General features: G+C 47.9%; 1 protein-coding gene across 1 annotated transcript; it reads left to right on the top strand.

The window, feature by feature from the left end:
• The first annotated feature begins 5,672 nt into the window (after window positions 1-5,672).
• On the top strand, window positions 5,673-31,440 carry ZNF275 (zinc finger protein 275). The gene is made up of 7 exons (XM_046673696.1): window positions 5,673-5,732; window positions 13,612-13,853; window positions 15,183-15,256; window positions 23,700-23,791; window positions 24,255-24,363; window positions 24,977-25,063; window positions 25,384-31,440. The coding sequence occupies exons 1-7, from the start codon at window positions 5,673-5,675 to the stop codon at window positions 26,538-26,540; spliced, it is 1,821 nt and encodes a 606-aa protein (XP_046529652.1). The 3' UTR covers window positions 26,541-31,440.
• Window positions 31,441-61,115: the final 29,675 nt, after the last annotated feature.

Below are 61,115 nucleotides of genomic sequence, written 5' to 3'. Positions count from 1 at the left end.
CTCTCAAAAGACTCTTCTCCACAGCCCGGCTCTTCCACCCCAGAAAAGGTTCTCAGTGCCCGGTAGGCCATAGTATCGAGTAGAGGCTGCAAGGTCTGCCGCCAGTGCTGGCTCCGGGCTGCTGCCTCGTTAATGGCTCTTGCCACACCTGCAGCTCCTTCGTCACCTAGAGCTCCTGCCTCACCTACAGCTCTTTCTTCACCTGCAGATCCTGCCACATCTTTAGCTCCTGCCTCACCTGGGGCACCTGCAGCACCTGGGGCTCCAGCCTCACCTGAACCTCCTGCCACACCTGTAAGTCCAGCGTCCCCTGCAGCTCCAGCCACACCTTCCCTGCCAGCCACTGCTTGCCTCTGGGGCTGTGCAGGGAAATTGGGTCTATCCTGTGACTCAGAATCAGGGCCCTGAGGCAGGAAGAACACATCCCAGAGTCCCCCCTTGCCTGGTATCTGTCGGGGGACCAAACTTCGATTTAAATACTCAGTGAACTCCACCAAGGCGACCCTGAACCCGAGCTCCTTTCTGAAGACGTTGCCCAGCACTCGGTACCTGCCCAGGGGCCACAGGGCAGCCCGCACGGCCTCCTGGAATTCCCGGTCCTCGCAGTCCTCGGGATGCTCATGATGAGCGGGGAGCGCTTTGCGTTCATGCCTATCCAGCTGCACCAGTCCCGCAGCATCGCCAGTGCCATGGCTGGGACCTGGGGGGAGAGAGTGTGATTGGACAGGGGCGCACAGACTGTCACAGTCTCTGCCTTGGTGGCCTGCAAAGGGGAGGCAGACGTTGATGACAGACAGCCCACCCGCCCCCCCCCCGCCGCCGGCTTGAGGCCCTTCCCCTCCCAGTCCCCGCCCCCCCCCCCCGGCGGCTCAGAGTTCTCCACTGCACCCTCACCTCCGCAAGGAGGCGACTCCTTTTCACCCGTGTGGACGCCCCTGATCTGGCCACAGCAGCCCGAGCCCCTCCCACCGTTGTCTGCATCCCAGCCGCCGGGGAGCCCTCCCCTCCCCAGACCGCCGCAGCCGGGAGCCCTCCCATCCTCTCCTTCCTAGCGCCGCACCGCAGCGCCCCAGCTCCCTACTCTGACCCTGGCAATCTGGATGCCCCCTCCCGCGCCCCCCGAGTCGGGAGCCCCTGCCCCTCCCACCAGCACCTGCGGGTCTGCACCTGCAGCCAGCCTCCTCCCGGGCAGCCAGGAACCCGCCCCTCCCCCGACCCCTGCAGCAGGAAGCCCCACCCCCCCCCCCCCCAGCGCCCGGCAGACGCCCCTCCCGCCCCCACTGCCCGCCGGGGCAGCGATCCGGCCCCTACCCGGGGCGCCTGCGGTGATCCTGGGGTCCCGACTGAGCGAAGCCCCTGGTCACCTGCTCACTTTCTCCGACTCACGGGCGCTACTGCGCACGGAAACGCCGCCTGCGGGCTGCGCAGCAGGCTCTGGAGGCCGCCTGGAGGCCCTAGAGCCCCAGAGTCCAAAGACCGCGCCTCAGCGGCTCAGCCCGGGGTTGCGCCCCACAGGGGTCTCCCAGGCCCTCTGTGCTAAGGCCACGTGCTCCCAGCAGCCCCGGGTAGATGAGGGAGAAAGTTCTCGGCGTCTCTGTGCAGGGCAAATGGGTGCATCAGGAGAGCACGTGAGGAGGGATCAGTGTTGCCGTGACAACAGGACCTGCCTGGTAAGGGCTTGATGTGGCAAGGCTTGGAGCCTCCAGAAGCAACAGGCATGCCCTTTGGCCCTCCAGCTACAAAAAGGCCTCCATCAATAACTGGGGCAAATGGTGGGGGCGCTGGAAACCAGGAGTCAGTTGGACAGAGGAATCTAAGGATGGGTCTCCAGTGACACTGTGTACTCGGAGCCTGCCCTCATTAAGCCTGGAATCTCCACAACAGAGACAGGTTGGCTGTTCCCATGCCAGGAGCCTCATCACACGCTTTCCGCGGAAAAGCCAGCCCTCAACCACCCTGGCAGCCGTTGCATTGGATAGTGTGGGGGCTTTGTGTCAGGTGAGCACCTAACAGCTGAGTGGCCTAAACAAGTCACTGAACATCCGTGCCCCACATCTGCAAACAGGCAAGAGAAAACTTCCTTTTATATATTGCTGGATTTGATTTGTTGATAGTTAAGGATTTTTGCTACACTGTTCATAAGGGATATTTTTCTGTAACTTTCTGTTTTTACATAATCTGTTTATCAAGGTTTAGTACCAAGTTTATCCTAGCTTCACAACATGAGCTGAGAATTGTCCCTGCTCCTGTATTTTCTGAAAGTGTTTGTGTAAGATTGGCGATTTTCATTCCTTAAATATTTGCTAGAATTTACCCATGAAATCATCTGGGCCTGGATTTTCTTTTGTTGTATATGTTTTGTTTTTTGATAGTAAATTAAATTTATTCATAAGAAATAGGGCTATTCATATTTTCTATTTAATCTGTTGTCAGTTTTGGTAAATTGCTTTGTTTCCAAGGAATGTGTCAATTTTATCTGTTATCAAAATTACTGGCATAAGGATGCTCATAATAGTTCTTCATGATTCTTTTAACACCTGTGTGATATCCCTGTGTCATTCCTGACATTGATGGTTAGTGTATGTTCTCTTTTTTCTTGATTTGTCTTACTAGGGCTAATAAATTGTATTGCTCTTTTAAAAATGTGTGGCTTTGCTAGTTTTCTCCATAGTTTGTTTTCTATTTCCTTTATTTCTGCTCTTATCTCTATGATTTCCTTTTTTCCACTTCTTTTGCATTTGTTTTGCTCTTCTTTTCCCAGCTTCTTTAGAGAGAATATCAAGGCGTTGATTTTATGCCTTTCTTTTTCCTAATATAAACATTTGAAGCAATGAGTCTTCCTCTAATCACTTTTTTAGCTACCTTCCACTAATTTTCTTGTTTTATTTTTATTATTATTCCATTTGAAATATTTTCTAGGTTCCTTTGTGTTTCTTCTTTGACCCACGGGGTTTTTAGAAGTGTGATGTCAAATTTCCAAATATCTGGAGATATATTCTTGTCATTAATTTGTAAGAAAACTTCACTGTGGACGCAGATAACTTATTATGTAAACATCTCAAATCTTTCTAAATTTGTTGAGATTTGTTTTATGGCCCAGCATTTGATCTATCCACGTGAATGTACAATGTGTCCTTGTAAAGAGTCTGTGTTCCAGCCTTTTTGTGTAGGGTATCCATAAATATCACTGAAGTAAAGGCAGTTGATAATGTCCCGCAGATATTCTATGTATTTACTGATTTCTTGTCTAGTGTTATATCAATTGCTGTGGCAGGGGTGTTAAAATCTTCAACTATAATTGTGGAAATGTCTGTTTCTCCTTTATCCTGTCAAATTTTATTTAATATATTTTGAAGCTCTGTTATTGGATGCAAACACATTGATGGATTCTATGGGTTCCTGATTCACTGACCCTTACATCATTGTTACCTTGTATCTCAGGTAAGAGTCTTTGTCTTGAACTCGACTTTGTCTAGTATTAATATAGCCATTCTTACTTCCTTATGCTCACTCTTTCTATGGTATATCCTTTTGCATCCTCTTACTATCAACCACCCTGTCTTTATATTTAAATTGCATCTCTTATAGACAACAAAAGCTTTGCTCATTTATCTACTCTGACAAGCTCTGCCTTTTAATTGGAGTGTGTAGCCCATTTACATTGAATGTAATTTTTCATATGATTGGACCCAGGTCTGTCCTTTTACTATCTGTCCCATCTATTTCTGTGCCTATGTTTCCCCTTTTCTGCCTGGGTTAATCAAATCTTTTTTAGAATTCCATTTTAATTTTTCTGTTATATTTGTGGCTATACCTCTTTGCATTGTTTTTAGTGGTTGCTCGAGAGATTATAGCATAGATCCTTAATTTCACTGTCTACTTCGAGTACATAAATGTAAGAAGCTCTCTGCCTTACAGATTCATTCCCCCTCCACCCCGTCCTTTATGCTGCAGCAGCCGCATGTTTACATTCATACATTATAAACCATGTAATAGACAATGAAATTTTTTACTTTAAAAAGTCATGTGTATTGTAAAGAAATTAAGAGCAAACATTCTTGAATATTACCCACATGTTTGCCATTTCTGATGTTCTTCGTCTCTGCCCAAAGATGAAGACTTCCCTCCACTGCCATGCTTCTTCAGATTGAAAGACCTCCTTCAGCACAGCTTTTAGTGCAGGTCTGTTGAATTCTCTTAGCTTTCATGTATCTCAAAATAGACTGGGGCTGGCCCCGTGGCCGAGCAGTAAAGTTCATGCGCTCCGCTGCGGGCAGCCCAGTGTTTCGTTGGTTCGAATCCTGGGCGCAGACATGGCACTGCTCATCAAACCACGCTGAGGCAGTGTCCCACATGCCACAACTAGAAGGACCCACAATGAAGAATGTACAACTATGTACCGGGGGGCTTTGGGGAGAAAAAGGAAAAAAAAAGATAGACTTATTTCACCTTCATTCTTGAAGTATGTTTTCCCTGGATGGAGAGTTCTGAGCTGAAAGGGGCTTTTGCTTTCAGCTTTAAAGATGTTGTTCTGCTGTCTCCTGGCCGCCACCATTTCTAATGAGAAGTCAGTGAAAATGCTCGTTAATGTTCTCCTATATGTAACGCTTCATTTTACTCTTACTGCTATCAAGATTTTTCTCATTACCCTTTGTTTTCAGTAGTTTGACTACAGTGTGCCTAGATGTGTTTTTTCTTTGTATTTGTCCTCCTTGGGGTTCATTGAGCTTCTTAATTCTGTAAACGACCTTCCCAAATTTTGGAAATTTTCAGCCATTATTTCTTCAGATAGTTTTTCTTCCTCATTCTCTCTACCCTCTCCTGGGATTCTAAATACACCTGTGTTAAACATTTTTATATTGCCCCACATACTACTGAGGTGATGTTCTTTTTTAATCTTTGTTCCTCTTGGTGTATCAGAATGGGTCTTTTCTGTTGCTCAATCTTCAACTTTGTGATTCTTCTGTCATCTGCAGTCTGTTATTAAGACCATCCAGTGAATTTTTCACTTCAGATCTGTGTTTTTCCGTTTTAACATTTACAGTCAGTTCTTTTCAATAGTTTCTTTTTCCCTGCTAAAATTTCTTATTTTACAAATTCATTAGTATTCCCTTGGACCATGTAGTTTTTACTTTTACGTTTTTACACTTTACATTTACATTTTACATTACGTACTTGATTATATGTAAGTCATTTTAAACATAACAGCCAAAGTGTTAAGTAGTAGAGTTGATGAGTATAATTCATTCATTTATTCATGTATTCACCCATTCAACAAGCATCTACTGTGTACCTACTGTGTCAGATGTTGGTCTAATTCCTAGGAATTTAGAGACAAACTAGAAGTGGTCTCTGTTCTCAAGGAGCTGCCAGAATGGTAAGGAGAGGCAGGCATGTAAACGAATTGGGTAATATGATATTAGTGGGGTGGTGGTAGGGTGTATACGGAGTACAGCAAGGACACCAGGTGGGTAGATCTACCTAGGAAGGGTCAGGAAAGTCCTCACAGAGAAGGTGACCCTTGTATTTGTGTAGAGGAGCTTCAAGAACATCAGAGGAAGGTGTCCAGTAGGCAAATGAACATTAGGATTTGGAGAACAGAAGAGAATTCAGTCCTGGAGACCCAGGCCTGGTGGCCTTTGGCTTTGAGATGGTTGTGTAAGGCTGAGGGGATGGCTGAGATTGCCCCAGATGACACTACAGGTATCTACAGGTATCCCAAGAAGATGAGGGTAAAGAGAATTAGTCTGAGCCTTAGTCAATGAAGGATTCTGGGGCAGGATGTATTGGAACTGCGGGCCAGTCTCCAGGCCTGAGACACTCAGAGTAAGTTCATCTTAATACTTGAAGAACACAGACTCTGGACTCAAACAGATCTGAGTCCTAATTTCAGCTGTGTGACCTTAAAGAGATTGCTGAAACTCTATTTGGCTCAGTCTCCATAATGATAGAATGAAAGTAATAATAGTACCTGCCTCAGGGTTGTTGTAAGAATAAGGTAGATAAAGTTTATAAAACAGTGCCTGGCACATATCAAACAATCATCAAATAGTAGCTTTTATTATCAATTCATTATTAAAATGGATATGAAAAATTAGGGAACAAATTTTAACCCTTTAACCACTAGATTAGAACACAGATGTATTCATTTACTCAAGAAATATTTATTGGCCACCTACTATATGCAAGGCATGGTTTTTAGCTCTACCAGGAAAACCAGTATCTGTGACCTTAAGATCTTAACCTGACATTAAGAACTCAAGGGACCTGTAAGCTTGAATGGGGGAAAATCCATCTTTATTTTTACAAAACTAATTAAAATTTAGCACTTCCATCAATTATGAATGTAGACAACAAACTACAGTATTAATAGCAGTACATGTGACTTTGTCACCAGCAGAAGTAAATATTTTCATATCACATTACAGCTATTGCAGATACCTAGAAATGTTTACTAGAAATAGCATTCCTTCAAAATTAGGGAGTTGGTAAACCACTTTTAGATACTGTTATTTTATATGTTAATAAACAGGCAAATATATCATTGTAAAAATATAATTATTAGCATGCTTTATGTCACTAGGCATATTTATAATAGCTGCTTTAAAAATAGTGCCTATGAATTACGGTATCAGACTCATCTCAGAGTTCAGTTTCCCTTGAATGCTTTTCTCTTCAGTGTTACCACATTTTTTTGTTTATTCTGGGATTTAAGCATCACATCCCAGACATCGTCAATAATGTGCTCCAGCTCCGGCTTCTTGCTTCCTGTTATACTTCTCCGGAGAGGTGTTGTTGCTGCAGCTGCTGCTGCTTTAGCAGGCAGTTAACTTAGCTAAACTCAGCCTCCAGGCTCTGTCTCCCCTCTGCTGGGCATCAACTGAGATCTCTGCTCATTTCTTTCCTCGGAGTCTGCCCTGCACGCACACAGCCCAGGGATCACCAGAGATTTGGGCAGAGTGTTTGTGCCAAACTTGGGTTCCCTGTCTGTGGTTCTCTCCTCTCCAGGAGTTTCCTTCTGCTGTGGTCACCCTGAACTCTGTCTTCTGGGTCTCAGAGTTTTAGCCACCCACCATGGCACCCTCTGTGGCCCACCCTCACATGTGAACAAATATGCAAGGGGAAAACTCAAATTCTACCAATTTTTTAAGGAAGAAATAATGCCAATACTACACAGACTCTTCCAGAAAAGTGAGGAGGAAAGAATACTTTGAACTCCTTCATTGAGGCCGGCATTACCTTTATGTCAAAACATACTAAGGCATTATATGAAAAGAAAACTACAGACCAATATGCTTCATGAACATACAGGCAAAAATTCTAAAAAAAATTTTAACAAATAGAGTTCAACAAGATACAAAAATGATAATGTATTATGACTAAGTAGTCTATCATGAGAATGTAAGTTTGGTTTAAATGTTTAATTTTATCAACATAATTCAGCACATTAACAAACTAAAAAATAAAAACCATATGATCTACGTCTTAGTCCATTGGGGCTGCTATAACAAAATACCACAGACTGGGTGCCTTGGAAACAACAGAAATTGATTTCTCACAGTTCTGGAGGCTGGAAGTCCAAGATCAAGGCACCAGCACGGTCACGTTCTGGTGAGGGCTCGCTTCCTGGCTCACAGCCAGCACCTTCTCACCGTGTCCTCACATGGTGAAGGGACGAGGCGCCTCTGGAGCCTCTTTTATAAGGGCATTGACCCCACTGGGACCTAATTACTTCCCAAAGGCCTCACCTCCTAATACCATTACTTTGGGAGCTAGGATTTCAACATGTGAATTTGGGGGAGACACATTCAGTCTATAGCAATCTTCTCAATAGATACAGAAAAAGCATTTGACAGAATCCAACATCCATTCCTGATAAAAATTCACAGAAATCTAGGAATAAAAGGGAACTTCCTCAATTTGATAAAGGGCACCTGTGAAAAACCTACAGCTGACATCATCCTTAGTGGTGAAAGACTGAGTCCTTTCCCCACCAAAATCAGAAACAAGACAGGGATGTCCACTCTTATACCTTCTAGTCAATACTGTATTGGAAGTTCAAGCCTGGGAAATTAGGCAAGGAAAAGAAACAAACGGCATCCAGATTGGAAAGGAAGAAGTAAGTAAAGTGTCTTTACTCACAGATGATAGGGTTATCTATGTAAAAAATGTGATGCAATCTACAGGAAAGTTACTAGAACTAATATATGAGTTTAGCAGGTTGCAGGATAGAAGATCAATATACAAAAATCAATTGCATTTACATATAGTAGCAATGAACAATCAGAAATTAAAATTGTATAAATAATACCACTCAGCATCAAAAATACGCAATACTTAGGAATAAATCTGACAAAAGATATGAAAAACCTGTACATTGAAAACTTTCGCAGTTTTTTTGCATACTGCTGAGAGAAATTAAAGATGAAATAGATGGAGAGAGAGGCCTCGTTCATGAGTCAAGAATCTCAATATTTTAATATGTCAATTCTCCCCAAATTCATCTGTAGAATTCAATCCAGACTCATTCAAAATCCCAGCAGACTTTTTTTCTAGAAACTAAAGTGATTCTAAAATGTATACAGTCATGCACCACGTAGCAATGTTTTGCTCAACAACAGACCGCATATACCTTGGTGGTCCCATGAGATTACTACTATATAGCCCAGGTGTGTAGTGGGCTATACCACCTCGGTTTGTGTAAGCACCCTCTGTGATGTTTGCACAATGACAAAATTGCCTAACGATGCATCTCTCAGAATGTATCCCCGTCGTTAAATGACGCAGGACTGTATGGGGATGCAAAAAACCTAGAGTAGTTAAAGCAACCCTGAAAGGAACAAAGTTGTAGAATTTATGCTATCTGATTTCAAAGATTATTGTAAAACTACACTAAATGAAACTGTGTGTTACTCATGTAAAGATAGAAAATATAGGGGCCAGCCCCGTGGCTGAGTGGTTAAGTTCGCGTGCTCTGCTGTGGCGGCCCAGGGTTTCACCGGTTCGGATCCTGAGCGCAGACATGGCACCGCTCATCAGGCCACACTGAGGCAGCATCCCACGTGCCACAACTAGAAGGACCCACAACTAAAAATATATAACGATGTACCAGGGGGCTTTGGGGAGAAAAAGGACAAATAAAATCTTTAAAAAAATAAATAAATAAAATACATCAATTGAACAGCATAGAGAGTCCCAGATCCACAAACTTGTGGACAACTGATCTTTGACATAGGCACAAAAGAATACAGTGGAGGAACTGGTCCCATGCCCTAGTGGTTGAGTTCGGCATGCTCTGCTTTGGCAGCCCGGGTTTGCAGGTTCAGATCCCAGGCACAGACCTACAAAACTTGTAGGCCATGCTGTGGTGGTGACCCACATACAAAATGGAGGAAGATTGGAGCAGATGTTAGCTCAGGGCGAATCTTCCTCAAGCAAAAAGAGGAAGATTCGTGGGGCCGGCCCGGTGGCATAGTGATCAAGTTCACACTCCACTTCAGTGGCCTGGCGTTCGCAGGTTCAGATCCTGAGCACAGACTTATACACTGCTCATTAAGCCATGTGGCTGTGTCCCACACACGAAAAATACAGGAAGATTGGCACAGATGTTAGCTCAGTGACAATCTTCCTCAAGCAAAAAGACGAAGATTGGCAACAGATGTTACCTCAGGGTGTGTCTTCTTCAGCAAAATAAATACAGAGGAGAAAAATAGTCTTTTCAACAAATGATGCTGGAATAATTGGATATCCACATGCAAAAAAATGAACTTTGATCCATATCTTTCACTACATAAAAAAATTGACTCAAAATGGATCAGAAATCTAAATAAATATAAAATCTAAAACCATAAAACTTCTAAAAGAAAACAAGATCTTTGTGAACTTAGACTAGACAAGATGTCTTAGATATGACATCCAAAGCACCATCCATAAATCAGATTGATATATTTAACTTAATATTTAGAATTTCTGCTCTCCAAAAGACACTGTTAAGAGAATGAAAAGATGAGCCACAGACTGGAAGAAAATGCTTGCAAAGACTATACCTGACAAAAGGCTTGTACCTAGAATATATAAAGAGCTCTTACGACTTAAGAAGAAGACAAACAACCAAATAATAATAAAATGGGCAAAAGGTTTAAGCAGACATTTCAAAGAAGATATACAGATGGCTAATGAGGGTATGAAAATATGCTCAACATCACTAGTCAAGGAAATCCAGGTGGAAACCATAATGATGTTACACTAGACACCTATTACAACAGCTAAAACTAAAAAGACTGACCAGACCAAGTATTGACAAGGGTGTAAAACAACTGGAACTCTCCCTCACTGCTACTCCACTGGCGGGAATGTAACACAGGACGACCACTGTGGAAAACAATTTGGAGGCTTTTTAAAAAGTTAAACATACCTCTAGCATAGTATCCAGCCATACCACTCCTTGGCATTTACCCAGGATAAAAGGAAATATATGTCCATATAAAGACTTGCACACGAATGTCCACAGTGGCTTTGTCTGTAGTTACCCCAAACTGGAAACAGCTCAAACGTCCATCAACCAATCAATGCATAAACCCCTTGTACGTCCCTGCATTGGAATATTATTCAGCAGTGCAAAGGAATGAACTGTTGACACACATAACAATATGGATGAATCTCAAAATAATTTTGTTGAGAGAAATGAGCCAGATACAAAATGATACTTTATGATTCCATGTATATAAAACTCTAGAACATGCGAACTAGGCTCTAGTGACAGAGAGCAGCTCAGTGGTTGCTTGGGAACAAGAGGAACGAGAAGAGATAGGCGGGAGGGACTACACAGGGACACAAGGAAACTTTGAGAGTTTATTTGAGACAATAAACTATGTTTGTTGTCCTGATTGTGGCGATGGTTTCATGGTTTTATATGTATATATGTCACATCTTATCAGACTGTACAGTTTAAACATGTCCAAGTTACTGTATGTCAAATACACCTCAAAAGATCCGTTTTTCAAAAATATACGCCTACGGGTAAATAATAAAAAGACAAATAACCCCATAAAAGTGGGCAAGCTGTTTGAACAGACGCTTTAAAAAAGAAGATATAGAAATGGCCAGTGAGCACATAGAAACATCATACTCAACATGACTAGTCATCCGGGAGATGATAATTAAAATCACAATGAGTTACCACTTCGCACCTACTTAAATGGCTAAAAATAAAGGCTGACAACCCCAAATGTTGAGGAGGATTGGAAAGGAAAGGAACTCTCATACAGTTCTGGTGGGAACATAAATTGTACAACCACTTTGGAGAATATTCTGGCAGTTTCTTATAAAACAACTATCCTATGACGTGGCAATTTCCTTTCTAGGCACTTACCCAAGTAAAATGAAACTAAATGTCTACACAAACTTGTGCACACATGTTCATAATAGCTTTATTTAGCTTTATTTATAATAGTCCAAAATGGAAATAGCCCAGATCATGAACTGGTGAACAAATGAAACAACTCGGATATATCCAGACAATGGAATTTGTTGTTAGTGCCCTCAAGTGGATTCCAGCTCCTAGCACCCCTGTGGACAGCAGAGTGGAGCCCTGCTGGGTCTTTTTGTGCCATCCTCTCATCTTCCGCAGCTATATCAGGCAACGCTCCGCTGCTATTCATAGGATTTTCATGGCCAATTCTTTTGGAAGTGGGTGGCCAGGTCCTTCTTCCTAGTCAGTCCTAGTCTGGAAGCTCTGCTGAAACTTGCCCACCACGGGTGACCCTGCTGGGATTTGAAATCCTCATGGCATAGCTTTCAGCATCACAGCAACATACAGCTGCCACAGTATGACAACCCACAGACAGGTGGTGTGGTTCCCTGACTGGGAAATGAACCTGGGACAGGGCTGGCTAGACAACGTAATGCTACTCAGTAATAATAGGAAAGAAGCAATAACACATTCAACAACATAGATAAATCTCAAAATCATCATACTGAATGAAAAAATCCAGACACAAACTGGTACATACTGTATGATTCCATTCATACGAAGTTCTCAAATAGGCAAAAGTAATCTATGGTGGAAAAAAAAATAGAACAGTGGTTGCCTCTGTGTGGGATTGTGGTGGGGACTGAGTGGGAATGGGCACAAGGGAAATTTCTGGGGTGTTGATAGTGTTCTATATATCCTGAGTATGCATTTGTCAGAACTCACTGCATGGGACACTTGAGATCTGTGTGTTTCATTGTATGTAAATTTTACCTCCAAAAAAACAAAAAGAACAGTAAACAGGTATTGATCTCTAGCTAATGCGTGCTGAAGTATTTAGGGGTGAAGTGCACTGATGTCTGCAACTTACTTTGAAATGGATCTGTGAAATAAGGATGACCTGCGATCAAGCAAGTATAGCATAATGCTAATTATAGAGCAGTGGTGATTGGTACAAATCTGTCAACTGATCTGTATGTTGCAATAAAATGTGGAGGGAAAATAAGAAAAAGAGATGTTAGCATCTACGGTATAAAATTGTTACAAGAATATTTAAGAAGTTGGTTATAATCATTATCACTAATAAAACATTAAAAGCTTATTAATAAACAATGAAAACAGACCACATCCTTCAGACTCACTTCCAGAGCCTGCCCCCCCCCCCCCCCCCCCCCAAGCAGGGCCCTCTTTTCCCTTGCTTTACTGCACTCCAGCAGTAAGATTTTCCTTTTGATCCTAGAATATGCCCAATCTGTTCCTGTCACGGGGCCTTTGCACTTGCTGTTCTCTTTGCCTGGGAATTCTCTTCCTGTCTTCAACAATCTTCATATGGCTGAGTCTTTTTTTGTCCTTCAAGTCTCATCTCAACTGGAGTCTCACTGAAGTCCCCCACCCCTCGCTCCCAAACATCACCCTAATTCCTGTTCTTCAGTACTTATCACTCTTATGGTTGTATGTTGATCCTTGTTTACTACCGTCTTCCTTACAAAACAGGAACCTTCAGGGAAGCATCGAGGGTTTAGCACATTGCAGGGCGGCAGCAGCTTCCTAGATTTGTGTTGACTGGCAGCAAATTCATCTGGAACTGGCTGTCGCTACTTGCAGCACCCCCGATCCAAGAATCCTGTTCTTTTTTCCCTCATAGTATGACCTGCTATTTTGAAATTAACTCAAGTGCGTTTCCCCTCCACCCCCACCCCCCCGCACGAGCGACCGCGCGCGCGCGCGCGCACACACACACACACACACACACACACACACACACGCACACTCACAGGAGCTCTTGGGCGCCAAAGGCGCGCCCCCTGAGGGCAGGGATGCGGCCTGTTTTGCTCATAGCTGTATTCTCAGTGCCTGGCACAGCGAGGGCTCACAACACCTTTGGTGACTCAGTGAGGCGCTTTGACCCCCTCCAGTGGGGGCTGGCTTCGCTCTGCTTCCCTCTCCCTTCACCCCAGTCCAGAAGGAGCCCAAGGGGGAGGAGTCCTTTCCATTCCTTCGTTCCCTCCTTCGTGGGTTGGTCGGTTCATTCGCTCGTTCATTCATTAGTACATTCATTCCACTCCTCCCCCCTCCAACCAGGCGTTTGGCTGGTGCGCTACGTTCCCGGGCCGTCTGGTCCGACCCTCCCCCGATCTCAGTCCCGCCCCCTTCCCGCCCTGCCCCCTCTCCGAGCCAATCGGGGCCGAGGGGCCGGGCGGGGCCGGGGCCGGGGCGGGGCCTCGCTCCCCAACTACCCTCGGCGGCGCCCGCGGCTCCGGAAACGCGCCGCGGGGCTGCTGGGCTCAGCCGGGCGCTGGCGGCTCCGTGGCGCTTCCTGCCACGCCGGGCCTGCCTGGGCCACGCCAGCCGAGGGCCGGGCGTCAGCCGCCGCCGGGCCGGGGTGAGCGTGCGGGCCACGGGAGGATGTGCACTGGGCGCGGGAGGGTGTGTGGGGCCGAGGTGATCGTTTGAGCCACGAGAGGATGTGCTGGGAGCCCGGGACAGTGCTCGGGTCGCAGGTGAATGTGTGGGGCCAGGGTGATCGTTTGGGCCACGAGAGGATCTGCAGGGGGCGGCCCAGGAGAGTGTGTGAGGCTGGAGTGAGTGTTCCCGTGAGTGCGGTGAGAGGGCGTCCAAGCCTTGTTGGGGGTGGGGAGGGCCCGCGGAAGCTGCTCGGCCCAGGGGCCAGCAGGAGAGGGGGACGGATCCTGGATGGCTGGTACTAGGAGGCCCTAAGGCCTTCCCTCGGCAGGCGGGGGGCGGCGGTCAGGGGCGGGAATCGTGAATGTGCGGAGGCCTACGCTGCTTTCTGGGGAACGCTAGAGGGTGGGAACCGGTCAGTATGTGGAGGAGGGGACCCCCGCCCCAAGCGCAGTGGAGGCCGAGGGGGAGAGGGCGTTGGCGGAGGGGTTAAAGGGTTTGTCTGTCTTGGGGAGGGGCTGAGCCGCAGTCAGGGGCGCCGGGTGGGTGAGCTGGAGACGGTTCCTGCTGGTGGAGTCCCTCCTTTCCTTTTGGGTGGGAGTCGAGCCTCAGCTTGGCGGGGAGGGTGGCGGGGTAGCCTAGTGCCCAAGATCTGTGAGGGAGGGGGAGGGGGCAGCCCTTGCTGGGTGAAGACCAGCTCAAGTCTCTCGGTGTGAACAGGGCTTTTTCTGTCACTCGTCTGGGGGCCACCATCTCCAGCTCCAGTACCCCCCCCAAAACTCCTTTGCTGCCTCCTCTAGTCTATATTTGGGTGATTAATTACATGTCTTTTTCCATCCTCCCCCCACACGGTCGCCTGCCGCCCTAAGCCCATGGTCCCTTTCAGACACCCCCCCCCCCCCCCCGTCACCGCGCCCCAGCCCCTCCCCCACCCTGCCCCACCCCCCCCCCCCCCAGTCCTGGCCCTCTTCCCGGAGGTCCCACCCCGTTCCAACTGACACCCTCCAGCCAGCGTTGGCCTAGCCCGGCCGCCAGCCCCCTTCAGTCTCCTTGGTCAGTGAAATATTTCCTCTTCAACCTCAGACCCGACATTTTTCTTTTACCAAAGGTTTTCAGATGGGATTGCTAGAACAGCACCCCCTCTGGGTACTAATGCTGCTGGCCCCATCCCCCATCCTCTCTCCCCCATTGAGCCTTTAAGTAGAAGCAGGTTCCACAGTGCCTGGTACAGCACAGTCCGTTCCCCAAAAATGTGTTCAAGTGAGAGACCCCTTGGAGAATCACTGGAAAGTGTAAATTCTCTTCCCAGGAGTCTGACGGCACAGAGAGCAGGATCCATTCAGGAGGCTCATGGGCTGGAATCCTGTCTGCTGAGCACTCGAGGTAAGGAAGCCTCCAGATTCTAGACAGGCACAGCTCCACAGTCCAGTTGCCTGAGTGCTGGTTGAAAATGCAACTCCGTGGCCCCACTCACCCCTGCTACTCTGCCCTTTGAGCTCTTAGCAGACCCCATGCCAGCATTCTAATCCACCGATCCAGCCCTGACCCTTACCTCCCTGGGCTCCCCAAATGGCCCAGGGCCCCTTGAAATTTGCACAGCATCTCCTACCCCCATTTAGAATCTTTCATATCCAGGGCAGTGTAACCTAAACGAAGCTATACTTACAATTTGTTTTGATTTTTAGTAAGATGCCATGCGTCTTCTTGGGGAAATGGGAACATAAACCTTTCCTCAATTAAATACAACAAACACTACAAAATCCCCTTCTGGTCTACCTTCTGGCTTTTTATAGAAGGAAAAGAAAATGGAAACCTAAACTGAGAGGGCCAGGTGCCCAGGCAGAGTGAGAGAGGGAAACTGGGGAAGATGAGACAGATGCCTCCCACCCACGCATGCAGAAAAAGACGCTCGCAGACACTAACCGCCTAGAGAAACAGGCTTCGCTGGTGAAACACTCTCTCTTTTGGCCCTTCAGGATTCTACCACTTCTAGTAGCAGCACATTGGCACAGTGCAGAGTGGCCAGACAGGTTGAGAGCCCATGAAGGCCAGGCCCAGCTCCAGCCCAGGGGCTCAGCTCAGCATCCCAGCCTTGCCTGGCTGCAGTGGGTCGGGATCGTGACAATTTGTGTTCCGTCTCACAGCCTGTCCTTTGGTCGAGCACTCACGACCCAATAAGACCTGTTCCCAGACGACGCCCCCAAGCCTGCTTCTGTCCCCCTGAATTATTTTAGTCCAACAGGTGGGACCTTACCTGCCTGACTAATCACTCAGAATTGTTCTGAGACACGATGAGCCATCACTGTGTGTCTCTTTTGGGTAAGTCTGGGTGTTTACAGACCGTGTCTGCTGGCCTTAAAGCTGGCCATGCTGTTAGAAGGCCCCATGGGTGAGGATGTAGACAATGAGAAGTATTGTTTCCGTTCTGAAAGCACTCATATTTTCATATATGCCAGTGTCACTGAAACATCTTTGCCCAGAGATGGTTCTCTCAATCTAAGCGACATGAATCAAAGGAGAACTGATATCCAGCAAGGAGAATTGGGAATCCAGGTGGTCATTTGGATGGGAGAGAGGGCTGAAGGCACCCATGTGAGTAGATGCTGAAGAGTGAGGTCTCTTGTGTGACTATAAAGACACCCTCTGGGGCAGTTTTGCTCTGGCCCAGAATCAAACAACTCCAGGAGCCACCTGTTGTCTTCTGGGGCCTGAGGACATTCTGCTACGGGACTTTATTTTGATACTCCAGGGAGTCCAGGTGTTTCTGATATCCCTTAGAAGTTTCTGGAAGCTGCCAAATAGATCTAGTTTGGATTGCCTTGCTGCCTCTCCCTTGCTCCCACTGCCCAGAGAAGGACCGTATCTGCTGAGGATGTTGCTTGGTTGTTTGTGCCATGGAATCGGTGGAATCCTGATATTTTAGGCTTGGAAGCTATCTTTACTAGTAGCCAGACAGCCTGAGGAGGAGTCTAGAGCTCAAAGGCAACCAGACAGCACCTAACTATTCACTACTTTTTGTGACATGGGTTGTTTTTGTCTCCATTAAATTCAACTCTTAATTTCTGATCTTTTAGGTCAAAGTGGAATGATTATTTTGATTCTCTTAATGTTTGATTCCATATGGAAAATTCAATTTAAATAAGTTGTCTAAAATTTACATGGCCATTGGGCCCGGCCCTATGGCCCAGTGGTTAAACTTCTGTGTGCTCCACTTCGGCGGCCTGGGTTCACGCGTTCAGATCCTGGGCACAGACCTACACCACTCATCAGCCATGCTGTGGAGGTGTCCCACATGCAAAAAATGTAGAGGAAGATAGGTGCAGATGTTAGCTCAGGGCTAATCTTCCTCAAGCAAAAACAAAGAGGAAGATTGGCGACGGATGTTAGCTCAGGGCGAATCTTCCTCAGCAAAAAAAAATTTACATTGCCGTGTAAAGCACGTATCAGGAACATGTGTTCACTCACATGAGCTCTCATGTTTTAGAAAACATGATTGTTCAGATCGTCAGGCGGTGGGTTAGCATTGACCTGAGTCCCCTGTGTTCATAAGGCACTTGCAGTGTTCGTGGCACTTGGCTAGGTCCAGGGCGGAATCTGCAGTAACCTTGCTAGGGCTTTCACTCTGGGAGCGGATAGTCGTTAGACTACACTTCAGATCCCACTTTAAGAAGGAAGATAACAGTGTTTATATGAAGAGACGGAGATTGGTTTTCCCAGAGTCTTTGTCGGAACTTCCATTTCGCTGGTGGGGATAGGCGTGCATCTTAGGAGATTTGGGGCGTGCTTGTCCACGGTGAGCGGAAGTGCCTTGTATTCAAGGGCAGCATCACCCTCTGTATCCATCGGGTGCACGAAGATGATTTTCATATTCTGCCTGGGATTGCTTTGACCTTGATCTCCCAAGGTCTACTTTTGGAAGGTAGTGGACACCTGTATTTGTCACTTTTCTCACAGCATCCAGCTTCTTTTTCAGATTACTTTGAGCATTTTAAAGTCAAGCAGTTGTGCAACATAGTTTCTGAATGATGAGATTTTCTCCAGGACTGATGATCATTTTATTTTTAACTGCAGTGAGAGTTAATGGGTATTATCTTTTTAAATGATCTTCCTTTGCCTCTCCTAAAGCTTTTACCTGATACACTTGGTCGGTTATGCAGAGTTTAGCTTCCTTTCATGAAAGCGGGACTCTCTGCCCCCCCCCCACCCCCGCTTTTCTGAGCACCTTCTAAATGATCTCTGTGTGTCCTTGGGCTGTTACTGTGGACAGTGATCTGAAGTGCAGTCAGGTTAAGGCCCCTGGGCAAGTCTGGTACAGGAAGGGCCACTCCTGTTGCTGCACAGGAAGGGAGAATTAACAATCCACTTGAGGTTTGCGGCTCCAGGATTTTAACAGTTAATCATACCGGTTAAGTAAAAGCACTTCGGTAGGAATCTGCTCAATTAAATGGAACACTTCACGAGGGTTTGCTCAATTAAACGTGAGTGGCTTGGAAGAAGTGTGTGTGAGTGTGAGAGAAAGAGAATGATTTGTGTATCTGTTGCACAGTGAGTGTCTGTGATGGCCTGTTAATAGGATGATTTAAAGCCAGTTCCCAAAACCTGTGTGTACCATTAGGCTGCAAGGACACTGATAAGTGCCTCGCCTCTGGCTGTGGCCTGGTGTTAGAGCGTTGCATTTGATTTCTCTCTTCTCTAGTCTGATTCAGAAGTCTCAAATCTTGGGAGCTGGACTTTAGGCAAGTTACTTAACCTCTGAGATCCATGACTTCCTTCACCGTGAAATGGAGGTGGTAATAACTAAAGGTTGTAATAATTAAATGTAATTGTGTGGAGGGAGAGGCTCGGTGCCAACACGTAGTAGATGCTCCATTTAACACGCCCCTCCCCCACAGTTTATCATGTGCCTGCTCAGTGCCAGGAGCTGCTGCAGAGGCTGGGGACTCGGGGCTCACCAAGAAAGAGAAAGCCCCTGCCCTGTGGGAGGTGACATTTCTCTGGGGGAGAGTCAGGTAAAAGCAAGCAATGTCAGAGGATAATTTTTAGGTAGTGAAAGGTGTCATGAGTAAACCCTGATGGGGCTGCAGAGTGAAGATGTTGAGAGGTGACATTTCAGTGAGGCCTGAGTTCTTAGAAGGAGCCCCCTGTGGCAGATTCAGAGGCCCTGAGGGGTATATCTAGAACAGAATGGAGGCCCGAGTGTCTGGAACGAATGACTGAGGTGCAGGATATGGGCCTGGTGGGTTGGGCCAGAGCCTTGTGGGGGGAAAGGCCTTAAGTCTCTGGCCTGAGGGCAGTGAGATGAGGTTTGTAACAGGCTCTCTTTCTCAGAAGGTCACTGTGAGATGCTCTCCTCTCCATTCCACTTGGCAGCAAAAGCTCAATGTCAATTGGAAGTGAATTTTTAAAAATGAATTGTATAAGTAATCTGTGACCAGTTCATTTTGTATTGGAAGCCCAAGTCAAACCAGACATCAAATGCATACCAGGAAGAATCCAACCGCTCAGAGGGGGCCCTGCCCAGATGACAGTGGGACACAAAGGACTTGCCTGCTAGGCACCTGAAGACTTCGTTCGCACACCAGGGAAACACCTATGTTGTTTAATAGGAAACGCCTATTAAAGATGGGAAGGGAGCTTCCATGGACCTTGGGATCAAAGGAGGCCTTCTGCTCACACCTGTCCATGGCGCTGATAGCTTGGGAGGATGAGCCCAGGAAGTCGCAACCCCATGGTCCTGCTTCCAAGCTTTCTGGGACTGCCCACACATTCCTGCCAGCCCTTCTCCCCTGTACCTGCCTTGCCCATGTGAGCACCTCAGGGTGTCACCCAGCTTTAAGGGCCGTTCCCCATTGCCTCCTTGGCCTCAGCCCTGTCCTCTCGCATACTGAGCATCTTTCTTATCCAAAGTCTACCCAAATCTTCTTAAATTGTTATTCTTTTCTATTACCAAAGAAATGCAGCTTTGTTACTAAAAATTCGCACGTTATAGAAATGGTAGAAGACCTTTCTAGACCTGGGCTCAAGCCCAGTGTGGTGCACATTGCAGTACGGGTGTGCTCATTTTAGCTATGGATCACTCAGTTTCTTTCTTTTTTGCCTAAAATGCAAATATATACTTAGCTCTTCTCTCCCCTTCCTCTACCCTCTTTGGATATTTTAATAAACTTACTGTCTGTCTGCATCTTCTAAGAAGAATTCAAATTTTTGTAATCTGCTGCCTTGGCCACCTGTTGATTTTTTTTTCACTTATTTATTTATTTTTCTTTTTTTTCCCCCTTGTTTCCTACAACCTGTTGATTTTGTACATAAGCTCTCCAGTTTTCTTCTTGCTCTGAGTTCTAGGACTCCCTAGTAAGGTCCCCAGAGCTCTGAGTCATATTCGTCACTCACCCTCTCCCTCTTGTTTCTATGACATTTGGATTATTTAGACCCTTTCTGTTGGTTAAAGTATATTGTTTTCCATCCTTTTACTTTTATCCTATCTATGTCTTTACATTTAAAGTCTTTATAAAGTTTCTTGTAGATAGCATATGGTTGAGTTTCTTTTTTAATGCAGTCTGATAATCCCTGCCTTTTAATCAGAGTGTTTAGTCCATTTCCATTTAACTTAATTACCCATTTGGTTGGATCTTAAATTTGCCATCTTCTGTTTGTTTCTACTTATCCCATCTTTTCGTTTTCCTTTGTTTCTTTACCTTTCTTCTTTTGAATTATTTTTTAGAATTGTGTTTTATCTCCACTACAGGCTTATTAGCATTGCCTCAGTCTTGGCGGGCTTCCTGAAATACCCAATCATGTTTTACTTCTACATATGTTCTAAACCCCACACTACCGTATTATTATTTTTACTTTGAATGTTACCTTTTAAAAATTTAAAAATGAAGGAGGTAAGAACGTTTTATGTTTCCCCACATATTTACATTCCTGGTGTTCTTCATTCCTTTGTGTGGATCCAGGTTTCCATCTGGTATCATTTTCCTTCACCTGAAGAACTTTCTTTAATATATCTTGTAGTACAGGTCTGCTGGTGGCAAATCTCTCCGCTTTTGTTCGTCTGAAAAAGTTTTTATTTTGCGTTCATTTTTGAAGGATATTTTCCCTGAATGTAAAATTCTAGGTTGACAGTGTTTTTTTTCCTTTAGCACTTTAAAAATGTGCTTCACTTGTTTTCTGACTTGACATTTTCTGATAAGAAGTCAGCAGTTATTCTTATCTTTGCTCCTCTGTATATAACATTTTCCCCCCTCTGGCTGCTTTAAGATTTTCTCTTTATCATTGGTTTTCAGCAGTTTGATTATGATGTGTCTTGGTGTATATGTGTGGGTTTTTGGTTTTGTTTTTTGTTTCTTGCTGTTTGTGTCTTGCATCTAGTTTTCATCAAAATTTAGAAAAAACATTTTCAGCCATTATTTCTCCAACTATATTTTTATCCCCCCCCCCTTTCCCCTCCTTCTCAGATTCCAGTTACCTGTGTGTTAGACCACTTTCTATCATTCTCAGGTTACTAAGAATGTGTTTTAATTTTTTTTTTCTTTCTAAGCTTCATTTGGGATAGTTTCTGTAGCTACGTCTTCAAGTTTTCCAACCCGTTTTTTGGCAGTGTCTAATCTGCTGTTAATCACATCCAGTGAAACTTTCATTTTAAATATTATAATTTCGCCTCTAAAAGTCCCATTTGGTTCTTGTTTATATTGTCCATTTTCTCATTACGTTCCTGATTTTTTTAAAATACTTATACATAGTTAAACTAGCTGTTATCCTTGTCTGTGAGGTCTATCTGATCATTTCTGAGTGTTTCTATTGAGATTATTTTCCTTGCTGTAGGTCATATTTTTCTGCTGCTTGGCATTTCAATAATTTTTTATTGGGTGTTGGACATTGTAGAGATTATGTTGTTGAGTGTCCAGATTTTGTTGTTTCACTTTGAAAAGTGTTGGATTTTGTTTTTTGGAGGTAGTTATGCGTGGAACAATTTCATCCCTTTGAGACCTATTTTTAAGCTTTTCTAGAGCAGGTCCAGGGCCGCCGTGGTTCCAGGGATAGATCAGTCGTACTGTGAAGGCATGGCCCCACTGGTTCTCTGCTGAATGCCCCAGCTGATCACTGAGGACTCTGGACTCTGCTTGTTTGGACCCTTACCATCTCCCTACTTTTGTGTGTCCTGGGAATTGTTCAGCTTTCAGCATTCTGGTTGTTCTTTTACCAGGTTTTGGGAGTTTCACTCGATGCACACACAACTTAATGGTCGGGAAAGACTCAAAGAAAGCCTGAGGTAGGTTTTTATTTAGAGCTCTTCTTTCTGCATAGCTCCCTCCTTTCTGGAACTCTGCTCTGCAACTTGCAGCTGCCTCAGCTGCCCTGAGCGCTGGTCTGTGTCTTGATGAAGGCACCAAGCTCTGTTTGGGTCTCCCTTCCCTGCACTCTCAATCTGGAAATTGCCTGCAGGCAGAGAGCTGAGGCGATGATAAGGCTCACTTCATTTGTTTCTCTTCTCTTGGAGATCATGATCCTGCACTGCCTGCTGTCCGCTCTCTGAAAACTGTTGTGTCACATCGATTTTGTCCATTTTCCTACTTGTTTATGGCAGGACATTAAATCTGCTCCTTGTTACTCCATCATGGCCGGAAGTAGAAGTCTCTATCCATCCCTTTTAATGTAACATCTAAATTTATGTAAAAGTCTTTCTAGAGTATCTGGGTTTTGTACTCCTCGAGCTCGTGTAAAATGCTTTCTTTTCATTTAATTATGAATTGAATTGAATTGACCTGACATCAGAGCAGAAACTGTGTTCCTGTTTCTTTGAACTCACTGAAGTGGGAGGCCTATGATGCACACGTGTCTGTGGCAGGATCTTCTGATATTTCACATTTTCTGCAATCTGGAAGGAAACGGTAACTTGTATATATTGTTCAGATCTTTTATTTCGCAACTTGGTGTTTGAAGATCTCTTTTTTTCCCTCCACAAAGCCGCAGTGCATAGTTGTATATCCTAGTTGTAGGTCCTTCTAGTTCATCTGTGTGGGATGCCGCCACAGCATGGCTTGATGAGTGCTGCGTAGGTCCGCGCCCAGGATCCAAACTGGCGAACCCCAGGCTGTCGAAGCGAAGCATGCAAACTTAAGCGCTTTGCCCCTAGGCCGGCCCCTGATGATCTTTTTTTTCTTCTTTTGAGGCTTCTTTTTCCAGCTGTTTTATTCAACTTTTCATTTTGTCAAATATGTAACAGAAATGTTCTTGTTTGTAGCAGTCTTACTGTCACCTGGCAAATTGTTTCAGTGGGGTGGGGTGTGGCCTTTAAAGGGCCTTGCTGCTTATCAGAAAGCCCCAGCTCCTGCTCTTTGTTGCCCTTCTTCCCTCCAGTGGCCCAGTCTGTTTTTTTGTTGCTCCTACAAAGTTTGAAAGGATCTCTCACTTCCTAGTTTCTTCTGATATTCTTTTGGGGACATTTCCTTCTTCTGCAGTGTGAGCATTGACCACTTTGAGGCAGGCTTGCTAGGAGGGCTATGGCCAGCCTGTCTCTGAGAGCCGGTCTCCCCACCGTTGGCTCTCAGTCTGGCTGTCTTCTCCAAGCTGTGCCTGGGCTAACATTCATTTGTCTTGTCTGGGCTCCCTCTAGCCTGCCTGTATTAATTTTTTGCCAGCCCACTTTCTCCACTGTTTAGGATATTTTTTCTTAGACGTCCCCATGCTCTGTCTTGTCTCTTAGCTGCTATGCAAGAGAAGATTCAACAAGATTTAAAACCTCAGAAAAGAAAATCACCAGTCTCATCCCAGGGGACCCAGAGACAGGGCTGCTGTCACTCACTGCTCTTTTCACTTTCCTTAGCTCCGCCTGCCCCCCAGGGTCTTGCCCTTCCCCAGGATGGAGCCCCAGGAAACCAGGTGCTGGCAGGCCCTCTTGAGATGCTCGAGGCCCAGGTGTGCTGTGCTTCCCTCTGCCTGGTTTGGGAATCTGTCACTGCTCCCTAATTCAGGCCTCAGCCTCTGCCTCTTGCCCTAGCATGACACACGGCAGGGCCTGAACCCCAGCTGCTGCCTTTCCTCCCTTCCTCTGCTTCTCTCCCCAGAGTCTGCCAAGGAATGGATGCCCACTTGGCTTGTAATTCCCATCATACCAGTGGGGGAGCTGAGTTTCAATCCAGGAAAGTGATTGAACTGAGGTCCCTTGGGAAGACAGTGGAAGGCCAGGACCATGGCCCAGGTCTCCTGGTGCTTGATCAGGTTCTCTTTCAAGGACTTCTTGAGGCTTGTGGTTAGATCTCCATGTTAGCAACACACACCCACTCCAGACTCTCACCTCTTGTCCCTGGGGTTATTGGCACTGCCCCTTCCTCATTCTAGAATAGGTGGAAGGACTGATTATGCCTGGGAATTCTTTCAGGATTTGGTGATGTTTGGCAGTGTGGCACAGTACCTCACAAAAAGGGAGTGGTTGAGGCTGGACTTTGAGCAAAGGACACTGGCATATTACGGGAACGTGACCTCCGTGGGTAAGGATGCCCCTAGCCCTTCCACCAGCTTTGCCTGCAGCTTCATGGTACTATACAGCTGGGAGTGGGATGAGGGGCACCTGGTGTGGCCCTACACAAGCTCACCTTCCAGGGGCTTGTGCCCCCTGGGGATGGGCTGTAAGAAAATGCAAAGGCTCTGCCCCAGCCAACACCTCAAAGTGGCAAGGCTCCCTTCAACTCCTAATGGCATGGAAAGAAGCCCCTCAGTCTTTTACTGGGTTGGACGTGTGAGGTCGGGAGGGTTCTTAGGAGGAGAGACTGCTGGGGGTCAGGTTTGGGAATTGTGGAAGAGCACGAAGTTCACCGTGCAGGCCCTGAGGTGGGTGGATCAGGAGAAAGGGAGGATCGGCTCCTCAGGACGACCACCTGGCACTCCACCCGGGTGGGCCCAGAGCTGGCCTCGTCCAGCCCCTGGAAGGAGCCGGCCCTTAGGAAAGGCATTTGAAGTGGATGGTTGACTTGCCTATGGTCACGGCCAAGCCAGCCTTTGAGGATTGAAAGGGTTTCCCCTTGGAAGGTGTCACCCTGTTCCTGCCCTGTTCTCATGTCATCTTTGGCTGCTGCCATAACCTGTCTCCTTTTCCATGAGCAGGAGTTCCTGTTTTGGATCCTGCCTTGGTCTCTTGCCTGCTGTTGGTATCAATCCCATCCCATAACGTGGATCGAGCTAAGCTTTCTGGTGAGTGAAAAAGAAATGTGAGGAAATCGTGGGGGAGGCCTAGCTCAGGCTTTGGGGACTGAATGTGGCTGCTCCTTAACCACAGAAGGGGAGGCCTTTTCAGGGCCACTTTGGTAGGGAGCGTCCAGCAGTCAGGCCCTTCTGGCCCTTCCCTCTGTGGTCCTGGCTTCTGGTTGGGTGAGCACCAGCCATCCTGCCCCGGTGGCCTCCAGGCCCAGTGCTCAGCAGCTGTCTCAGGAGGAAAGCGATTCTTGACAAAGGAGAGTAAGCTCCTTCCGTCCTCCTCTGAAGACTGCAGTGTCTTGTGGTTCTCATTTCAGAAAGCGTGTCAGTGACCCAGCGTCAGACCATGGGTGAAGACGCCCAGCCACAGGAGATGGCGTCTACAAGCTCCCCGAGCACCAGTGAGCCCAGCCCTGAGGTCAAACAGAATGGGGAGTCTGAGGGGAGCGGGGGGAGCCCCCAGAATCTGCCTGTAGAACATCACTTTGCGTGTAAAGAGTGTGGAGACACCTTTCGGCTTAAGGTCCTCCTGGTGCAGCACCAGAGAATTCACAGTGAGGAGAAGGGCTGGGAGTGCGGCGATTGCGGGACGGTCTTCCGGGGCGTCTCTGAGTTCAACGAGCACCGCAAGAGCCACGTGGCTGCAGAGCCGCGGCCTGGCCCAAGTTGGGCCCTTGATGATGCCGTGGAGAAGAGGGAGCAAATGGAGAGGGAGGCAAAGCCCTTTGAGTGTGAGGAATGTGGGAAAAGGTTTAAGAAGAACGCAGGCCTCAGTCAGCATCTGCGCGTCCACAGCCGGGAGAAGCCCTTTGACTGTGAGGAGTGTGGGCGGTCCTTCAAAGTGAACACTCACCTCTTTCGACATCAGAAGCTTCACACTTCGGAAAAGCCCTTTGCCTGCAAGGCATGTAGCAGGGATTTCCTGGATCGCCAGGAGCTTCTCAAGCACCAGCGAATGCACACTGGCCACCTGCCCTTCGACTGCGACGACTGTGGCAAGTCCTTCCGAGGGGTCAACGGCCTGGCTGAGCACCAGCGCATCCACAGCGGGGCCAAGCCCTACGGGTGTCCCCACTGTGGCAAGCTCTTCCGGAGGAGCTCGGAGCTGACCAAGCATCGGCGCATCCACACAGGCGAGAAGCCCTATGAGTGCGGCCAGTGCGGGAAGGCCTTCCGGCAGAGCTCCAGCCTCCTGGAGCACCAGCGCATCCACACCGGGGAGCGGCCCTACGCCTGTGGCGACTGCGGCAAGGCCTTCCGGGGGCCCTCCGACCTGATTAAACACCGGCGCATCCACAGCGGACTGAAACCCTACGAGTGTGACAAGTGCGGGAAGGCCTTCCGGAGGAGCTCCGGCCTGAGTCGCCATCGGAGGACCCACAGTGGAGCAAGATGCTGCGAGTGCAGTGAGTGTGGCCGTGTGTTCAAGAGGCGGTCGGCGCTGCAGAAGCACCAGCCCACCCACCAGGAGTAGATGGGGCCTGCAGGCCCTCGGCTGTCAGCGGGTTCCCGCGGGGGACCCGCATCCCTAGAGGGGGATGGCAGAGCCCAAGGAGGTGAACAGTTTTGTAGCACTTACATATTTTATTGTCAGAAAGATTGAAACCAATTTATACTGCCACCAGCAATTTATAAGTGTACGTGTTTCCCATTTTGCCTATCAAGAGTAGCTTTTACCATTTTAATTTATTTTGGCCAGTTTAACTAGCATAAAGTACCTTCAAGGTATTTAAATCCACAGGCCTTGAATCTGAGAATTAGAGAAGAGAAACCAGATGTGAGGGTGGCGAGGGGGCTCATTGGTCCCCTCCTCCAAGCTCCCCCCTCAGGGAAACTAAGACACAGAGCTATTAAATGATGGCGTCAATAGAAAGTGATCGCCACTCTCCCGAAGAGAAGCTCACCCCAGAGTTTGTAGGCCTACTTGAATTTATGAATTTTTAGGCATGTAAATAGAATACTCAAATGTCTTATAATATTTAATTTATTAATTTAGTTATACATACATATTGTAAATCACATATTATATAGAATAATATATTAATTTAGAAAATACTCCTTTTTTCCTTTGCTCTGTGCCATGAGATCGTTTTATTCTAACTCCTCACGTTCATTTCTGGCCTCACCAACCCCGGAGCCCCTTTTGAGTCATCAGACCGTTTCAGAAACATCCACTGGCTTCCATCCATCTGAGCTGTGTGCCATGTAGCACTGTGACAGTCCCTGCACAAAACTCTCGCTAGAAGTTTCCTCCCAAGCTGTAAGTACGTGTTCATGTAACGTTAGGCCGATTGTGGTTGTTTTTAATTTGTCCCGTAGCTCTACAACATAACCCCTTAACGTGTTGCTTTTTTAAATCACCTTTAAAAGACTTTTGTTAAACATCTAAAATTTGTCATTGTGAGGTCATATTCCTAGGAATAAGTACCGAATCTGGGTTAAATTACTTTTGCGCCTTTTTTTCTTAAACCAATTCAATCTGGTGACTCCCATGTGTATCCAAAACTAGCTTCGATTGGGGTTTGTTTCAGGCGAATGGGTCTTGTCCTCAAGCGGCACTATGTTGTTCAAAATACCGTAGTGGCGAGAGCATCCCCATAATAACAGGCATTTCAAGGACTCAAGTGTAAGGTGGCGCCTCCTTTTCCAGAACCATAGCCTTTCCTCATATGGGGCCTAGATGGTACTTCTCCAACCCTCCGTTCTCGGCTCTGTGTGATGGGGTGATCACAGGACTACCTCCTACGGTTACTGTGAGCACTGGACCGCGGCGCCTGGCGTGGAGGTACACACTCACTGAAGGTCATCTGCTGTCATCGTCTTAGTTATTGCTGTCATTCCATGGCTCGTTAGTACCAGAAGTGGGGATGGACCCAGACCTGCGGACTCCTAGTCTCATCTTTTGTTCTCTCATGCGATGACTGAAGTACTGTTTCCGTTTCCTTGCATGCAAATCGTACGTTCATCTCCTTTGACCAGTTGTCAAGTTGCCTTTGGATATATTGACTTTACACAGCGGTTCTTTCCGTATCGATTGTGATGGTCTCTTTTCCAATTTTATTGCTTTACTCTTTGTAGCAGTTTTATTACATTTTTCTTGCACAAGCGTTTAATTTTTACGTATCCAAGCCCTCATTGTTGTCCGTTGAGTCGTAAGTGTCGTTGCTGCAGTAGTTAGATATGATGACATTTTCTTCTGGAATTTTAATTACAAATGAAAAGTTGAAAGCCCTGCCCCACCAGAAGGTGGACGCAGCAGGTGGGCAGGCTGGATGGGGATGGGCCGGAGAAGCAGGCTCGCTCCTCATCCAAGATGCAGACTCCGTGCATGTCTGTGGGCAGTCCTCGACTATCCAGCCTGGCCCCGCACGCGCACGAGAGAAATGTCCATCGCAGATTGGCCAGAACACTCTGACTGTTCCTCAGTGTGGCCCTAGCCATCAGCAGCGGGGCTGGGCCTCACCTAGATCAATGGGGTGGCCCAGACTCTGTCTTGGAAGGCCAGCCATGCTTTGAACTCGTGGGGGCCTTGGCCGTGCCCGGCGTGGACTCAGTGCCTGAGCAGCAGATCCACCCAGGAGCCGTCCCCTCCAGCACAGGAAGACTCACCTGGCTGGCGCTGGCGCGTGGATCACATCCTCCTCCTAGCAAGTGGATCTTGGACTGGAAGGAGGTCAGTTTGGTGGCTTCTGCTTTTGGCAACTAGGGGGAAATCCACCCATGTGTTCTAATATCACCTCCTGCATCCATACCTAAGAGGGGCGGCAGAGCGAAGGCTTAGAGAAGACCCATGCCCCTCTGATGGCCTGTGTGTCATGGTGATAGAAGCTGGCCACACCAGGCCTTGCAGCAGCCGTGCCCAAGAGGGCAATAAAACAAGGGTTTGGAGGGCCACGATGCCCTTCTGTGGCCCAAGTGGCATAGAAATAGAAGCTGGTCCTCCTGGGGCTGGGCTATCACTTCTGGCAGCCTCCCCCAGGAGGACCAGCAGCAAAGGCTGGCCAGGAACCTGGCCCATCCAGTGACCTGCAGAGTCTGAAGGTAGAAGCCGGCCACGCTGGGGCTGTGGTGTGACATCCCGGCAGCTGTGCCTGGGGGAACACTAGAGAACCTGGAGAGGATGTCTGCCCTTCTGATGGGCCCACTGAGGCTGAGGTGGAACTCGTCAGTGGGCACATCTGGAAGAGCTTCTTAGGCCCCCATCCTGGGGAGCAGGGTCCCACAGTGACCCCTGTGGCCTTAGCCAGAAGGTACTCTGGAATGGCCCCCAGGCCACGCCAGTGGCTCTCTGTGACGTCTCCATCCTGACGCCCAGGCTGGAGAGAAGCCAACAGCGCTCATTACATAGCAGTTCCTTTTGCTCTGTGGGCTTCAGCTCTCTCGGTAGCTGTGAATCTGTGGTCTGAAATCACTACTTCCTCCTCGGACCAGTTTTCTCTTTTCAAGCTGTTGTGACGTGTTTGATGCAACTGTCATTTGGTAAGGAATGTTGATATCCACGGAGGGCAAGTCTGGCACCTTTACCTGGAAGTACTCTGCCATTTCTTGCCCGTTCACTAGTCGTTTGTCAGGTTGTATGAAGGATCCAGATACAGTGTTGACTCGGAACTTTGTGTCGCCGTCGTCACTGCTCCATTTCTCCCCACCAGGACCCAGTGTCTCGGCATCCTGTCACACCCTCCTTTTCTTTTTTCCATTCTCGACTCTATAATTTCCTCTCAAACAAACCCTCTCCTAGAGTTAACACTACAGACCGTGTCCTTTCCAGCACTGTGTTTGCAGGTGAAGTCCGTGCTCTCTCAACGCAAGCAGTCTGTGGCTTTCGCTTGTGTCCTGTAGTTGCGCCAAGTTCAGTTTTTGCCTCTGGTCACTTGGGGGTGGGTTTCCTCGCACTCTCTGAGTGTGCTGCTGTGTCAGATGCAACATGTGGCTCAAGCTTCCCGCTGTGCGGCTGTCTGTGCGTTCACGGAGCTACCTCACTTTGTTTTCTTTCTAATCACACATAGTCCTTTTGCAAGGGAAATGAGCAGTTGGGTTACACAGAATGCCAGCTCTCATTAGAAATGTATCTTTTTCTTATATTCTGAAAGAAACCCTCCATTGCTTTTATTAAAGTTTTGAACTTGCTGGAATTTTCAAAGGAAAGTAATTGTTTACCATTTTTGCTGCTTATGAAGATGAACTGTGTTGGTTAGTTGTGTCCTCCCCACTCTTGCAATTCCACAATGAGCCCCACCTGATCACAGGGGAAAAATTTGTCACATGGTGTTACATTGCACTTGCCCTGGGCTTTAGCCCTGTTGCATGCCATGTGACCCCCACCCCCTTCTAGGCCACATGAATTAGAGCAAAACTGAACACCTGACTCAAGGACAGCACCCGGTCATCAAAACTGGCTGGAGACGACGGGCCAGGCCTTTCAGTTTCTCCATCTGTGAAGTGCGAGCAAGGAAACTGAGACAGACGATTCTAGTTGGTGTTGGAAGAATGAGGGAGCCACACAGTATTTAGAGGAGGTGCCCCCGTGGGCAGCACTGGCTCGAAGATCTGTGGGCTCCTGCTGGGTGCCCCAGAGCTGCCTCAATCCCAGTGCCCCAAGGGAGGCCTGACTCCATTGTGCTCTTGGATTTCTGGTGACTGCCCTCGTGGGTCCGTTTGTGTCCCCGCCGTAGACTCCCTTGACTTGAGCCAGCTTGAGTGGGTCTCTGCTTTTTGCAATCTGTCAAGAGCCAATTGCGTTTTACCCTGTGGCTGCTTCCTGAGAAGAACCACGTGGCTGGTTTTCCTCAGGTTCTACCCGGCCCGTGCTCCCGGCGCGAGCCCTGCCTGACTCGGAAACACCCGTTTAAATGTGGTACTGCGTTCTGTTCACCAAGATGGGTAAAAATCTCTGCCTTCTAGTCTCTGTGAGTTTGACCAATGCTTTTCTGTCTGGGTATTGTTCCTGTTCTGACCTTGTGTTTGCCCCATGAAATGAGTTAAGTCACCCCCCACCCCGTTCTTTATTTTGGGTGTCAGGCAGACCGGGGAGTGATAAGCTCCCTCTTACCAGGGTACTCAGCTTCTGTGGTTCTTATTGCATCGGTTTGGGTGCTACTTTCAAAAGTAGAAATGATCGCTTTAAACTTGGCCCTCGACATTATTTGCACAGATATCTGAGAGCAGTAGCTGTGTCCCGCCCCAGTGCACATTTCGGTTGTTGGCGCTCTTTTCTAGTCCCTCCCTGTCTCCTTAACTTGTCTGTTATATGGCGCTTACTGTAATCAGCCTCGCACCCGCACCCACCCGCTAGATTGTGAGCTCTGAGAAGACAGGGTGGCCCTTCATGTCTGATTCCCCTGCCAGACCCAGCACAGTGCCTTGCATCAAGTAGATTTCAATAAATATATGTTAAATGGCATTGATCTTCCTCGACTGACTTTGTCAAAGCTTGATTTATCCGCTCTTCCCTTGCTTCTTGCTCCACACTCTGGAGTTCTGCCTCCTCCTGGGCTCCAGATGCTGTCTCGGCCCCCGCCTGCTGGACACTTGGAAGGGAGAAGAGGCGCCCTGGTGAGGAAGGGCTGGTTTTCCTGGAAGTTTGAGCTGTCCCTTGGCAGACGGGGCCTGTCATTCAGCCAAGTGCCTTCCCCAACCCCGGCTAGGGCTCTCCCCAGAGTCTGAGTTCCAAGTGGGAGCAGAAGACCAGGCTGGTCCCTGAGCTCTTCCCCTGGGGACCAGGAATGGTGTGACAGAGGTGGCTTCTAGGACTGGAGAATCAGCCAGCACCTCTCTGGGCTGGGTGGGGATGGGAGCGGGGAGGTCACTCCTCTTGATGGCAAGTGGCTGGCCTCTCTCTAGTGACCATTGCCTCGGGAAAGGCTGGTAGTGAAGACAGGCCCCTGGCATCCTGACCCTCCCAAATGCAAACAGGACTCCGCCATGAAGGCAGCTGCCCAGTCCTGGAAGGACTAGCACAGAGTGGGCTCCAGGAGTGCTTGGGTTGGGCCGTGGTGGGCCATGATGTGTCCCAACAGGAGGGAGCAACATTTTGGAAAGGAGCGTGACTCCTCCCACCAACCCAGTGTCCCTAGAGGTACCTAGGCAAGGCCTGTGTCATCTTTTCTCCAGGGCCCATCCTCATCACGCTATCAATTTTTCTACCCCAAATGCAACATCTAGGCAGGTGGTGTGATACCATCCCACCCCACCCCCAGCCCAACCGCCTCTGCTTGCAAGCCCCTTGTTTGGAAAGAAGCACTCGTTTGCTTTGCTGATTTTGTGATGTGCTTGCTACTGAGAATTCCAACTGTTTTTCCTTAAAATATGTGCAAGCTGTGTTCTGGCAAGCTTCAGTTATGCAAAAGTCAAGGCCACAGGTCCATTGGGACAGCTAATACTGGGCCCAGGGGACAGGGGAAAGCCTGGGGCTTTTCTCTTGGGGCCCTGTGGGCCTCTAGTAAGGGGTTGAGAATGTTCCTTCTGCCCCTCTCCTAGTGCGCCTGCCTTCTGGAGCCCTGCAGCTCTTCTGAGGCCCACCACAAGGCTTTGATTGCCTGGGAGTTCGCAGTCCCCCACCTTCACCTCGTGGGCCAGCCTAGGTTCCACCCACAGCCGTCTGCCCCAGCCCACCTCTGTCTAGGTTGTGGCCCACCTAGGAGGGGCCACTGACATTGTTGAAGTCCATTCGGGCTGCTGTAACACAAATGCCATGAACTTGGTGGCTTATAAACAACAGAAATGTATTGCTCACAGTTCTGGAGCTAGGAAGTCCAAGGTCAAGGTACCAGCAGAGCCAGGGCCTAGTAAGGACCGGCTTCCTGATTCATCGATGGCTGTCATTTTGCTGTGTTCTCCCATGATGGAAGGGGCAAGGGAGTGGCTCTCTGGGGTCTCTTTTTAAGGGCACTAATTCCATTCATGGGGGCTCCACCCTCATGAGCGCATCACCTCCCAAAGGCCCCCCCTCCCAATACCGTCACATTTGGGATTAGGATTTCAACATATGAATTGTGGAGAGACAGACATTCAGTCCATAGCAGGCACGCAGGTGGAAAGGGGAGCTTCTGCTTTGATGCTCACTGCATTTTAGCTTCCCCTTCCCCACAGTCCCCCAACCCATTAGCCTGAAGCTTTCAGAGCTGTACCGAGGTCCACCCTCACTAGCTCCTCCAAGAGACACTGAGCGCCTGCAGTGTGCCAGGCTTACTGGCCCAGATCATCACCGGAATACTGGGCTAAAATGCATTTCATTCAAAAGGCTGACTGCTGGGGCTGCCACTAGCCTCACATTGAAGCGCACCGTTGATGTGAATCCGAGGTGGCCCACCGCAACTGGCCTGAGGCCATCACACTGGTGATGAGTGGAAGAAAGAAGAGAGAAGGAAAGAGAAACCCCTGGCGGGAGTGCCCTTCCCGCTGTGAGCGGAGGTGAGGCCACTTGGGCTTCTCTTGGATTCATGCGTGTATGAGCTTGGTTTCAGCAATGGTGGGCTGGTCGAATTTTTTTCTCACTGAGCGCATATTATTGCTTTAATTAAAAGATGTTTAGGGGCTGGCCACGTGGCCAAGTGGTTGAGTTCGCGTACCCTGCTTCAGCGGCCCAGGGTTTCGCGGGTTCAGATCCTGGGCGCGGACACGGCACTGCTCATCAGGCCATGCTGAGGCGACGTCCCACATGCCACAACTAGAAGGACCCACAACTAAATATACACAACTATGTACTGGGGGGATTTGGGGAGAAAAAGGAAAAATAAAATCTTTTAAAAAAATGATTTTTAAAATATATGATAAAAAACACGGCCCCCAATTTTTTCAGACAAGTCAGAAGAATCCTGTGCTCCCTCCTCCCTCACCCCTTTTCTGACCTTCATTCAACAAGCATTTATTGAGCACCTGCTGTGTGCCAAGCTCCAGAAGTGAATGACATAATGCCTGCCCTCGGGACAGAGCATCAGAGCAAGACAGCCATGTAGCCAAAAATCACCACAAGTGGGGCCTATGTGCACCAAGCTGGGCTCCTAGGATTTGTGCCTTAGTGGATGCTGGCTCTACCTCAATTAATAAACTACAGAGCAAATGAATCCCCCTCTCTCCGTCCTCAGGTCCTGCTGGGTTTACATCCCAAAGACCTCCACACCCTGCCCAGGCTGGGGGTGGGCCTCTCTCTCCTCCCTGGGCCCCCTGTGCTTTCAGACCCGACCCCACTGCCTGGGAGCGGCCTGCACCCCCAGACTGGGAGCCCGCAAGGCAGGTGGGCCAGATCCACCCCAGCCCCCAGCACGCACCCTGGGGTGAGGCCCAGAGTGGGCCCAGGGGAAGGTGTCCTACGAGTGGGTGGGAGGACACAGTTCTCTCACCCCGGCGTCAAGTCCTGGGGACCCTGCAGGTCAGCACGTGAGGGACCAGACTGCATGGGAGGCAGCGTCAGCCTGGGCCTTCCCTCACCTCCTGTCCCAGAGCAAAGCGGTGGAGATGATGGACCAGATCGTGCACTGGGTGCGAGAGGACCCGTCGGGGCTGGGCCTCTGTGTGTTCCAGGATGGCCGCTTCAGTGGCATGGCAGGATCTCCTGACTGGAGATGGCAGGTGGGTGTCAGGTGCCTGGAGGATGAGGACGGGTACAGCCTCAGCCTTGACTCAGAAGGCCCCCTGGGCCAGAATCTGCAAGCACACTGGGTGGCTGAATGGGAAGGGCCAAGGGGTGGAGGATGGGAACTGGCTACAGAAGGCCTGGGAAGACGCATTTGGCCGACGCTACATGGCGAAGCCCGAGTCCCAGATCTCACTGGCGGGAGTGAGCTTCCGAGATTCGATTAGAATTCAGAGATTTATCTCCAAACTGTTATTGTAATTTTGTTATCCACTTCACCCGCTGCCTTTCGGGCTTGGCCTTCTGGTGCAGGACCCATACCCTCCGTCGCCTGCAGCTGGCTCCTGGAGGCCCGCGCTGTGCACTTGCCTGCTTTGCAATGGCCCCTACGTGATGCCTGGCTCTTTTCGAGCAGCCCGCTGGGTTTCAGAAGAAAGGTTTTAGTAGCGTGTTTCCTGCAAGGAACTTTGTACCTAAGATTAAGAGATGGGCAAATCTCAAAAGCCCTTTGTCTTTAGTTACTGAAGACGGTTGGCATCCATAGCAGTCCTTGTGACAAGAGTTCCTTTAAATTGTTCAGCAATTGTTTTCCTAAAGCATTTTGTAAAGTCTGGTTTGAAGTTTGTCTAGTTGAGATCAAAATGTGTTTTGAGAACCTCATTTTTCTCTAAAACTTGATTCTTTTCTTCATATGTTCTCCTGTGTTATTTTAAGATTGGAGACACTTTATCAAAGGCACAGTTGTATACAACTTTAGAGATTTTCCTCCTGGAGGGTCTGCTTCATTTCATTCTTGCAAAATAGAAATTCCCCACAGGACTTTTTCTGGAAACACTCACGACCTGAATGGAGTCAAACAACTGAATACTATCTCCCATTCTGACGGTGAACGCCGTGCCAGTGTACCACGGTGCTGCGCGACGGCGGTATTCTGTGTTGTATTCTCACATGATCAGGATGAGTCCTTTAGAGAAGAGTGGCAGGGATGGTGTGAATAGGTGTTGAACTTTATCAAATGCTTTTGCTACATCAATTGAGATATTATGTTTGTTTTCCCTGTAAGCAATAATGAAGTGAATTATGTTGATAACTGTCAATATTAACTTATCATTACACCTTGGGGAAAAACCTCCTTGGGCATGATAAAGAATGTGATTTAGTACCTTTGTGTTTGTGTTCATAAGAAAGATTGGGCTACACAGAGCTTTTACTCTGCTATCTTTGTCCAATTTTGGTATCAGGGTTTTAATAGCCTCATGAATGGGTTTGGCTGCTTTCCATCTTTTCCCGTGCAGGGAGGGGTTTGGACGATGTGAGAATTACCTATTTCTTTTTGGGTTTAGTAGAGTTTAACCATGAAACCATCAGGGCCGGCCCCACAGCCGAGTAGTTAAGTTCACGTGCTCCACTTTGATGGCCCAGGGTTTCACCAGTTCGGATCCCAGGCACGGACATGGCACCGCTCATCAGGTCATGCTGAGGCGGCGTCCCACGTGCCACAACCAGAAGGACCTAAACTAGAATATACAGCTATGTACTGGGGGGCTTTGGGGAGAAGAAGAAGAAAAGAATGATTGGCAACAGATGTTAGCTCAGGGCGAATCTACAAAAAAAAGAAAAAAACCATCCAGGCCTGGTGCAGTTTCGAAGGCTAGATCTTTGACTATCGTTACATCTCTTCCGTGGATGTTGGTTTCTTCTGATTTTCCACTTCTCAACCAATTATTATAATTCATATTTTCCTAGAAAATTATCTATTTTATCTAGATTTTCCAATTTATTCATATAAAGCTGTATGTGGTATCCTCTTACAACGTTTAGAAAAATTGTCTCTGCATCTGAAGTTATGACCCACCCTATTTCTTATGGTAATTTATTCATTTCTTCACATTCTTTTCTCCTGACGAAAACTGCCATGAGTTTGTACATTTTTTCTTTTGCTCTTTCAACTATTCTGGGCTTTTTGCTGTTCATGTATTTCATCATTTCAGTAGCAAGGGCTTTCCTTTGGTTTTAGTAATTTCTAATTTGAGTCCTTTGGAGTCAGTGAATATGATTTTGGCTTTTGGACTTGGGTTTCCCTTGTGACCAAACACATAGACAGTTTTGGATAATGTTCCGTACGCATCTGAGAAGAATCTATATTACCTGATTGTCGGGTACAGTTCAAGATACACTGTATATCTGTTAGGTCAAGCTCACGACTTGCGTTGTTCAAATCCTCTGTATTCTTACTTATTTTTTGTCCCCTCAGTCTGCCAATTCCTGGCCGAAGTCCAGTAAGTCTCTTCCACTCTGATTATGTCCATTTCTTTTTGAACTTCCGTCAACTTTTTGCTTACATATTATGAAGCTATGTTGGGCACAAAGATTTGTGCCTGTCATAACTCCTTTGGGCTTGTGTCTTATGTACGGGAGTATTCGTATTCGTCCCTTTGGCAGCTTTTCGCTTTGGCCTCTCTTTTACGTGATAGTAGTGTTGCTCTACCTGCTTTTTTGCTTTTAGTATTTTCCTGGCATGTTTTTTTACCCATTTATTTTGACCCTTCTCATGATTTGTTTGTTTTTTTTTTTTTTTAAAGATTTTTTTTATTTTTCCTTTTTCTCCCCAAAGCCCCCCGGTACATAGTTGTATATTCTTCGCTGTGGGTCCTTCTAGTTGTGGCATGTGGGACGCTGCCTCAGCGTGGTTTGATGAGCAGTGCCATGTCCGCGCCCAGGATTCGAACCAACGAAACACTGGGCCGCCTGCAGCGGAGCGCGCGAACTTAACCACTCAGCCACGGGGCCAGCCCCTCTCATGATTTGTTTTTTAACAAGACTCTGAGTTTGTTGGGGGTAGCAACGTGCCAAGTTTCAAAACTACATTTCCCAGCCTCGCTTGAAGATAGGGGTGACCAATGAAATGAGAATGGAAGTCATTGGGTGGGGCTTCTGAAAAGTTCTTTACAGTGGGCTGAATCAGTGGGAGCTGCCCCCTTTTGGTCCTTTTCTGCCCCTTTCTCTTTCTCCCAACCTGGAACACATATTTGATGGCTGGAGCTTCAGCAGCTATCTTGGTACAGTAAAGAAAATGCCAAGAGAATCATAAAGACTTTTCTTTTGACATTCTTGAGCAACTAACCAAAGCCAGCGACTGCCTACTTTCAAACATCTCAAGACATGAGAAAAATAAACTCTGTGTTTAAACACTCATTATTTCATGTCTGTTACTCCGTCAGACACACTTTCTATGTTCCAGTGCCTGTGTAGGCAACCAGTGTTGTTAGTTTCCTATGCATCCTTCTAGAGATATTCTTTTTATTGTCATTATTCTAAGTACAATTTTGACTTTTATTATGGGAATTTTCAGGCATACACAGAAATAGTGTAACTAACCTCCATGTACCCGTCACCACTTCATCAACTGTCCAGCAATATTCTGTGCACGTACACATACACACACCTTCTTGTTTCACACAAATGCCAGCATACTATTCATACTCTCCTTTGCCTTCCTTTTTAAAATTAGCAATATACGCTGGAGATGGTTCCATATCAGTACATAATTTCTTCATTCTCTTTAATGTCTATCTAGTGTCCTTTTATCATTTCACACATGTGCAAATATATCTGTAGAATCAATTCCTAGATGTGGAGTTGCTGGAGCAAAAGCTATATGCATTTGTCCTGTTGACAGATGTCGCCAAAGTACCTGCATAGAAATTGTGCCGGCCACAGCTCCTGCCAGCAGTGCCAGAGTGATTGCCCACACCTTTGCCAATGTTGTGTGCTAGCAAACTTTCCTACCTTTGCCAGTTTGATAAATGAAAAAGGTCTCTCACTGTACTTTTAATTCTGATTTCTCTTATTTAGAAGTCATTTGTATTTCTTTCCTGTGAGCTGTATTCATAGCTTTTGCCCATTTTTCTATTGAGTTGTTAGCATTTTTCTTACTATTTTGTAGCAGCTACTTACATAATAGGAAAATTAACCCCCTTTTCTCTGATGTGAGTTGCAAATAATTTTCCCAATTTATCATTTTCCTTGGACTTCCCTCACGGTAATTTTTGTATTAAAGAAATTTTGAAGGCATAGTGTTGAGTGAAAGAAGCAAGACACAGAAGAAGACATAAACTATGACTTTAAATATCTAACTTTAACACGCGACTGAAATAAATTCTCTGGCTACGATTTTGAAAACGAAACTTTTGGAGCAGCTAAATGACTTATTAACAGCAAGTAAGTGGTTCTAGCTATCCAATTTGTTGCCCTACTCAAAAACCATTCATGGGATCATGGAGCTCTTTTTTTAGATACTTATTGGTCTGCAGCAAATCCCCATTACACAGTGAGCGTGGGCGGTGCCATGCAGATCAGACCTCCGCCAGTGTAGACTGAACAGGGAGCAAGTTTCCTGTCTGAGAACGCGGTAGCCCTTTACATTCCTTCAGGCCTTTTTCATGTCCCTGAAGAATATTTTAAAGTTTCTTTACATAGAGCTTGCATAATTCTTGTTAAGGTCATTTCTAGATATTTTATCCTTTTTGTTAAATGGAGTCTTTTCTTTCATTACGTCTTCTAACTCGTCGTTTGTCTAAATGATTTTGTACCTCACCAACTTCCTGTACTCTCCTTACTCTTGGTAACATTTTTTAAAGTAGATTCTCTTGGACTTTTCAGATATAAAAGCACATCATCTGCAAATGGCCATCATTTTAACTCTGCTTCCGAAAGTTTTAACCTTTCAAACTGTGGAGTACAGCACAGACGCAGAGAAGGGTGTAAATCGTGTATGTTTTACATGCATTCCCTACACTTTATATAAAGAACATACTCTGTAACCAGCCCCAGATCAAGAACTAGAGCGCCATCTCCAGCCCCGGTATGTCTCCCCACAATCCCCTCCCTCTGCCTCCCTAACTTCTATGGTAACCATTTCCTTGCGTTGCATCAGAATTTTGCCGCCTAAGCATACATCCATCCATACATAATATGGTTGAATTTTGCCCTTTTTTGACTTTATAGAAATCCCTCCTCTCCTCCAAATCTCCCATCAGAATTTCTCGCGTGGCCCATCCTAACTGAAACCTACAGGAAAGGGAGTTCTGGGAAATGTAGTTCAGGCTAGCGAAGCGGACACGTTACAAAGCCACCCCAATCCTTTGATTTAACTCTCCTCAAATTACTTAGTTTTCATGTACCATCTGTTTTCTGTCAGGCCACTGACTGATTCACTTATGTAGTATTTTTTTTAATCATCCAATAAAATGTTTCCTAATTTCCATCGTGTTATTGTCTTTGAACCGTGGGTTATTTAAATATACTTCTTCATTTCTAAACATGTGGGCATTTTTCTAGTTATCTTTTTGTTATGAGCATCAATACCCTCCTGCCAAAGATCCCCAGGAACACACGTGTAGGGAGACGCACACCGTGGGGAGCAAGGGGGCATCTCAGAAAGAGTGTGTTGGAAAGAAGCTATTGCAACATTTAACTTTGGTTGGGTGATCTTGGGAGGGTCTAAGGAAGCGAGGGTTTGCTCTACATACTGCCAGGAAGCAAGGACAATTCTGTGATTGGGGATCTCAATAAATTGTCTCTATAGGGAGGGCAGACCACAGTGAGGGTAAAGGGGTGGTCGGGAAAGCAGCAGCAGGCATGCATACTAGCTGAGCAAGAGTGGGTGTTCGGCATTCGTGGTTCTACAGCAACGTTGATTTTATCTGTACTTAGAGAAAAATCGTGAAATGGCCTTGCTTCATTTCATCTTCTCATGGTCTTGAGTAGCCTTGTCTGAAGTTGGTGTTCTGTGAGATTGTTTATGTCCGGTAAGAGAACAACACGGCCTAGCTGTGAGTGCCAGGCCAGCCTGCAAATGTCAGGGGCTGCTATTTTGTTTTGTTTTGTTTTCCTTTCTCATGGGTTTCTAGCTTAATAACACTGTGGTCAGAGCTCATGCTCTGAGTAATTTTGATCCTTTGAAACATGTTAAGACTTGTTTTAGGTTCCGGGATGTGGTCAGTTTCTGTAAAGGCTCAATGTGTGCCCAAAACAATGTGCCGTCTTCAGTTGGGTGCAGCGTTCTATACATGTTCCTTAGATCAAGCTGCCAATGGTTCAAATCCATTTCCTTACTGATATTTTGTCTGCTTGATCCGCCAATTACTGAGAGAGGTGTATTAAAGTCTCCCAACTCCACGTATGAATTCGTCTTGCTAAAAAAAAAATTTGAACCCAAATCTGATCAGCCCTCTGGATCCAACTACCAATTTACAGGAAGTATGAACTTCAGAGGAACTTGTTAAACTAGCCCCATAGGGATGCGATCATCAACATCCAGACTGTGGGAACTCTACAGTACAAACGGCACAGTTTTTTCAACAACTAAATCGCAAGGGAGAAAAAAGAGATAGCAGCACAGCCTGCAGATTAAGAGACACTCAACTGGGGGACGGGGATAAGAGGTACAAACTTCCAGTGATAAAATAAGTAAGCCACAGGGATGTAATGTACAGCATAAGGAAGATAGGCAACGATATTGTAATACCTTCGTGTGGTGACAGATGGTAACTAGTCTGATCAAGGTGATCATTTTGTAATGTAGATAAATGTCAAATCACTATGTTGTACACCTGAAACTAATACAGTCTTGTAGAGCAACTATAGTTCAATACCGAAAATAAATAAATAAATAACCGCCCCTTAGAAACATAGCATTGCATGCACAGACCTCAATTCAGTCCTGATTCAAACAAACAAGCTATGAAGAAAACAATGTGACATTGGAGAATCTGAACACTGACTGGATATTTGATGATAGTAAGGAATTCAAGTTATTTCTTAGTGCGATAATGGTATTGTAGCTACATTAATAAAGAGTCTGTCTTTTAGAGTACATACTTAAACTTTGTGGGAGTGACAATCTGTACCTTTGCCGTGTTAAAATATTTTATAATCTTTGATGCTGTTATAAATTAAATGTTTTTTTTTATTTGGAAATAATTTCAAACCTACAGAAAAGTCCAAAATAGTACAAAAACCACCCATATACACTTCAACTAGATTCACCTATTACTAACATTTTGCCCCATTTACTTTATCACTCCAAAAACAAACCTACTAAGAGCTTGGAATCTCTTGGCAGTCCCCCTGGCTCCTACAACCTTGCCCTGACTGAGGGCCGATGGTCAAATAAGCTGAAAAATAATTTTAAAAAACAATGTTTATGAGTTCCTTGGTGCTTTTATTTCCCCTTCTGTGTGATTATGGTATTCACTTGACAATTGGGTTCGTTTGCCTTCAGTTTTAGGCTGTTTTCCCCTTCCCATTCTTATTGATTTTATTTTCTGAATATAAAGAACATTAACATGATCACAAAAGTTAAAACTAACCCAAAGGGCATCCTCAGAGAAATCCAGCTCCCTCCTGTGCCCCTGCAGCTCCGTTCCCAGCCCCCCCCCCCCCCCCCCCCCCCCCCCCCCCCCCCCCCCAGAGGTAACCAACTTCCTGGTTTCCTGGGTTAGCCTTCCTGGATTTCTTTTGTAATGATTAGCAGATGTGTGCACATTTCCTTATTTTCCTTCTTTATTACACAAAAGTACCGCACTATATATTCTCTTTTCACTTCGATTTTCCCCTTAACATTAATGCCTGTAAATCACTCTATGTCAGTTCACAGAGAGCTTCCTCGCTCTTTTTTACAGCTGCAAAATACTCTCTTGTGTGTATATACCATAGTCTGTTCAATCACTCTCCTATGTGTAGACGTTTAGGTAGTTTCCAATACTTTTCAATTACAAATAAAGCTACAATAAATAACATTGTGCATATGTATTTTCATATTGCCCTATTATTTTAAAAAAATGCCTTCATGAAAATCCATGTATATGTCTCCATGGACAAGAGTTTCTCAAGGGTATATGACCAGGAGTAACTTGCTGAGTCGTACCGCATTGCCTCTTCTTTCACTCAAATTGTTCTCCAGAATGGCTCCATCATTTTACAGCTCCATCAGAAATGTAGGAAGATATCTGTTTCCTATGCCTTTGCCAGCATTTAAAATTTCTTTGGTGAACCTGATGTATAAAAATGGTACCCTGTTGATATTTCAACTTATATCCCCTGATAGCTACTATCTTTTCATAGATGTATTGGCCATTTTTAATTCTTCTTCAGTGAATCTTCTGCTTATGTCTTTGCCCATTTTTCTGTTGAATGATTTGTCCTTTTCTTCCCAGTCTGTAGGAGTTCTTTATGAAGTCTTGAAATGAATTTTTTGCCTGTTTTATACATTGGAAATATCTTCTTCTAGTCTGTCATTTGGTTATAAACCATGTTAATGGTGACTTTCGTTAATACAGTTTTTAATTTTGAGATAGTGAAACATATCCTTGCTTCGTGCTTTTTGTGTCTTATTTAAGAAAATTTCAGAAAATTTCCTATGACCGGGTCATTTATCTTGTATTTTATTTTAATGGTATTTGAATTTTGTTTTTCGCATTTATATCTTTAACTCCTCTGGAAATGACGTTTGAGAATAGGGTAAGGTAGGGGCCTCTTTTCTTTTTGTAACCATAGAGCACTGAATTGTTCCATCCCCACTTATTGATGACACTCTCCTTTCCCACCAGCTCCTCTGTCGTGTACTAGACGTGTAAAGATCTCTTCCCTTCTCTGTTCCATTCATCTGTCTATTCCTGAGCCGAGATCAGGCTGCTTTCAATACTAGAGCTAAAAACTGTCTTGTTATCTGATAAAGCAAGTACCCTTCTTTGTTCTTTTTAAAAATATTCCGTACAATCTTTACCCCTTTACTCATCCATGTAAACTTCAGGATCTATTTGTCAGATTTCCACAAATCTATTGGATTTTTATTTAATTCAGAGATTAATTCGGGGAAGAATTGTCGTATTTGCAATGCCAAGCTTTCTCTTCCACGAGCATAGTATATCTCTTCATTTCCTTAAGTAGTCTTTTATATCCTTTACTTAAGTTTGACAATGATCTCCATAAGGAGATATTTTTTCTTAGGTTTACTCCCAGATACCTTTTCATTGTTATTACTCTTGTGAATTGTGTCTCTTTTGTCTCCAACTCATCTTCTATTTGGTGAATGCTAGTATATAGGAATACTAATGATTTATATAGGCTGATCTTCTGTCTGGCTATCTCATTGCACTTTTTATTAATTTTAATAAGTTGTTCATTGATTCTCTTTTCTGTAATATAGATTCCATAATCCAATAGTCCTCAAATACTGATAATTTAGTCTCCTTTTTTTCTAATCCGCATCTGGTTAATCTCTGTTTCTTATTGTGTTGGCTAGCACTGCTGATGCAAAGGCAGACAGTGGCGGTGGCAGCAGGCAGAGTGCAATGAGTGCTGTAAGTTGCTTGGTAGGAAGCTGTCTTCCGTTCTTAGCTTGGTAAGAATCTTCATCAGGTACAGGTATTGATTTATATCTAATCCCTTTTATGAATCTACTGAGATGATAATATGACTTTCCTCCTTTAATCTGCTATGCAGTGAATGGCAATGATAGATTTTTTTCTGATGCCGAACCGTCCTTGTGTTCGTGGGATATATGTTACTTAGCTATGACGTGTGTATGCGTGTTTAGTATGCTGCTGGATTCAGTGTTTTCATAAGAGCTTTATTGAGATATAATTATTATACCACCAAACTCACCCTCTTAAGGTGTCCAAACCAGTGGTTTTAACTGCTGAATTCAATTTGCTAACATTTTCTTTAGGATTTTTTAGCTATAACTTTCTTTTCTTTTGCTATGTTTGTCCAGTTTTTATGTTATACTAGATTCAGAAAAATAAACTTGGTAGATTTTTCTCATTTTCTAGTGGCTTGAACAGTTTATGTAAGTTAGGAATTATCTGATCCTTGAAATCTTGGTAAAATTTTTTAAACGCCTAGAGCCTAATTGGGGGTGAGAGGGTCGAATGCTGCTTCAAGTTCTTTAATGGGGATATTTTTTATTTGGACTTCCTATTTCTTCTTGGGTCAATTTTGGAAACTTATTTATAGTTTTCTATATTTTTTCTGTGTCATCTAGATTTTAAAATATATTGTCATTGTTTGTTCACAGTGTTCTCTTATGATTTGAAGAGATCTCTACTATATCTGTAACCATGGACCCTTTTGCATTCCTGCTATTGTTTGCCCTTTGTTTTTGCTTGATCACTCTTGTCCAAAGTTTGCATATTTCATTAGCCTTTCTAAATAATCATCTTCTGGTGGTAGTGATCATTTTTGCTTTCTGTTTGTTATCTCATTATTTCTGTTTGCTATTTCATTCATTTCTGCATTTATCTTTATTATTCATTTCATCCCTCTTTCTTTGGCTTTATTCTGCTGCTTTTTCTCTAGCTTCTTAAGCTGAACAGTTGTTAATTCAGTTTCATGATCTCTTCTTTTTTAGTAAATGCCATAAAGCTACGCATCTCCCTCCGTGAACTACTGTAGCTACACATCAAAATTTTTATTTCAAGATCTTCAGGATTTTCTACCACCTCTCTAACCCATGGATTATTTACAAATGTGTTTCAAATATTTTTAAATCTATGGGACAGGTTTTTTTAGTGATTTCTATCTTTGTTGCATTGTGGTAAGAAAACATTTTTGAGGAGACTGTGGCCTGATGTGTGGTTGAGTTTTATAAAGATTCTGTTCATGCTTGACAAGATTTCTCCGCTGGGCACAGGCTTTTATGTGAATGTATGTATTCACATGTGTGTAATGTAGATTGGTTTCTATGTTAGATTGTCCGTATCCTTGAATCTCCTATATTGTTACTTCTATTCGCTCTGCTTATTCTCTCAATTTCCAAGAGAGGCGTGTTTCAGTCTCCCATTATGTTTGTAGATTTGGCCATTTCTTCCTATCATTTTGTCAGTTCCACAAACAGATGATATAAATGATAGATGGATGGGTAGATAGGTGGGTAGATAGACAGACTACGTTGTGAGAAGAGGAAGGATAGCATAGCAGGGAAAGCATAGAATCTGTGTTTGGATTGCGAGTTTCAAATCCTAGATCCTGCATGAGAGTGACTTGGGCAAACCACTTAACTTGTTTGTGCCTCTGTTTCTTCATCTGTGAAATGGGATCATAATGGTACCTTCCTGACAGGACTTTTGTGAACATTAAGTAAATTGATAGCATAAAGCACTTAGAATGTGTCTGCTATTGTTATTTACACACGGATTAATGAATGTTTTAATGTTCAAAGTAGACTGTTCTGTTTGTCAGTATAAAATGCTTCTTCTAATTCTGTTTGCCTAAAATTCTATTGTGTAGGATAATTGACATTGTAATATTTATTTTCCTTTGGTTAGTATTGTCTTGGTTTATCTTTTTCTTTATCCTCGGTCATTCTGAATTGCTTTATGTTAGGTATACCTCGTTTGTTTTATCCATCCAGCCTGAGAATCTATTTTAATCAATGATTTTAACCCACTTACGCTAACTATGATTCTTGAAATACTTAGGCTTTATGTTTTATTTCATACGCTGTTTCTATTTTTCCTTTCCTGCTGTGTATTGGATCGTTTATTTAACTTTTTCCCTTTACAGTTGCCCCCCCATCATCCATGGAGGATATGTTCCAAGACCCCCAGTGGATGCCTGAAACCACGGATACTGCTGATACTATATTTTTTCCTCTACAGACATACCTATGATAAAGTTTAATTTATAAATTAGGCACAGTAAGAGATTCACAACAATAGCTAATAATAAGATAGAGCAATTATAACAATATGCTGTAATAAAAGTTACGTGAATGTGGTCTCTCTTTCAGTCCAAACCTATTCCCGAATCTGTGTACCCATCTCTTACTTGCAGTAAGTGGCTTGGTGTCACTCTTCGGGGGGATCCCTTGCTGAAGCCTTTGTGTGGGCTCAATGCCTCCTGGCACAACCAGAACATAGTTTTTGTTCATGTCTTCCACCCACAGATTTAATCTGCTCCCATTCTCGCCCTGCTCACTCCCTTCTGGCTTCACGGGCTGGCTGTTCTTGCCACAGGGCCTTTGCTGTTTCTTCTGCCTGGAACACTCTTCTCCCAGACAGCCACATGGCTCACGTCTTAGCTTAGATTTCCCAGAGCAGACCATGAAATGAGGATTTAAGTGCAAGTAGTTTATTTGGGAAGTGACCCCAGGAAAGCCAGTAGGAGAATGAAGAAGCGAGGCAGGGAAGGAAGGCTGTCAGTTCAGGGTGTGTTAGCAAGCAAGTCGCCGCCGTGGGAAAGTGACTCTCAAGCCTGAGATGCGAGGGAGCTGAGGTGTTTACTCTCCACTCGCCATCAGGCGCTGCCTGAGAGCTGCTTCCAGGAGCAGTGACTCCTGCACATCCAGATGAGAATGCAGCCGGCCAGCATCTCCATTGCAGCCTGGTGGGCCCTGAGCAGCTAAACCTACACTCCTAACCCAAGGAGACTGAGAGATAAAAAATGTGTGCTGTTTTAAGCAGCTAAGTTTCTGGTCCTTTGTTAGGCAGCGATAGAAGACTAATACACCTGTGGCAGAGAGTTGAATGGTGGGCCCCGAAAGGCATAGCCACATGGAAGCTGCGGGTGTGACCTTATTTGGTAAAAGGGTCTTTACAGATGTGATTAAGTGAAGGATCTCAATATTTGATTAATAATTAGGGTGGGCCCCAAATCCCATGACTAGTGTTTGTATGGGAGACAGCAAAGGAGAAGGACACACGTAGACACAGAGGAGCAGCCCCACCTAAAGGTGGGGGCAGATATTGGAGTGATGTGGCCACAAGCCAAGGAACTCCAAGGACTGTGGCCACCACCCGAGTCTGGGAGAGAGGCCTGGGACAGCTGCTCCCTCAGAGTCTCCAGAAGGAACCAACCCTGCCCACACCTTGATCTCGGGCTTCTGGCCCCTGGAACTGGGAGAGAATCCATTCCGGTTGTTTTCAGCCCCCCAGTTTGCGGTACTCTGTTATGGCGGCACTGGGAAACTCACATCCCTGTGAGTGAACAATGCTATAGGACACAGAGCAGAGCTACAGAGCCCAATGGAAGACAGAAAAGGGAGGGAAGATGACATCCAGCCTAAGATTGGGGGACACCTATGGGCAGGTTGCAGAGAAGAAGTAGAACTGAGCTTGATCCTAAAGAAAAGGAAGGCTTTGAACAGACAAAAAGTATGGGCAAATGAGTTAGGCAGGGTAGGATGTGTCCAAGGTACATTTGGTGTTCGCTCTGGTGGCTTTTGTGTGCAAGAAGGGGGTGAGGGCGTTGAGGAGTTGGGACTGGCTCTGCAGCCTGCCTTGGCCTCTCCCTGGGGGCAGCGAGGGCCCACTGAGCAGCTTTAAGCAGGCCGGGGCAAGACACAGCTCACTTCTACCAAGGGCCTCTCTGCTGTTGGGTGGAGGAGGGTTGGGAGGAGCCCAACCTGGAGGCAGGCGAGCCTGAGGAGGCAGTCACAGCGATCCAGAGGAGAGAGGGGACGTGGAAGTGAAGTGAGACAGAGAGGGTGACATGTGGGAAAGTTGAATCAGCCAAGTGGCAAGAGAAGGAGGCAGGAAAGAGCCTCCTCAGGCCTCGAGCCAGGCTAAGTGAGAGAATGTGAGGCTGTCAGGAAAGACAACATCCAGAGTGTTCACAGAGCCCTTTTGAGGCCTCAATTTCATACTGAAGTAGACATTGCTTAATGCTTACTCATCTAAAAGGAGCAGGAAAAGCAACTAAAACAGGAAACAAGGCAGTTATGAGAGCTCCTCCCCGCCCCCCGCCGCTTCTCTGAGCCCCTGAGTAGCTCCTGACGGGCTGAGCAATCCGCCAAATCCGCCCCTTTTAGGCAACTTGCAGTGGCCTTCCCTCCACGGGCTGTGGGTCTGAGTTCATGGGACCTCAGCTGGGCCAGGGCCTTTCCAGTCCTTCCCTGCTCCCGAATAAGCATAATGAAATTTTAGGTACGCAGCGCTCAGCTGTTACAGGGATGGAATCTTCTAGGCCTGCTTCCCAGCTCTTACATTCCATTCAGATGGCGCTGCAAGTCCCGGCAGAGAACAGAATTTCCCAGAGGGGGCAGGCTCTCCCCGGCTGTGCTCCCAGGCTTCTGTCCCTCCTGTACTGCCCAGGCCCACATGGCCAAGGCCAGTGGACATGCGGTGGCCCCCCCAAATGATGTCCATGTTCTACTCCCTGGAACCTGTGATGTGACTTTATATGGGGTAAGGCACTTTGCAGATGTGGCTGTTAAGGACTTTGATATGAGGAGAGGATCCTGGATCGTCTAGGTGCGCCTTAACTGCAATCACGTGTATCCTTATACGGGGGCAATTTGAAAGCGGAAGTGAGAAGGCGGTATGATAAAGGAAGCAGGAGAAATTTGAAGATGCTCTGCTGCTGGCTTTGATGATGGAGGAAGGAGCCACGAGCTCTAGAAGCTGGAAAAGGCCGGAAAAGGGACTCTCCCCTGGAGCCTCCAGAGGGAGCACAGCTCTGCTGACCCTTAATTTGGGGCCAGTGAGACCGATTTTGGGCTTCTGAGTTCCCCCAGTTGTATAAGCCCCAGGGCCCCTCACTTACGCAGGCTCCTTCCCAGGTCCTGGGAGAGGCCCTAGCAATTTCATATTTGTAATTTTATATCCTCTTTCTTAAAGAGGGCCCTCCAAATTGCATAAGCTTTACACCCTGCAAACCACGGGTCTACCCGTGCCCAGGCCTAAACCACCCACTGACAAATGGAACGAGACCCACACGAGTGGTTCATGGTGGTGAGTCCAACTCCAAAACAGCCCTGACCAAGACTCGCTCCCTGACCAAACTGCAGCAGGCTCCTCTGAGCCCTCTTCTCGCTCGACCTCAACCTCGGCCTATAAAGACTTGAACAAAATATGAACCTCGTTTCTAACAGCTGAAGTCAGCATTCCTAGGATGACCCCAGCCATCTTAGCGTACCTGTCTGAGGAAACTCAAGGCTGCTGAAATAATGTCCAGTCTATCCCAGCGAACACCTGAAGAAACAGCCCCTGTCGCCCAGCTTCCATCAGAGGGCAGGAGCCTAACTTCGAGAAGTGCCAGTTAGCGAACCCAGACAGGTTTCACATGGACCACGCCCCCTTTCCCGCCTTTTGTAAGTTTTCACTTCCCTGACTGCCGAGCCTGGCTCGCCGCCCTCCCTGTCCCCTCAGGCTCCCTTCCAAACACCCAGGCACCTCAGTAGGAGTCGGGGCTGTGCTGAGTTCTCCCTGGGCTCTTTCCCCACTGCAATGGTGTATTACCGACAGACATCTGTCCCGACCACATTAACTAGAGTCTGGCTTTGATTCTCTTTGACATCCCCCAAGTCCCTGCCCCTGGAGTATACCCCCCACAAGTCTGCAGGGCCCATATGCCCCTGACTGGGTGACTTTAAGAAAGAAAAGTCATCCTTGGTGGGCCTGACCCAACCCCAGGAGCCCTTCAAATCGGGGTCTAGTGGCCAGAGATGGGGAAGTCAGAGATTCAAAGCACAAAAGGGATCCAATGAGAAGGAGATACTCCTGCTGGCTTTGAAGACAGAGGGTGCCGTGTGGCCATGCATGCAGGCAGCCTCTGGGAGCTGAGAACGGCCCCTGGCAGGCACCAGCAAGGAAACAGGGACCTCATTCCTACAGCCACAAGGAGTTGAACATGGCCAACGACTGTAACCAGCCTCCAGACCGGAAGGCAGCCTGGTGGCAGCTTGACTACAACCTGTGAGACCCTGCGCAGGAGACTCGGCCGTGGCACGCCTGGGCCTTCTGGCCAACAGAGCTCTGAGCTAATAAGTGGATTTTGGTGAGAGCTGCCAAGTCTGTGATAATTTGTTACGCAGCAATGGCTAACTAATGCACTTACCGATCACGACTCGGCCACTGGCTGAAGAAAGCTAAACACACAGCTGTGGCAGGTTAACGCCCAAAAGATGGGGCTCTGCTCATCCTCTTCCTGCAGATTATAGCACAAATGTCTCTTCCTCAGGGTCCCTTCTCTGCCCCCTCTCTTCCTAGACTACGTTTGGACCCTTTTCTGCTCTCAGAGGGCCTGGCATTTTCCTACACAGCACTTGTCCCCATTTGTAATCATCTGTGCACTCCTGGGTTTACTTTTCAGTGTCTGGACTGCGACAGCCATGAGGGCAGGGACCTGGTCAATTTGGGCTCCTGGCTGTATCCCAACGCCTAGCATAGTGCCTAGCACACAGTTGGTGCTCAATAAATGGGATGAATTTATTGAGCCCAGCCACATGGAAGGCGGAGTTGCCAAGGAGGTGGTCGGGGGCAGCCCTGACATCCCCGGCAATGAAGAAAGGGAGCCTGGAAGCGGCTGGGCAAAGGGCAGTGGGGGCAGGGAATAGCGCTCTCTCCCACCAAGGTCACGGGGTGCCGGGCAGATCGGATGACAGACAGAGGAGGTGAGGGCCCAGAGAGGGCATTTGGGTGTAAGAGGTCAGACGGGGGCCGGGAGCAAGGTAGGGGTGGTGGGATGCACAAGAGACAGGAACACTCGAGACAGCTCTGACTGGATGGGGCGAGGCTAGAAGGGCCAGATTGTACACACGGGTGGAGGAAGTGACGCTGTGGGGCAAAGAGAGTGCCGGCCCCTTCTCCTGCCACCGTGGTACATGAGCAGGAGGAGAAGTACGAGGTGGTGGCCCCTGGGGACATCCGCGCCTCAGTCGAGGCAGGAGGTGGAGGAAAAGGAGGTGTGAGGCCAGGGGCGGGGGCACAGTGGAAGGCCGGGTGGGGGCGCTTAGGGGGTAGCAAAGGAGAGGGTATGGAGGCAGTACAGAGAGGGAGTGGGGAGAGGACAGAGGCGTCTTAGTGCCAACCAGCAAGAGTCAGGAGGGGTCAGCTGCAGCCAAGTTTTCCAAATAGACTCTGGGGTCACTGGCAGCCCATGCTTGGGGCTCCAGGTGGGGAAGGTGGGGTCTGCAAGGAGCTCTCCCTCTCCATCACTGAACTCTGAGCTCCATGTCTATGCCCGAACCCCTAGTCCAGGCTGGCCAGAGTGGGGGCCCATGGATGTCTGTTGTCCTTGAAGGACACCTCCTGTGCACAGGCCCAGGGCTAGCAGCGGGGAGGGCCTCAGGCCCCCACGCATGCTCCTTCTGCCCTCGTGGAGCTAGTGATCACAGAAAGGAAATGGGCATCTCACCGGGAAAGAAATGGGGTCATGAGATGATGATGTAGGTGACGGGAGCTCTGACCTGGGTGGCCCTCCGTCACAGAGTCCAACACAGCAGAGCCACTCCCTGGTGGCACCATCTTGGACACACCATTCACCAAACTGACCCTTGCTTTCCTAACTCCTGCAGCAGTTTTGGTCACATGTGCGTCCACGTCTGTGGAACCCTCTCCTGTCCTCTGCTGCTCATTCTGCAGGTTTGATTCAAGGTCACCTGCTCAGAGTGCCTTCCCTGAGCCCCACCCCCACCACTTCCCCCATTAATCTCTATCCTATAGGTTCACTTTGGAGCATCTCTCCCAGCGTGTTATTTTCTAACGTTAGAGTGGGACCTTCCATTGATGTCTACCTCCCCGTGTCTGTCCCCTGGGCTTCCCATAAGCCCCAGGACCCAGCCTGGCACAGGCCGAGCCTCAACACCCACTGGTGGAATAAGTGAAGGGAGGGGTTGTAAAGACACAATGAGGTGAGGTGTGGAAAAGTGTTCAGAGGGGCATCTGCCACAAAGTGCTTTTGGCACTTCCTCGGAACATGAGATCCGAAAGGAATGTAAGTTTTGGAAAGTTGGTAACCAAAGCAGTGGAGTTGAGAGTGTTGCCCGGCAGGCCAGCTTGCCTCACTTGACCACGTGACCACAGAGGTTGCCTCCAGCCCTTCCTGGGCGCCCCTGGTCTGAGTCAGGGGACTCTCTCAGTTAGAACACATGTTACCATCAGCCGATCGAGGACAGCGTGTCACCACTGGCCACCCTCCCAGCCCCTGCCCTTGGAGCTTCACTGACTGACTGAGGACCAGTTCTCAATCTCAAGGCCTCGGGGCTCTGAAACAGAAGCCGCCAAGGCAGGGCTTCTGGAAATGGCTCCTTCAGGTGGAGGAGGAGTCTGCTGGGCTCTGAGGGACCCCCAAGGGAGGTTCCCGGGCCAGTGGGTGAGACAGAGGTGGCCTGTGATGTTGTAAGCAGTAACCGAGGAGAGGCAGGAGACCCCTGGGGAGGGTGTCTGTGGCAGGAGGGGTTCTCAGTCTGAGAGTCTCAGAGTCTAGGGTCCCAGCCAGAGGAGGTGAGGGTGCTGGTGGCCAGTGGGAGGTGCCAGCGTGTGGGCTGTTTGATTCTTTTGACAAAAGATGTCAGCTAGCTCCTCCGGACCACCTTCTTTCTGGCTGGGGCAGTTGAGGACGTAAATAGAAGGCAGCTGCACATCTCACTTCTTCTCCGCCTCCATGGGCCCCGCAGAGACCCCATCACCTGCCCTTGCCTAGAAGTGGGATTGAAACTGATCTTCAAGGCCTCAGGTAGGACCCAGGGCCCCAGGAGCTCTCTTTCTTGGGTGCTGCAGTCTGGGAGCCCCACCACCCTCTACGTTTCACTGAATCTTCAGCTAGTGCAGTTTTGAGAAACAAGCCATGCTTAAGTGCCAGCAAAATGGCTGCCCTCCCACCTGCACATCCTAACTTGAATCAGGGCCAGGGAAGGCCCGTCCTAACATTTGTACATTGTCATGGGTATTCATTTTTGAAGGCTCACTAACCCAATATGGTTACCTGAGCATTCTCAGTGGCCACAATGGATGGGAGGAGCCACTGGGACCTGGTGTTACACTTCGTCTTTGCTTTTGTCCTGGTGGTCTTTTAAAAAACTGTCACCGCAGGGGGCCAGCCTGGTGGTGTAGTGGTTGAGTTCACACACTCCGCTGTGGCGGCCTGGGGTTTGTGGATTTGGATCCTGGGCGCAGACCTAGCACTGCCCTTCAGGCCATGCTGTGGTGGTGTCCCACATACAAAACAGAGGAAGACTGGCACAGATATTAACACAGGGACAATCTTCCTCAAGCAAAAAGAGGAGGATTGGCAACAGACGTTAGCTCAGGGCCAATCTTCCTCACACACACACACAAATGTCACTTCCGTGGGACCCCATTACCTAAGTTCAAAAGCCTGGAGTCACCTTGGGACAGACACCAGAAGTGATGCGGAATTGCCATCCTGAGTTCTGATATCAACAACAACAATAAGAGTGTGTGAAGTCTGCTCCCTCTGCCCACCAACCCCAACATGCAACACGCATGCCCCTCAGCCCCAGCCAGGGCTGACAGCAGGGCCTCCTCTCTGGGGTCAAGGGGCATCCAGAGAAGACCATTCTAGGTGACATTCGCCTTCACAAAGGCCGTGCCCGACAGGCCTGCGGGGCTCCCGCTTCCCCTCCTCTCTGTCGTCCAAGCAGGTGGCCTCAGCCCCACCGACTGCAGGATGGCCGCAGGCCCACACTTAACAAAATAGAGGGGCACTGCCATCTGTCTGATCTCAGGGTGTCAGAGAAGAGACACACGAGCTAGAGGGTGCCTGACAACTGGCCTTGGGCCAAGAAATTAGAAACAAGATCAAACCTTGAGCTACGAGGTTTTGTTCTAGAACCACTGTTCATCAGAGCCCGTTCATCTGAGACCCATGAAGGGCAGGCGTCAGCCTTGGTCCCCCAGTGAGGTGGTGGCAGAGTTCATCAAATGCTCAGCTGGGGCTGGAGCGGTGCGGGGCTCGTTTACAAAGGGTGAGGGGACTTGTATGGGTTTGCAGACCAAACTCACTACCTGAAGCCAGGTCAGGTAGAATGGCTCCTATTGTGACACGTTGGTTTACCAGTGGAACTATCTGCCTAGCTGGCTCTGTGTGACAAATTACATATGTGGAACTTACAAAAGACTCTGTGCCTTTTAAGGATGTGGATTCCAGATTCCACCAGAGGAAAGCCTATTTAATGGTGCAGAATCGCCATGCCCCTCTGTCAAGGAAGGTTAGCTCAGCAGGCTGGGAACAAGCACTCTGCATGTGGTTTTCCTTGCAAATCCCATCTCCCAGGTCAGATGCGTCGTCTGCTGTTGCCTTGGTGAATTGGTATTATACTGTGACCTTGATTCTGAGCAGAAATGTACGTTGCCTTGACCATGATTACACAAAACGCGTTGTCTAGGAAACAGCACGGTTCCCAGAACAGGAAGGGCTAGATCATTCTTGGCTTTGACTGGAAGCCACAGAGAGTTACCTTGTACCCGGTGGGGTCTCAGCTTTTCTCAGGGGCCTCTCGGCTTCACGTTTGTGTGTGTGACAGGAGATCAAGAGAGAGAGGCAGGGAGAGAAAGACAGAGACAGACAGAAAGGGGACAGCACTAGCATCCCTCTGCACACATTGAGAAGTTTCGAGCCAAGCCAAGCTCCTTCAGCTGTTGCTGGGAAGCGGAGGGGGCTGGCAGTGCCCTCTCCCATCTCTTACTGGGAGGCTGCTGGAAAGGGAGCAATACTTCTGGCCTCCTGCCTGGTCCCTATCACCCAATGCGGTTCCAGAGCTGGGGAGGCGGGGCACTGGGGGAGGGCCCCATCAGGCTCTGGGAAATATTGGTTTCCCGTAGAGGGTGCCTGGCTCCATCTGTGGGAAGCTCCCCCGCCCCCCGCACCCCCAACACACACACACCTCGCACCAAGGGCAGATTGACACAAGAGTAGCTTGTTTGGGCTCGAGTCTGTTTCTTTCCCCACATAAACCGTGTGTGTCCTCAGAGCTGGTTTCCCAGGACAGCCATGAAAGCTGCCTTGACCTAGAAAGGAGCCTGAGAGGAGCCTGTGGCCACAGATGCCAGCGTGGTTGGGGAGGCAGTCTCCAGCAGGGCACGCTGAGTGAGGCTGCCTGCAGGGGGAATAGCCTGCACTTGCATAGTTTGACTTCCGGCCCCTCAACCAGGGCCCTTCTCTCTCCCAACCCAAGAACTGCCCAGATGAGGAACACGTCCCCCGCCCCTGGATGGACACATCTGTGGATCAGTAGTTACCGAGCCAGTTGCCCAGGCTGGAAGCCTCCACATCTTCCTTGACTCCTCTCTCTTCCTCATCCACAAGCCCACGCCCCTCGCCAGGCTATTGGGAAACTCCTACCATCTCAACTGCACACAGGAGGCGCACAGCAAATGCTTCTCAAATAAATAATTGAGCTGGAGATAGAGACTGCCATGAGACAACTGGCAAGGAGAGAAGAGAGGATACACACACGGGGTAATGAGTCAGGTGTTCCAGAAAAGTCCAGAGACAAGATCGAATCCACCCCATATCCCAGAACTCAGAAATCCTCATTATCAACATTGCCCAGACCTAGGTGCGTGAAGATAGAAAGCTGGCCAGATGCAGGAACAGGGGGGTGAGGTGAAACTATTTCCCCAAAATGGGATCATCCAGTGAACTTAGTGAAAGACACCAGACTCAAAAGACCACGTGCTGTGTGATTCCATTGATATGAAATGTCCCAAAGAGGCAAATCCACGGTGACAGAGACAGATGAGTGGGTGCTGGGGGCCAGGGGAGGGGGTAGGGGGAGTGACTGCTAATGGGCACTGGGTGTCCTTTGGGAGCGATGGAAATGTTCTGGGAGTGGATAGTGATAATGGTTGTACAACTTTGTGAAAGTATTAAATACACTGAATTATACACTAAAAGGTGAGTTTTACGGTGTGTGCATTGTATCCCAGTAAAAATGAGATCATTGTAGTATACGCTCTGTTTAACCTAAAGTATTATGGTCATTTTATTTGATTGTGAACAAAGAAAAAGAAACTGAAAGAATTGTTGAACTTGTAATAAATGTTTCTTTACAAAGAAGTATTAGTTTCTAAAAGATCCCACAAAAGTTAAGGAATGAAACTGTGAAAAATGCTAAGCTTTTTGCAATATTTGAACTATTACGTTTAGTTCCATGTTCCGACGCAGTGCTTGATGAGTCTCTGCTCTGACAAATGAAGAAGCCGCCCCGCACTCTTCCTCCCACCTCCTCAGTCCTCACCTCTGGTTTTTGTTAGATTATTCCTTTTCTATTGTCAAGGCCGTTATGGTTTGCACTCTGTCCTGAGGCAGACCGAAGCAACCCCACAGTCGTGTGATGTTAGCCCTGCATATCAGTGGGTTCAATGCTCAGGACTGTGCTTCCATTTCTAAGTTCTTTATTTCGAGTCAGCTTTTCGTTGGCTAGACGTACTGTCCAATGGGAATTTTGACTTTCTGCTTTTAGACTTGAAGGACAAGCTGGATGGACATAATATCCTTGGAACGAATTGTCTTGTCCTGAGAAGCAGAGTGGCCTCGCCCACTGTGTTCAGCAGCGGTTCATGTGGAGCGGCTGAAAGCAGCATGATTCCTCCCAGGAGAATTTTCTCCTCTTTATTGTTCTCTTTTCCAGGAAGATCAATGCTATATATATTGCATCTCCTTTGCTATCTTCTCTCCAGTCCTCTGTTCCCTCCCACTTTGTATGGTGTGACTTCTTCAAGCCTTGTCACCGTGTCCCCAGATGGCCGTATGTGGCCTCCTTGCTCATATTTACTCAAGTTGTTCCTGCTCTCAGCGTGGCCTTCCTCTTAGTAATATTTCTATTTTTCTCTTCTGCTATCTTCCTTTCATTTCCTTCTGTTTTCTTATGACCTCTTCTTTGAGCCCTACATCTCTTCTTTAAATTCTCTTTGGTTTTGAGAAATCGTGTTTTCCGGAATTTCTTTGCCTCTATAGAGTTCTTTTTGGGTTTTTTGGTCTAGAGTCCTCCTGGTTTTGGCTCATTCCCTTTGCGATGCACCTTCTATCTGCTGTTTGCTTCCGACCCTTCCCTCTGCTGATTATTTTTGTAATTGTCGCTGTTGCCATTTTATGTATAGGACCCACGTTGGCTTGTGAAGGTGTTTGATTTTGCCAACATGTCCACATCGTCCCCCACTTCCCACATTATCTGACTGGGTCTCCACGATGACATTCCACTGCTCCTGTGGCCTGTGTCCTTAAATTTCATTAATCTAACCAGAGATTTGTCTTCTGTTTTTCTATGACTTTCCCACTGCGACCCTTGACTTGGGGGCAGCCTGACTCCTGCCCCAGTCCTGAGGAGGTGCTGCTGGCCCAGCTGGCTCCCTACCTCTGGCCAGACATAGTGCTATCTGGCTGGAGAGCTTCCTAATCTGTGGTTGGTGTTGTCACAGGTTCCAATGCAGTTTTTCTCTTTGAAGCCGTGTTTGAAGCCAGGCCAGCCCATCATATCTCTGTACAACTGGAGAGAAAAAGAGCCCAAGGTCTTGAAGGCCTTTCCCTTCTGAAGCCGTTCTCTTTTGCAGGCAGCTAAGACAAAGGCGTGAGCACGAGCACTGCAGCTCCTCCTGCTCTGGGCCGAGCCACTCACTGGGAGGCTCTGGACTGGCAAGGGGCCCCAGCTTGAAGGCCTCCCCGGGCTGAGAAGGCCTAGCCCATCTGCACTGAGAGCTGCTCTGTGGGGAAGAAGATGGGAGGGAATTCCTGTCCCTGAGCCCTGCACTCTGCCGGGTGTCATACTTGTGAGGTCACATCCAGCGTGTCAGTTAAAAGTCACAATAGGCCCTTGGGAGAGGTGTCACAACTGGGAGCCAGCCCTCAGCTGGCTGCCCCTCAGGGGCCTCCTGAGGGAGCGGAAGACGGAGCATAGAAGGAGAAGGCGAGGCTTCTTGGGCAGTCCTAAGTCTGAGCTGTTCCTTAAACCGTGACCCACGGCATGAGATTGCAGACTTTCTTGCCCACTTGGAAAAAAGTTAAAGAGAAAGTGGCCTGAACAGCAAAGGCAATGAGGACTGCAAGGCAGGAGAGCTGTGTGCCCCAGGAAGGCAAGGCACAGCAAGGTGCCATGAGGAACCAGCAGTCCGAGACTAGGGGCAGCCAGGGTGGGACTGCCCCAGGCAGGGAGGTCCCTGTGGGTGGAGTGGATGAGGGCCTGGCGCAGGGAAGGCCTCTGGGAACAAGCTCTGCTCTCCAGGCCGGGCTGTGCTGTGCCTGCTGGTTAAGGTTCCTTCGAAAGAACTCCCCCCACCCCCGCGAGGGCTACAAACAATGTACCCCGGGCATACAGCCCTCGAAGTCAGGGCCACTGCTGCTTCGGGGCCTGGGATCAGCAGGGCTGGTGCGAGGAAAGCAGAGACAGCCCAGAAGTGGAGGGGCAGGGTAAGGACGAACTGGAAACCACATCGTGTCCCACCACCTCAAACCTGGACGGTGCAGGTCACCCTCAGGAGGTGGACACAGTTCCCACAGAGCCACACTCGCCCCCAGCCCAGCACTTGGAGAAGCAGAAGGAGGCAATTTGGTGGCAGCAGCAGGTCAGTTGAGCCCCTGCCACAGCAACCTTCTGAGCATTAAAAAAAAGTGACCCCTGTTTCATTTCTCCCTTCCAAATCTCTCAAAGATATCTCCTGTGGTCAACCCTAACCGGGGACCATAAAGAGTAGGGAATGCTGGGAGAACTCATTGCAGCTTAGCCTAGGGGACATAGTACACTTGACAAGTGCTGTCCCCTATGTGAGAATGCCTCCCTGCTTCCTCCGCCCCTCCCCATCGCCCTTCTACATGCGCCTGGGGACATTCACCTTACGCTTCAGAGGCACTCATGTGCCCTCTGCTCCCTGAGGCCCCCACAGCCCTATGGCACCTGTCTCCGTGGGCACAGGCAGGCAGTGCTGGACAAAAGGACCAGGGAGGAGAAACTGCCCAGGCCAGGTTGCTTAAAGAGCAGAGCCAGGAAGCGTCACCCCTGCAGTGGTGCTGGCAGCCAGCTCGAGCACAAGTTCCTGATGCAGCCCCCTTGGCCAGCTTCCCGAGTTCGCCAGGAGCCCAGCACGTCTGGAACACACCAGATGGAAAGAGCAGCAACTTACATAACAATGATGGGAGCTGTCCATCGCAGGAGCAGGCTTGCGCTGCCTCTCCAGCCCTAAACCTTCAGAAAGACGGAGCTCTGGGGCCTACAAGGTGACCACTGGGGCACAGGCTCACCAAGCTCTCCCTCAAGGCCACCCTGAGCCCAGATCTCCGCTTACCCAGACATCGTTGGCTCCCTGGGGACCTGGCTGCTAGGAGAGTCTCTGGAGCCCTGCTCCGGTGGACTTGTTCCCCGAAGCCCAGGGTGGCCACCGTAATGTGTCCACAGAGCAAGACTCAGGTCCCCATGCCAAGCCCCTGTGAGGGAACTACTCAAGGCCAGTTCCCAGGCACCAATTTGGCCCCCCTAAGCAGCCAGCAGGCCTCTCTCTTTCATTGTTCAGGGACCACTCCATAGCGGGGTCCCAGTGGCCATTTGCCAGATAGTGTCCACCTCTGCAGAAGGGAGCTAAGCTGGGGCCAGCTGGGGCGCAGGGCCGGGGGGTGGCGCCCGCAGCATCTGCACTGGGCTCCAGGGAGGGCTGTCAGCTCACCGAGCTGCTGTTCCTGTCATGTCAGCTGCAGATCTGGTCCCGCCCACTGGAAAGGGGGCAGCGGGTGGGGTGAGGGCTTCTCCACTCCTGGGGACTCTCCAGCTGCCCCTGGCTACAGGCAGGGACAGTAAGGGGCTGGACTGACATGGACTTGGACTGCGAGCTGGACAGAGGGCACAAGAGGGAGCCTGAGAGAAAAACGTGAAAGGTGCTGTCAACCATCTGGGACATGAGTAAAGCACCAGAGCTTTGGGGAATGGGGACAGGGTAGGAAATTGGGGACAGCGGCTCCCTCAGCAACCAGTCCGCTCAGCCTCCTCAGTTGGCTGGAGTCAGCCCATGTGTTCTTGCTCCAATTCATGGGGAAGATGGCAGCCGCTGGAAGTCTCAGACTCTGGTCAGAGAAGGTTATACAGGCTGAGAGAGAAGCCACCCTGCCCAGCGCCGCCCCCACACACACACACACACTCACTCATACACACACATAAGCCACACACACACACTTGCTCACCCACACAGATACATGCCACACGCACACACACACTGAAGCTTTGCCCCGACTCCCCAGTCCCAGGGCCTCTCCCTGCTCTCTCCGCAGCTCCTCTCGACCCATGACCAGCGGCACCCCGCTGGCAGGGGTCTGCAGGAAGGCACGAGCGTTACCTGGGCCTCCTGAGAGGGCTTCTCAGGCAAGGGGGTGTGCCTGCTGCTCAGCCCAGATTAGGGGCTCCACTCTCTCCACCAGACTTGCTCCCCTTCAGACTTCAGCCTTAGCACCCAATTCCAAGAGATAGAAGATCAAGGCCCACTCGCCCCACCACTGTCCCCCCAGGGACCCACACCTTAAGCTCCTCTGGCTTGTTGGCCCCCAGACCCATCCTGGAGAGGTTAAGCACGTCCTTCCCAACTCCCAGCCACAAGCAGGTGCTCCACTACAGACGCCTGCTCCTGCAGGGGGTGGGTGCTGTTAGCAGGTGTCACTGGGAGACCCCTGTGCCATGAGCAGTCTTTATCAATCACATCATACTGTGGCCGATGGAAGCACAGAGGGAATGAGCTGAAGGATGGCGGGCGTCTCATG

The sequence above is a fragment of the Equus quagga genome, chromosome 10 (genome assembly GCF_021613505.1).
Source record: "Equus quagga isolate Etosha38 chromosome 10, UCLA_HA_Equagga_1.0, whole genome shotgun sequence".
Taxonomy (NCBI): Eukaryota; Metazoa; Chordata; class Mammalia; order Perissodactyla; family Equidae; genus Equus; species Equus quagga.
This window is presented reverse-complemented; position numbering and strand designations above follow the sequence as displayed.

Coding starts and splice junctions, on each gene's coding strand:
- ZNF275 (XM_046673696.1), top strand. CDS start 5,673: ATGGCTGAGATTGCCCCAGATGACACTACAGGTATCTACAGGTATCCC. Junction 13,854..15,182: donor TCAGCCGCCGCCGGGCCGGG/GTGAGCGTGCGG, acceptor TTCTCTTCCCAG/GAGTCTGACGGCACAGAGAG. Junction 23,792..24,254: donor TTGAGATGCTCGAGGCCCAG/GTGTGCTGTGCT, acceptor GAATTCTTTCAG/GATTTGGTGATGTTTGGCAG.